Genomic DNA, 71579 nt, shown 5'->3' on the forward strand with positions numbered 1-71579 from the left:
AGAGGATGAGATGGCTGGATGGCATCACTGACTCGATGGACGTGAGTCTGGGTGAACTCCGGGAGTTGGTGATGGACAGGGAGGCCTGGCGCGCTGCAATTCATGGGGTAGCAAAGAGTCGGACACGACTGAGAGACTGAACTGAACCCGGTTTGATCGAATCACTTCTTGATTTGCTCATTGTTCTCAGGATAAAATCCAAACTCAGAATGGCTTCATGATCTTGTCTGCCTGCTCACTCACACCATTCTGTTCCTCACCTCGTCCCACCTCTGATTACAACTCAGAATCAGCTGTTCCCAAACCAACTTCCTCATGTCTGTGCTTCCTCTCACCTTTTCTTCCTTTCTCTAGGTTGTCATACTCATCATAAAAAACTGTTCTGACATCAGTGCTCCAGGAAATCTTTCCCCAAAGCCTTTCCCTCCTGCTCTTCCTTTGTGACACCAAAGCAACCTGAGATCTTCTGAGTTTGTGAGTTCTTTATTAAAATTGTTGAGGACCCCAAACACCACCAACAGATGTTAAACCTGGGTAGGCTGAAGTGGGGTTAACCGTTCTTGGATTAAGACCAGCGTTATTTTCGAGTCTAGACCTCTGACCGAGTTTGGCCCCAAGGGTGAAGTGTGACAGGCGTGTGTAAGGGTCCACTCCAGTAGGAACTCTGGAGACTACCGCAGCTTTACTTTTCAGGCCCCTACGGCCCGTGAGGTGCACTAGGGAAAGCTAGCAGCCAGGGTCTGAAGTCCGCGGCGAGCGCAGCTTCGGATTGGATAGGGCGGTGCATGCCGGTAGCGGCTGGGCCTTCGAAGTGCTTGCTGGGAGTTGTAGTTCTCAGAGCCGGAAGTAGGGGGTGGCAGGGAAAGAATCCGCCGCTGAGGCAGCAATCAATGCTGCTGCCGTCACCCGGCCGTAGTGCATCACTCTGAGCCCACCCGCCGTGGGTGCCTCCTTGATTCCCGAGGGGCTCTGGGAGCCCTGAGGGGCGAAGCGACAGGGACGCCTCTCAAGAGGCGACGTCGCAGCCCCGGATGCGGCCAGAGGGCGCGGGAATGGAGCTTGGCGGCTGCGAGGAGGGCTTGCCGGAGGAGAGCAGGTGAGCTGGGAAAAGTCGCGCGCGGATGGATGCGCTGAAGCCGGGAGAGGCTTGGGAAGGCTCCCAGAGCACGAGGAGACGGACAGGAGGACTGCTGTTGTGGGCGACTTGTTTGGGAACAAATTCTGAAAGGAGAGACGGGGAGGTTAGATCGGGCGGACGAGGGAACGGGCTTAGGGAGAGAGAAGGAGGGAGGGTAGGCTATGCTGAGGGCGGGAGGCGGTGGAGGGCATGCAGTAGTGGGTAAAATTCAGACCCAGGGCTGCTGCTGGAGAGGAGGTGGACATTGAGAGGCGCTGTGGTGAGATTTCATAGGCCAGAGTCTATAGATAACAGTAGGGGACAAGGTGGGTGCCCCGACTGAAACTTGCGGTGACAGCAGTTCAGGCCAGTATTAAGAAGGCTGAAGTAAGGATTTCTGGGAGCAAAGGTTAGGCATTGTGAGTGGCCTAGACAGAGGCTTAGGCAAAATGAGTGTGAGGAAGAAGGCGTGAAGGAGGGCCTGTGGGTGAAAGTGGGCGATTGTAAAGGCAGTGGAATGGGAGTGCGGGCTTGCTAATGAGACTAGCAATTGCGTGCGTGCCCTTTGTCAATGCTGGATCCCTGTCAGACAGTGACAGGAACCCCCTGTATTTAAACCCGTCACTCCTTACCCACATTGCAGCTGAGCGATTTCCCATTTATTTATATGAAACTGCTATCGAGTTCTTCTAGAAATTAGAAAAGCTGAATGTTGGCTTGGACTCCAGCTGTACTTCTGTGTAGGTGTTGCTTCATTAATAACTCTGGTCTTAACCTCTTAAGAATCTGGAATGGACAGGATAGAGCAGGAATGTGACTTAAGGAAGTCCTTCTTGACTTTTAAAAACATTCAGATGTAGTTAGAGTCTCCGGAGCAGCTAGAATCCAAAGACTGGAATATTTACCTCTGAAAAAATATCAACAGGGGAAAATTAATGAGATTTTGTACATGAGTGAAGACCTGGCTATTTTAAAGAGTGGCTCCTCTTTTATGTGCACGGTTAGCCTGTGGCTTGCTGTACAAAACCAAGGATGACAGGACTTGGGGTTACTGCATGAGATCTGTGAATGATGTGTTCAGTGAAACTGAAGAGCCTAGTTCCCTTTTCCATGTTTCAGTTTCTGCTTATGTATATTTGGCTCTTTATTCTTCCTCCAGATGTCTGTGAAATGCTTCCTGTAAAAAGTCCTATATACTTTATAAACAAATTTTAGGATTATTTTTATTTTCCACTACCAGTTCATGTGGGAGAGGCTAGGTTGGAAATTCAGATTTCCTCCCAGCTGAGTTATTTATTTATTTAATGTATTTAACAAATACTTATTTACTACATGCCAGGCATTGCTTAAGAGCCTTACGAGTGTTATTAAATCCTCATAACAGCTGGGTGAGATAGGTACTATATTATCACCATTTGACAGGTGAGGAAGCTAAGACATAGACAGGATAAATAATTTGCCAAGGTCATACAGTAAATCCTTGGTGGAACTGGGATTCAGGCAGGCTCTACTTCTAATATCTATGCTATACTACCTCTCACTGTGCTAATATGCTGGGACAAAGAAATGTATGAGGTAATAAATTTATAGCCTTCTTTGCCTGTCATTAACGTTACTAAGGCTTCTCCTTTGCAGATATCTTTTTCTATTATTCTTTCCATGCTTGCTCCTTTACCAAGGAACTTTAGTCAAAACTTAATTTCAGCAGTGGGATTATCCCCACGAAATCACTCTTAATGTTAACATAGTCTACTCTCTGTTGGTGACTAGTTAACTTAGAATAATTTATTTAATGGGACTTTGTGACGCCGATGGCCTCTTTAGTTCTGGGTAGTCAAATGGTAAATAAAATACATGACTTGTGCCTGAGAATTGAGGCATTGTGGCTGGATCACTGCAAACCTAACCTTTCTTTGGCCAATAAAACACCCAATTCAGAAGACATCTTCTTGATGAGATGGCATCATTTTTTTTTAATATATGAAAGATAAAATAAAATTATATTCTGAAAGCAGTTGATGGAGTGAAATGTGCATAAGCTTTATAGCCAGGTAGAGCTGCATTTGAATTCTAGCTCTACTACTTAACTTGACTTATCCAGCCTGAATGGGAAGAGTGATACCTTCCTGACTGGTGAGGATTCAGTAAGATAATGTGCAAAAAGCTCCTTAGAGAGTGCTGATATGTACTGAGTGCAGAAAATGTCTACTTCCTTCCCCTCCCCAGTTTTCTTGAAATAAGATGAGTGTGTGTTCTTCCACTTGCTGTTTGCAATGATATTGTTGCTTGTGCTTCCTCCTTCCGTGGTTTCTCTATCCAAATTGAACAAACTGGGGACTGGGGTGTTGGCCTAGAATTTTTTTTTTTTAATATTTATTTATTTGACTGCATCCAGTCTTAGTTGCGGCATGTGGGATCTTTCATTGTGATGCACAGACTCTCTAGTTGTGGCACCTGGGCTCAGTAGTTGCAGCGCCCAAGCTTAGTTGCTTGGTGGCATGTGGGATCTTAGTTCCCCGACCAGGAATAGAACTCAAGTCCCCTGCATTGCAAGGTGAATTCTTAACCACTGGACCACCAGGGAAGTCACTTGGCCCAGCTTTTAACTTCATCCTTGGAGTGGAATGTCATAGATTCCCCTATTGCTTTCCATCTAGCTAGTAATCACTAGAAAAATGCTCTAGTGCTTAGGGATGATACTTCACTTTTCCTAGACTTTCCTAAATACCGATTGTTTGGAGGGTGTCTGATGAAACTACTGAACCATAATAGGAATGGTTCTTCTAGCACTGTTGTGTTACCCTCAGCTGACTTGGACTTTGCCATCTCCATCTAATCTTGGAATGCAACTACTTACAAAGTTTTCCTGGTTTAGTGATTCAGATAGTCAGAATTCAAATAGTAAGATACTTTTTAGTATCTCCAAACTGAGCTCATTTCATTGACCAAAACCTGTTCCTCCTCTGTCTTCTGTCTCTGTTAATAGGGTTTTCCATTCAGTCAGCCAAGCCAGAAACTTAAGTGAAATTTGATACTTCTTCTCCTTCATTTCCCATATCCAAGTGGTTGAGTGAGTTCTGTTTCTGATTTTTCTCCTGAAGCTTTTTCCCCCTCCATTTCCAAATATATTGGCTTATATTGTTTTAGGAATGGCCAAATGTAGGTGCTTAAACAAAAAATTTTCCCTGTCTCTATGTGGTTTTTTTCTGATGTGTTGGCTTCATTCTCAGCAGTTTTTTCTACAGGATAACCCTTGGCAACTTCAAGTTTAACAATCCATCCAAAAAAGGAAAAGAGCAATGCCAATAGGTATAGCAAAAGTGAAAATTTTTGAACTGACTTATGTTACTGTTTTTTTTTTTTTAATGTTACTGTTCTTGTAATCAGGGTATGAAATATGTTGTTCCATCAGGCCTCAGTTATATGCCCAACCTTGGATCCTGGCATAGGGTTATCCTTTTGTGGTACTTCATGGGCCGGATCAAGTGCCAGAGGGGTGATTTCCCTGTGAAAAATCAGTATTCTGATACCAAAAGAAAGAGGCATGAATTCTGGGCAGATGTAAACAAAATAAGGCCTTTATTATTTCTCATTGTGGATTCTCCCAGTAGCCTCCTGACTAAGCTCCCAGTCTGAACCCAGTCCCTCAATTCCAGATGGCCTCCACATTGCTACCAACATAATTTTTCCAGAAGCAAAGTTACTATAGTATTTTGCTCAGAAATGTTAAGTGATTCCTCACTGAAAATAGAAAGTCAAAACTTTTTCTGGTATTCAATATGAAGTTTCCAGTTACAAAACTGTGACATTCACTCACTCTTACATCTCCTCTCTCACCATTCTGATTCCTGCTCCTCTACATTCCCTGCATTACCTCCTCTGCTTGGAGAGCTCTTAGTCGTCCTTTAAATAATGCTCCTTTAGAAGGCATCGTTGACCTGACCTTTTCCATTTCTCTTATTACAGTACTTCTCACTCTATAGCATTATTTTTTAAATGAGTGCCCATTTCCCCCATTGCACTCTGAATACCCTGAGAGCTGAGGACTGTTCTTTTTTAACTATCATAAGCCTGGTGCCTAGCACAGTGCCTGGCATATAATTGGTATTCATTGAATATTTGCACAAGGAATGAAAACAGTAACAATTCGGCCAGGCTTCTTATGGTCGGGCAGGTGTTATTGGTACTGTTGCTATTGAAAGGGCCTCTTTTTTTTCCCCCTTCTCTTTATTCATTTTTCACATTTTCACGTTAGTTTCCGTTTTCTATTTATTCCCTTTCTTTCCATTTTTCCTTTGACCATGCTCTGAAAGTTTATATAGCACCGATGGTAAAGCAAGTGGATCACATGATTCGGGGGTGATCCATACTGCTAGTCCAATTATTTGTACATGCCTCTACCCCACAGAAACATAACTCTGAAGCTTCGGGGGGAAATTCTATTGTCAGAACCCAGGAGCAGGAGGAGTGTCAGCTGACAGCACGGACCATAAGCTGAAGCTTTTCTCAGTATCTACCATCCCCACAGCTGTTTCTGCTTTTTACAGCTACTTTATCACTTCTTCCATAAATGGAGTTTTTTTCTGTTTTTTATTTTGTTTTGTAATCTTTCCTCCATAAACAACCTACCTTGGTGTTTATAGACCAGCTCTGCCCAACATGATAGCCACTGAGGTGATTTATGTCTAAATTAGTTAAAATTAAATAAAATTTTAAAATTTTGGTTTTTTAGTTGTACTGCACAGACTTCAAGTGCTTAATGGCCACAGTGGCTAGTGGCTGCCATACTGGACAGCATAGATAGAGAACATTTTCAGCATCACAGAAAGTTCAGTTGAACAATGCTGCTGTGGATTTAAATCTGTGTTTTTTTTTCAGGAATGAACTGCAGCATGCTTACATGTTTTTAGTTCCTCTGGATCAGGCTCACTTGTAGTATAACCTACAGTTGATTAGGAGGAGAAAAATTTTTTTCATAAGATACTTTTGAGAAGAAAGCAGTAAGAGTCATAATGCCATTCCTCTTCACCACCTTCACCTCTTTAATCACTTCAAGATTATTTTATTTTTGCCTCCTAACCTCCTAGAGAGTCCTTTGAGAGTTTTAAATTTTCCGAGGGTTCCCCACCCCCCCGTTTGTTCTATTTTTGTTATTTGTTCAATGTTTTATTGTTTTCTAGTCAAATAATATATTTATACTATGTCTACTTTTGAGAATCTGTTGACTTTTTTGTGTGTGCCTTAGTACAAGGCTAGTTTCTGTGACTGTTCTGTATGTCCTTTAAAAAAGTGTTCCTAAGGATGTAGTTTTCCAGATGTAATAGAACAACTTTATTAATCGTAGATTATTCAGCTCTTCTAATCACTTTTTTACTTTTAGTTTTCATGATCTGCCATTACCGTTGTTTTTTCTTTTCTGTTTCCATTTTTCTTTTTCCTTTCTGCAGTTTTTGTGTTTTGTGTGTGTGTGTTTTGCTTGATATGCTTTGAGGCCATATTATTAGATACATAAGAACTAATGAGAGCTGTATCTTTGTTATTCCTTCTTTGTCTTTTTAAATATTCTTGCCTTGAATTCAACCTAGATATTAATATAATTTTGCTCTACTTTTTTGATTGGCTGTTTTATTTGAAATAGTTGAGTTTATTCCATTGACAGTTATTTTTATCTCATCTCAAGTCTTAATTCTGTCATTTTTTAAAACTGATTTTTATAATGTTCTCCTGCTGTTTTATTTCCTTAGCAATTTTTGAAATAGTTTAGTTTTAGTTCTCATGCTCATGCTCAGTCGTGTTTACTCTTTGCAACCCCATGAACTGTAGCCCACCAGGCTCCTCTGCCCATGGAATTTTTCAGGCAAGAATACTGGAGTAGAGTGCCATTTCCTACTCCAGGGGATCTTCCTGATCCAGGGGTCAAGAGAGACAAAAGAGAGACTCTCCAAGACTCTTGGCAGGTGGATTCTTTACCACTAATGCCACCTTGGAAGCACCAGTTTTAGTTCTAATGATGGTTATCTTTTACTTTGAGTTCATTTCAGTTCAGTTCAGTCACTCAGTCGTGTCTGACTCTTTGCGACCCCATGAATCGCAGCACGCCAGGCCTCCCTGTCCATCACCAACTCCTGGAGTTCACCCAGACTCACATCCATTGAGTCAGTGATGCCATCCAGCCATCTCATCCTCTGTCGTCCCCTTCTCCTACTGCGCCCAACCCCTCCCAGCATCAGAGTCTTTTCCAATGAGTCAACTCTTCGCATGAGGTGGCCAAAGTATTGGAGTTTCAGCTTTAGCATCATTCCTTCCAAAGAACACCCAGGGCTGATCTCCTTCAGAATGGACTGGTTGGATCTCCTTGCAGTCCAAGGGACTCTCAAGAGTCTTCTCCAACACCACAGTTCAAAAGCATCAATTCTTTGGCGCTCAGCTTTCTTCACAGTCCAACTCTCACATCCATACATGACCACTGGAAAAACCATAGCCTTGACTAGACGAACCTTTGTTGGCAAAGTAATGTCTCTGCTTTTCAATATACTTTAAAACTCCCTAAAACTGAGGTGACTGAAGCAGTATCTTTCCTCCTTTGCCTTTGCTATTGGAGTGCTGGTGTATGCACTGGTGTATCTTACTTGTAAAGCACTCTTCTACTCAGACAACCTAAGATGTAACTGTAGGGTAATGAGTTTGGCTTTCTTATGTGACTCACAAAATGAACTCTGTTGTCTTTCATTCTATTCAGTAAGCAGATTTGAGTCTCTTGTATACAAGATCATCCAATATTGAGGAAGTCTTTCTGGCTATCCTGCTTCAGTGAGAGCTCCATGAACATAAACAGGGCTTTGGAATCTGTGCTAAGAAGAGATTTGGCCCTGGTTTAAATGCAGTTAAGATATTCATTGGACATTGAGCACTGTAACTGGTCCTAATTATCACAAACTGTCCAATCCCAGAATTTTCTCTGAAGCAGAATGGGTAAGAAAGCTTTGTACTAGGTACCCCTTCTGATTTAAAAAATTGGGTTTATTAGATTTATGCTAAGAAGGCTTATTGTGGCAAATAGATGAAGGAACAATGGAAACAGCAAGAGACTTTATTTTGGGGGGCTCCAAAATCACTGCATGAAATTAAAAGATGCTTGCTCCTTGGAAGAAAAGCTAAGACAAACATAGACAGCATATTAAAAAGCAGAGACATTACCTTGCCAACAAAGGTCCATCTCGTCAAAGCTATGGATTTTTCCAGTAGTCACGTATGAATGTGAGGGTTGGACCATTAAGAAAGCTGAGCACCAAAGAATTGATGCTTTTGAACTGTGGTGTTGGAGCAGACTCTTGAATCTCTTGGACTGCAAGGAGATCCAACCAGTCAATCCTAAAGGAAATCAGTCCTGAATATTTATTGGAAGGACTGATACTGAAGCTGAAACTCCAATACTTTGGCCACCTGATGCAAAGAACTGACTCATTGGAAAAGACCCTGATGCTGGGAAAGATTGAAGGCAGGAGGAGAAGGGGACAACAGAGGATGAGATGGTTGGATGGCATCACCAACTCAATGGACATGAGTTTGAGCAAACTCTGGGAGATAGTGAAGGGCAGAGAAGCCTGGCATGCTTCAGTCCATGGGGGTTGCAAAAAGTTGGACACCACTTAGCAGCTGAACATTAACATTAGATTTATGCAATGGAAGTTCAAAGGAAAAGGTAAGTAATTCTACTATTATCTGCTTGATGGTAGTACTTTCTGTAGGTTATTCTTTATTAATCAGCTATTCTATCTGTTTTACAGATAAGGGAACTGAAACTTAAGGAGTTTAGTGACTTGCACACTGAGCTGGTTTGTGCAGAGCTATGCTATGCTATGCTATGCTAAGTCACTTCAGTCGTGTCCGACTCTGTGTGATCCCATAAATGGCAGCCCACTAGGCTCCCCCGTCCCTGGGATTCTCCAGGCAAGAACACTGGAGTGGGTTGCCATTGCCTTCTCCAATACATCAAAGTGAAAAGTGAAAGTGAAGTCGCTCAGTCCTGTCTGACTCTTAGCAACCCCATGGACTGCAGCCCACCAGGCTCTTCCGTCCATGGGATTTTCCAGGCAAGAGTACTGGAGTGGGGTGCCATTTCCTTCTCCATCCTTAGAGCTGAGAGGTGTATAATAAAGTCAAATGTGTTTTTTCTATAAGCATATTATTTATTTAAAAAGCATCATATAAATATTTAACTACATACTCTACAAGTTAAATACTATATAATTAAAAACAGAAAATATAGAGCCAAATAAGAAAGTTAACTGCAAATTAAACATTGTAGTTTCTTGCTACCTCAGTGTTATGATACTTATTTCCCTAATTATGTTTTTCCTTGCTTTAAGAATGAATCCATTACTTCTTTCCAGGAAATGCTTTCTGGCATTAAAGGTCCTAGGTGCTTGCCTGACCACAGTCTGTCAGCATAAGATACCTTTGATACTTAAGTATTTAAAAAACCCTTTCTGGTACTTTCCAGCTTCTTGTTTGCAAACTTGGTACATATTATTGACCTTTCATTAATTGCTATCCTGACGGAAGGCAGAAATAGCTCCTCTCTTCTCTATGTTCCCTTATGAAACCAAAAGTAAACACTATTAACATATCACTATTTCTCTTAGTATATGTATGTTGAGATCACAAATATAATTTTACATTCTGCTTTTTATACTTTTACATACTTTCACTAGCTTTGGAAACTCTTCCTAATAAAACGTTTTACTGGTTTCATGATGTTCCACACATGGATGTCACATACCTCTCCTCACATTTCAGGGATCAGATCATTAACTAACTTGGGACAGCCTGACCTTCAACTCTGGTCTCAGGTAGATACCACATGCCAATCCAGACAACTGGCATGCTGTAGATGGGATATGCTGATAAGTTGAAGCTGTTTCTTTTTACCACTAAAAAAAGCACTGAATGTAGAAGATATACCAACATATATTTCTTGCATTGAATCTCATTTTACAGTTGCACAGTACTCACTATTTACTATTGATTTCACTTATTTTTAGTGATTAGTTTTATATTGGTATATGGTATAACACTTCTTTAAAAAATAGCATTTACTTACAGCTTTACTGTTTTAACCTGAGTGTCACTTTTAATTGTGATTTGGCATGCTTAAGACTGAGTTGGCATTTAGGGAAACTGTTTTTCTTGGGTATCCTTATTTGAGTTGCTTAAGTAATTCCTGTTCCTTTTCAAAGAATGTAGTCAAAATCCTCTGAAAAGAAAATAGATAGAATTTTATTCTGCAATTGGCTTTGCTGTTTGTTGATAAAAATAATTCAAGTAGAGATGGATTATACTGTCCCTTGCCACTTGGGCCTAGTTCTTCCTTGACATAGGGTGAGATGCTTAGAAAGACTTGCTTTTAATTTATGGTGATTAAAGAAGAGCACTTTGTGGGACTTTCCTGGTGATCCAGTGGTTAAGAATCCCCCTTGCAATGCAGGAGACTCAGGGAACTAAGATCCCTCATGCCTTGGGGCAACTAAGCTCTGCACACTGCAACTGAGACCCGATGCAGCCAAATAAATAAATATATAAAAAAAAAGAAGAAGAACACTCAGTATACTTGCAGAAGTGGCTCTACAAAGGACTGCTTTGAGCCTAATCTAGTCCTTGCCTGTGCCCAGATGAGGTTACATGTGAATGCAGGATACCATTCAAATAATTATTACCAAACAGGTTTAGCTTAGGAAAGACTGACCTCAGTTGCTAACAATCTGGGTCAACGATGAGGAGGAATAGTTTACTTCCTATGGTGATCTATTGACATCTAAGATTCAAATATGAATGGATTAATCCAGCCACTATGTATGGGCTTCAGTTGAGTTTAATATTTTAACTCTCTGAAAATGAAAACAATATTATTAGGAAAAAGGATCATAAAAAAGGCAAAGACACTGAAGAGACTGATTATATAAATAAAAAAAAATTTTTAAGTTTACTTCTACCTCTACATGAGCATGTACCAAATATAGATGATTTGGTACATCTTAGAGTAAGAGCCACATTCTTCTGTAGCTTTGGTATCTCAGGGACAATTCATGTTGGGGAAGAAAAGTTCTTTAGTTCATCCAGAAGTTGTTAATAAATCTGAATGCTCAAGGTTTCTAGAGTTTCAGTGCTCTTTGTAAAATTTTGGGATCAAAGCCCTAGGATTTAGGGTACTTAGTGTCTACATGCAGGATTTATGATGATGTTCTTTGATGGTTAAACTAGTAAGATCAATATAGAATGAATCAGAACACAGATATGCAGAGTCACTTGAGGAACCAGACTGGCTCTCAGGCCTGCACAACTTGATTGTAACCTATTGGAATTGTGTCAGTCAGAACAGGCCAGATTAACCCTGAGGAAGCATAGGAGATGGAGAATCACTGAAGCAAAAGTTGGCAGTCAGTTGGCCCCTGTGATGGCAGTTTCTTACAGTACAACAGTAAATGGCCTTTTACTGACCGCCTCAGTCCTGTGTGCATCTTGGTTACCTTGAAATATCTTTCAGGACTGGTTTAGAAATAGAACAGGGGAATGGCCAACAGGTACATGAGAAAGTGCTCCACAAGACCAGTCATGAGGGAAATGCAAATCAAAACCAGAGTGTCATCTCACACCTGTTAGAAGGGCTAGCATTTAAAATGCAAGAGACAACAAGTGTTGGTGAGGATGTGGAGAAAAAGGGACTTAGGGCATTGTTGGTGGGATTGTAGACTGGGGCAACCACTTTGAAAAACAGTATGGAGATCCCTCAGGATATTAAAGACAGAATTGGCATATGATCCAGCAGTTCTCCTTCTGAGTATATATATCCCAAGGAAACAAAATCACCATTTAAAGATATCTGTACCCCCATTTTCATTGTAGTATTATTTAAAATAGCCAAGACATGGAAGCAACCTAAGTGTCCACTGATAGATGAATTGATAAAGAAAATGCCACACACACAGACACACACATGGGAATATTATTCAGAAGGAAATCTAGCCAGTTTTAACAGCATGAGTGGTGGGCATTATGCTAAGTGAAATAAATCAGACAGAGAATGGCAAATAAGTATTATCTCACTTATATGTGAAATCCCCCAAACCCAAAACCCATAGAAACAGAGAACAGATTGATTACCAGAGGCAAGGGATGATGGGGTGGGGGAAACGGGTGAAATGGTCCAAAGGTACAAAGTTATAAGTCAGTATTAGGGGCATAATATACAGCATGGTGACTATAGTTAACAGTTTGGTATTGTGGTAATATATTTGAAAGTTGCTAAAAGAGTAGATCTTGAATGTTCTCATCACAAGGAACAAAGTTATAACTGTGTGAGGCGATAGATGTTCACTGAACTTATTGTGTTAATCATTTCACAGTATATACATAAATCATTATGTTGTATGCCTTAAACTAATATAATGTTATATGTCAGTTATATCTTAGTAAAACTCGGTGGGGGGAGAAATAGAACAGGGGAGTCTGGTGACTCAAATGTTTAATGACATAAGGGTAAAAAAACCCTGGTGTCTCCCCATTTGAATAAATTCTTGATCTCAAGGGCTCTAGAGTAGAAGATCAGAGTGGCAGCCATCTGGCTTTTCCTTTTTAGATAATACTCCTGTACCAGACCTAGCTTCATTCATTTTATTTTATTTGTCTGCCATTACTCTATTCATCCACTTTTCAAAAATGGCTTAGAAAGTGTACAAAATGTAGGAGAGGTTAGTTTTGAGCACTGATGGAGTTAGAAAGGATTTCAATTCAGAACCCTCCTACCCTTGTAGCTATTTAAATGTTGCTAAACTGGTTATGGTAAAAGTCTCTTGAAGAAATTATAACCATTCCCAGGACTGTCCTTGAAGAGGAAAGAGCAGCGTTCTAACAAGATATGAAAAAGCTAGGCAAAGTGTACAGCATAGCAGTCGGGGGCCCAAGAGGAGGAGTTTGATACCGCATCTCCTCATGTTTTCCTTATCCATTTGATTCTGTGCATCCAATTCTTTTTATTCAATTGCAGCTGGTTTTGAATTTTTATTGGGTAGGAACCTGTATTGAGAAAATGCTGGGAATTTGGGAGGAACCTTGAATATCATCTAGGGCAGCAATTTTTAGACTTTTCCACTGAAGTACTTCAGATGATCCAGGAGAATAAGCCAATAGTTGATTGACTTGGGAACGTGTCCTAAGTGGCTTAGTGCAAGCTTAGGACATTTTTGCCTCAATTTTAGCTTAGAAAATCATGGGAGAAAATCATGGGCAATTTTTATTCTTATCTATAATATTTGTGTACAGATATATATACTTAGTACTGGAAATACAGTTAATAAAAAGTTGGTTTTTGACTTTTTTGTTCAGGCAAAGGTTTCTGGTTTTCAGCAAATGTCCTTCATCTCTTTATATAGTGCTCACATAATGTCATTGCCCAGAAATGGATCTTTACCAACTGAGCCACTGGGGAAGCCCAGAAATGGATCTTAATGGCTCACAAGCCAAGAAACACAGGGTTATGGGCTACTGGTATGAGGATAAAATGATAGTAGGTGAAGATCACCTTACAAAGAACAATATGCTATGTAAATATAAGGGCTTTTTTTTTTTTTTTTTTAATTTTAAAAACTTAGTGTTCTTTGCAGCTTCAGCCCTCTCAGAATTGGGTCTTCAGTTCAGTTCAGTTCAGTCGCTCAGTCGTGTCCGACTCTTTGTGACCCCATAAATCACAGCACACCAGGCCTCCCTGTCCATCACCAACTCCTGGAGTTCACTCAGACTCACGTCCATCGAGTCAGTGATGCCATCCAGCCATCTCATCCTCTGTTGTCCCCTTCTCCTCCTGCCCCCAATCCCTCCCAGCATCAGAGTCTTTTCCAATGAGTCAACTCTTCACATGAGGTGGCCAAAGTACTGGAGTTTCAGCTTCAGCATCATTCCTTCCAAAGAAATCCCAGGGCTGATCTCCTTCAGAATGGACTGGTTGGATCTCCTTGCAGTCCAAGGGACTCTCAAGAGTCTTCTCCAACACCACAGTTCAAAAGCATCAATTCTTCGGCGCTCAGCCTTCTTCACAGTCCAACTCTCACATCCATACATGACCACAGGAAAAACCATAGCCTTGACTAGATGGACCTTTGTTGGCAAAGTAATGTCTCTGCTTTTCAATATGCTGTCTAGGTTGGTCATAACTTTTCTTCCAAGGAGTAAGCGTCTTTTAATTTCATGGCTGCAGTCACCATCTGCAGTGATTTTGGAGCCCCCAAAAATAAAGTCTGTCACTGTTTCCCCATCTATTTCCCATGAAGTGATGGGACCAGATGCCATGACCTTTGTTTTCTGAATGTTGAGCCTTAAGCCAACTTTTTCACTCTCCTCTTTCACTTTCATCAAGACGCTTTTTAGTTCCTCTTCACTTTCTGCCAAGTAAAAAATTAATAGGGAGAGAATGTTAGGATGTGGGACAGGAGGCTTCTTGTCTTAGACTTTCTTTGGCATGGTATGATCAAGTACAACAAAGAAACTAACCATTGGTATAATTGGTGGCCTTGCAGGAGGGAGCATTGGCAGCTGCTGGGTAATTTGAAGACTACTGTGGAGGGTTTAGTGTCAGCCAACAGCCCCAATGTCTGGTCCAAGTATGGTGGCCTGGAGCGGCTGTGCAGAGACATGCAGAGTATCCTCCATCATGGGCTCATCCATGACCAGGTATGTATACTGCTTCTTTTCTTGTTTTGCCAGATTGGCCAGATCACTTGTTGGAAAGAAACATTTGCATTAAGTTGTTGGCAGAGAGAAGATGAAGGCAACTGCATGTGTGAGCCCTTGAGAGCAGGACTGTAATATGATGATAATGAGGAGGAGAAGGACAATGTCGTGATGAATCATTAAGGTTTTCCTCTTTAGAGTATCCTAGGATATATCTGAGAAATATTTACAGGATATTGTCCTTTTTAGACTATCCTTTGAACATCATTTTGTAGATAACTGGTTGATGCTTATGAATGATGGTTTTTAGTTATAGCTTACTTTTTTTCTGTATAAACTTTGTTGATGTTGAACTTCTTTTCCTTATATCCTCAAACACTAGCTTTGAGTATTAAAAATGAGTTAAATCTCAGTGGTTTCTACTTCAATTCTCAATAGCAGTTACTCCATTTGCAGTGTTTTAAATAAGGTTTGGTTCTGGGTAGAACGGTCAAGTGGGTCATTGGATCTGATCCTCCACTATTAAAAAATCAAACCTCATATATATATATGTGTGCATAATTTGTGTTCCCAAACACTCAAATACTTCCCTAGTCAGGGCCTAGTCTTCTTTCCTGAAAACTTTTTCTGAGCCCGGCTTGTCTTTCTTTTTTAATCAGAGTTTATTCTCAACTAGCAGTCACATTGGGAAAAAATGAATTGGTATTAATATATTCATAGTTGATAGGATTTAATGTGCTACCTTCCCTTCCAAAATAGTGTGTATTACCTCTAAACAAACTCTTTAAGCCAGTTTTCTTGTTTTTTCAGAATTCACTGGAAAAGTTGGCTTAGGTTAGATTCTCTTTATTCAGAGTAAGTTCTGAAAGTGAGGCCCTCTTTCTAAAGAATTTTGAAGATCTGAGGACAATTTTTATCCTTTAAAGAACTGAATTCTTCTCAGTGGTCATCATTATTAAACTCTCACTCAAGGAGTTTGGATGCAACATTGTATAGTAGACTGATAGACATCTTCAGAATCAGACAGAACCTGGATTGAAATTGCTCAGGTCCTTGGGGAAAAAATAACAGTAGTAATAATTATGGATCTCTGAGTCAGACTGCTCTTATTTCAATCTCAGTTTCACCACTGTGTGGTAGTGAGTAAGTTACATGACTGTTAGTACTTCTGTTTCCTCATTTGTAAAATGAGGTGGTTACACTGGTATGTATCTCATAGGATTGTTGTGAGAATTAAATGAGATAATACCTGAAAAAGCTTTAGAAAGTGTAATAAGTTGTCTGGCAGTCTTAACTATTAGGTGATGTTATCTTTTTTGAGCTTTTTCTCATCAGTCGAAATGATGATAATATTATTTATGTCATAATGTTTGATAGAAAGATTAAATGAAACAGCATACAAATTGGCCTAACACAGTTCATGGTACATAGGAAGTAATTAATAAATATTCCTTTCATTTTTTTTTTAAGTTTCAAGTTACATATTGTCCTGTGACAAAAAATATGAACATCGGAATTTATAGAACAAATAATTTAACCCACCACAATCTTGATTCTGCCCTTACCATTGTTTTTCTTGCTACTGGAGTTTAAGTAAGTAAGTGTTACCAAATCCAGTGCCCATCTTCCCTCTGAACACTGTCTTGTGTTCTTCACTGTTGAACATCATCAGACCTTGACTCATGTTGCATTATTATCTTCCAGTCTCATAGAGACCTCCTTCTACCCCTACGACCACTCTTTCTTAGTTTCTTTCCCTGGAATTTCTTCCTCTCAGATTTTCAGTTCAGTTCAGTTGCTCAGTCGTGTCCAACTTTTTGCAACCCCATGGACTGCAGCATGCCAGGCTTCCCTGTCCATCATCAACTCCCAGAGCTTAGTCAGATTCATGTCCATCGAGTCAGTGATGCCATCCAACCATCTCATTCTCTGTCCCCTTCTCCTCCTGCCTTCAATCTTTCCCAGCATCAGGGTCTTTTTCAGTGAGTCAGTTCTTTGCATCAGGTGGCCTAAGTACTGGAGTTTCAGCTTCAGCATCAGTCCTACCAGTGAATATTCAGGACTGATTTCCTTTAGGATTGACTGGTTGGATCTCCTTGCAGTCCAAGAGATTCAAGAGTCTTCTCCAACACCACAGTTCAAAAGCATCAATTCTCTGGCACTCAGCTTTATTTTTAGTCTAACTCTCACATCCATACATGACTACTGGGAAAACCATAGCTTTGACTGGATGGACCTTTGTTGGCAAAGTAATGTCTCTGCTTTTGAATATGCTGTCTAGGTTTGTCACAACTTTCCTTCCAAGGAGCAAGCATCTTTTAATTTCATGGCTGCAGTCACCATCTTCAGTAATTTTGGAGCCCTCCAAAATAAAAGTGTGTCATTGTTTCCATTGTTTTCCCATCTATTTGCCGTGAACTGATGGGACTGGATGCCATAATCTTAGTTTTCTGAATGTTGAGTCTTAAGCCAACTTTTTCACTCTCCTCTTTCACTTTTATCAAGAGGCTCTTTAGTTCTTTGCTTTCTGCCATAAGGGTAGTGTTATCTGCATATCTGAGGTTATTGATATTTCTCCCAGCAATCCTGATTCCATCTTTGCTTCATCCACCCTGGCATTTCACATGATATACTCTGCATAGAAGTTAAATAATCAGGGTGACAGTATACAGCCTTGACGTACTCCTTTCCCTATTTGGAACCAGTCTGTTGTTCCATGTCCAGTTCTAACTGTTGCTTCTTGACAACAACAGTCTCATTCAACAAACAGTCTCATTCACTTGCATTGTTTTAACCATCACCTGTACACTAACAATCCCCAGCTCAGACCTCTGTGCTGAATTTTAGATCCGTAAGACTACCTATCTGCATACAGATTTCTCAGGAGGTAGGTCAGGTGGTCTGATATTCCCATCTCTTTAAGAATTTTCACAGTTTATTGTGATCCACACAGTCAAAGGCTTTGGCATAGTTAATAAAGTGGAAGTAGATGTTTTTCTGGAACTCTCTTGCTTTTTTGATGATCCAGTGGATGTTGGCAATTTGATCTCTGGTTCCTCTGCCTTTTCTAAATCCAGCTTGAACATCTGGAAGTTCACAGTTCATGTGCTGTTGAAGCCTGGCTTGGAGAATTTTGAGCATTACTTTAGTTTTTAATAGAGTCCAGCCCTATGTCCTTATCTCCTCTTACTTTGTACATTTCCCTGAAACAGTCTCATTCACTTGCATTGTTTTAACCATCACGTATACACTAACAATCCCCAGCTCAAACCTCTGTGCTGAATTTTAGATCTGCAAGACTACCTATCTGCTATACATTATCATCTGGCTGGCTGTCCTACAGGCCAAGCACAGCATGACCCCAAACAAACTTATCTTCTCTTATAAGATTGCCCTTCCTCCTGATGTTTAAAATACTATTCTGTGGCATTGCCAGCTCCTTAGTCTCCCAAAGCCAGAGTTGGGAACTGTACCAAAAGGTTTTATAAAAACCCAATACAGATTTCCCAAACTGAGGACCTACCAGATTAGAGGCACCATTATTTAGTGGTTCACATACTTGCATCTTGATAGTAAAAAAGTTCTTTTCTTGGCTCTGTTACTAATTTTACATCATCATCTGGAGTAATCATTTTACTGTAATCACAAGACAGTTTTACCATCTGTGCCAGAAAGAGAAAATGTGTCATGATGAAACAGTGAAGTGAAATTCCTGAGTGAAAGATGCTTGGTAAATGCAACACAATATTATTGTTATGAATAAGTAATAAGATCTGTGAAGGCACTTGGTCACCAGAATGAACACTATTAACGTATATGGTCACCTACAAAATAGCATTAGTGTTAGTCGGTGGAAGCAGAGCAGACCAGACAAATCTATCATCCACATACAAATTAGCAACTACAGGCTCAAGTGAGAAGAATTAAATACAAAAGATCCATACCACCTTCACTGCTGCTCTGTTATGCCTTGTAAAGATCTAAAAATTAAAGTCTGTGTCAAGGACTTGTTTTTTCCCTCTCATTTCCTCTCTAAAGATTAAAGCTTTCAAAGGCTTCTAGCTGCTGTGTCATCAGGAAGCTATTCTGGGTGTTGTGCCCTTGGAGGGGGAAGGGATACAATGATTCATGCTGGGCATATCTCTTTTGTGCTTTTCTAGGGATGTGTTATGGAATGTGAACTATGTTTTTTTTTAATCACTCAGGGCCTTAGGAAGCTATAACATCATAACCCTGTTCTTAAAGGAATCTCATTTTCCTTGACATCCTGCATCTGGACTACTTTTAGTCTTTCCACAAGGCACGGTGTATTTGATAATCCCTTTTCTGGTGCTTGGAAATGTGGAGATGCTTAACCCCCAAGATTTCTGAGCTGACTATAAGTACAGAGATCCCCCCTTTTCCACCACTAAGAAGAAACCTGTAGTTGACATATAGATGTTCCAATTTAAAAATAACAATAATAACAAAAAAGACCTCTTGTGTATGTGTATGTATATATTTAGCTGTACTCTGTGGCATGTGGAATCTTAGTTCTCTGAGCAGGGATCAAACACATGCCCCCTCTTTGGGATCATGGAGTCTTAACCATTGAACCACCAGGGAAGTCCCTGTTTATTTCTTTTCTGAATATGTAAATAACATATGTGTTTTTATTTGCTGAAAATTTAAAAATTATCGAAGCATTTAGAAGAAAGTAGGTTATTACCCTGTAAATAAGGGCAGCCCTGATCATAAATCTGACTGCGTTTGTGCAGAACAGAGGAGTAAGCCTGTCCCTTTCTGTCCTAAATCCTCATGCTCGCTTTTCTTCCTTACCAGTAAATGTCCTTTGTGTCATTTCCTCCCCTCTCCCCAGAGAAGGGTACTTTCATCTTCATTAAAAACCTGTAGCAGATATCCTTTCTCCTCAATTCTTTTCTTTTTTTTCTTTCCTCCTCAATTATTTTCTTAACAGTGTCTGTGAATTTGTCTGCTGCTTCTTGGTCAGCAGAAGCCGCTTCTCCAAACCTCTTTCTAAACATTTTAAACCATCCTTCGTTGGCATTAAATTCTCCAGCTTTAGATCCTCCACCTTTTTTGCTTTCAGTTGTCACATAATGACTTTGCTTTTTCTTGAATCATATTAGAGTCTTTAGGGATGTCTTCCCTATAGCAATCCTGTACCCACATAAAAGCTGAGTTTTCAATATGTGATTAAAGTTATATCTCAAATAGTACAAGATTTTTGTGCCTGCTGGAGTAGCTACAGCAACAGCTTCACAAATTTCCTTTTCTTTTTTTTACCATAGTCCTTATACTGGATTCATTTATCTTGAAATGGTGGACCTAACTGCACCTGCAGGCCTCAATCTATGGTGTAGATTCGACTTTTTCTTATAATGCCATGACTTTTCTCTGCTTCTTGGAAGCACTCCCGACATTGCTAGCGGCACTTCGTCTGGGTCTCAGAGTGTTATTCAGAATTTTTGCTATTACATTAAACACAATGGAAAATACATGAGAACTGGGAGAGGTCACTTTTTACCACAAAGTGTATTTTACTGAAGAGCCGAACAGCTCATACAGAGATGATTAGTGTCACATGGCATTTTGAGTGGACACTTGCAACATTTGAGCTCAAACAATAACAGGAGGTGGCTGCAAAATTATTATAGTAGTACATAATTGCATAAAATTAACTGTGCAATTATGATTTGATGTTCTTCTGTATGTTTGTTTATATTTCTCGTGACTGCAAATGGCACCGTCTATGGCCCCTAAGTGTTTGTGTGTAAGTTTTCATACACTTTAACTTTTCATAATAGGTGTGTATATATTTTATGGTAGTAAATGATAAAATAGGCTAGCATCTACATCTATTTTATGCATTCATGAGATATCTAACTTTCCTAATATTTTTTCAGTATTTCCAAGCTATGCAGTTTATCTATGGGTTATTTTCAAATTGTTACAAATCTTGAAAATTTTTTTCCAATATATTTATTGAAAAAATTCCACGTAGAAGAGCACCCACACAGTTCAAACCTATGTTTTTCAAGGGTCAACTGTATAACCTTCTATATCATATGCATATATTACCTCCTTTAAAGAACAATTAGAATAGTTTTTAACAATTGATCTTCAAAAGGGTGACTGACTGTATGTGTTCCTTTGATTGCTGTTGAGAACCTTTATTGTGGCAAGGGAAGGTTAGGCTTTTCTTTTTCCTCTCTTGGAATATGGCTATGAGAACCAGATGTGGTTCACAATGGTAATGATTTGTTTACCTTATGTGTTCCTGAAACAGGTGTGTTGCCGCCAGACTGATTACTGGCAGTTTGTGAAAGACATTCGGTGGCTCAGTCCCCACTCAGCCCTTCATGTGGAGAAGGTAAGAAGGCAACCACAAGGCTTCATTGTTTGATGTTCTATATGTAGAGTCTCCTAGGCTAGAGGGATGGCATATGGCAAGGAGAGGAAATTATCCCTGTCAGACTGATTTGGAGAGGAGGATGCTTTAAAAAAAAAAAAATAAGCCTTACACACTCCTTGCTCTAGGCCACTTTCCCTCCTCTAGGGAAGGGGTATAAAGTTTCGTTATTTTCAAAAGATTTGCAAATACGGAACCAGAATGAAGCTTTTCAGAATCCAGAGCAAATGGCAAGAAGTTTTCTGAATGGTTAGGGGTAAGTAGGACTGATATGTGGTAACTGCTTAAGAAGAAAAGGATACACCAAATACAAAAAAATGTGAGGTTCCTGGAGGCCAGTGTCAAATGGAACCTAATACATCCCCAACAACTTTAGCTTCCGTTGTAGCCCTCTACTCTCCTGTTCTCTCAGCTCAGTATAGTAGCCCTGATTCCAAGCCAGGGACAGAGCTAGAGCTCCAGGAAATTAGGTAACTTGGCCAGAGTTACAAAACTAGTGGCCACAGCAATCACTGCCAAATATATATGTTTATTTATTTAACCCTTGGTTGTGGAAATTTTCAAGCATAGTCAAAATTAGATTAGTGAAATGAACCCAAAATATCCATCACCCATCTCCAATACTTACTGATTCATGGCCAGTCTTGTTTCATGTATATTACACTTAGGTTCATTGCTGAGGTGATATCTGGAAAAGTAACTTATTTTTAAATGATCAGGGAACCAAATAACAGGGTGGTCACTCTGGCCATTTTTCTGAGAAAAGACCAGAGCACAGTGATTTTCTTACATGGATTTTTTTTTTTTTTTTTTTGGTCCTTATCACTTTATTTTCCCCACCAAACCCCCCTCTCTAACTTCCTTTTCTAAAATGTGTTGCTATAATCATTTCCTCTTAGAAGCTACCTGAAAGTGCCATCCATACTTTTTTTTCTTTTGCACTGATTGTGGGCTATGAAACCTTGCTTTTAGAAATAGCCAATAGAAGTACGTTTCAAATAGAGAATGCTGTGGTGAGAGCCAGAAAGAGGTGCTCAGGTGGTTTCTCTTTGGTAAAGAATCTTTGGGGGCATTTTTCCTAGATTTCTTACCCCAGGTTTTTCTTGCCTTCTTTTCTGGTTGTTGTTCAGTCACTAAGTCGTGTCTGACTCTTTGTGACCCTATGGACTACAGCACACAGGCTTCCCTGTCCTTCACCATCTCCTGGAGCTTGCTCAAACTCATGTCCATTGAGTCAGTGATGCCGTCCAACCATCTCATCCTCTGTTGTCCCCTTCTCCTCCCGCCTTCAATCTTTTCCAGCATCAGGGTCTTTTCCAATGAGTCAGTTCTTTGCATCAGGTGGCCAAAGTATTGGAGTTTCAGTTTCAGCATCAGTCCTTTCAAAGAATATTCAGGACTGATTTCCTTTAGGATTGACTGGTTGGATCTCCTTGCAGTCCAAGAGACTCTCAAGAGTCTTCTCCAACACCACAGTTCAAAAGCATCAAATCTTTGGCGCCCAGCTTTCTTTATAGTCCATCTCACATCTGTACATGACTACTGGAAAAACCATAGCTTTGACTAGATGGACCTTTGTTGCAAAGTAATGTCTCTGCTTTTTAATATGATGTCTAGGTTGGTCATAACTTTTCTTCCAAGGAGCAAGCATCTTTTAATTTCATGGCTGCAGTCACCATCTACAGTGATTTTGGAGCCCAAGAAAATAAGTCTGTTACTGTTTCCATTTTTTCCCCCATCTATTTGCCATGAAGTGATGGGACCAAATGCCATGGTATTCATTTTTTGAATGTTGAGTTTTAAGTCAGCTTTCTTCTTCTCCTCTTTCACCTTCATCAAGAGGCTCTTTAGTTCTTCTTCACTTTCTGCCATAAGGGTGATGTCATCTGCATATCTAAGGTTATTGATATTTTTCCCAGCAATCTTGATTCCAGCTTGTACTTCATCCAGCCTGGCATCATTCTGCATATAAGTTAAATAAGCAGGGTGACAGTGTGCAGCCTTGATGTCTTCCTTTCCTAATTTGGAACCAGTCCATTGTTCCATGTCCAGTTCTAAGTGTTGCTTGTTGACCTGGATACCTGAAATAGAAGACTCTATGAGAGAACCCTGGGGGTCAAGTTCGTTTTTCCTCTGAATATCCCAGAATAGATGCCTCTTTGGAGTTAGAACATAAAGAGACAGATGTAGCAGCTTTGTCCTCTCCTGGAGCTGCATATTATGTCTTAACTGCTTAGTCCCTTTCCAGTGGTCCACACCAGCAGCAGGGCCATTAATCTCTTCCCTCCTTCTCCTTCCTCTACAATATCTAGATGCTAGCTGGAGGGTAAACACCTCTGATTAACTCCTCTGACCTTGCTCAGTTTAGTTTTCATGCCGTTAGGCCTCACCTTTGCTGGATTGATCAGGATGTATATTTTGACTCATGCTTCTTTGCTCTCAGTTTATCAACTTGCACGAGAATGGCCAGAGCAGCACGGATGGTGTGAGTGAGCATGCCGTGGCTGAGCTGTGGCTGCAGCACAGCCTGCAATGCCACTGCCTCTCAGCCCAGCTCCGACCTCTGCTGGGGGACAGGCAGTACATCAGAAAATTCTACACAGGTAGGTAGAGGTCACCTCTCCAGGATTGCTGCATGGACTTCCTCATTCTCCTCCACTTTACTATTCTTTATAGACCCACTCTTACCCTGGGGTCTCATACTTTTACTTGATATCACAGAGATTCTAATCAGTAATATGTATCTAGTCTTCTCTCTAACATCTTATGTAAAACACAGTCACGCTTTATGCTAAGGTATTTCCCCACTCTTATACACACAGATCAATAAGAATAACTACTATGGCGGGTAGGAAGGGAGAATGGGGACTTAGAGTGTCTTAATGTGGACAGAGTTTCAATTTAGGAAAGTGATAGGGGAGAGAGATGATGGTGAGAGTTGCACAACAATGTAAATGTACTTAGTGCCCCTGGCCTGGATAGTTAAATATGGTTAAATAGTAAGTTTTATATTATGTGGCTTTTACCACAATAAAAAGCATTAATAAAAGAATTTATACTATTTACTGAGAGTTTTCTATGTTCTAGTCAGTGCTATCTATTTTTTTTATACATACGCACTTAACAGTAACCCTGAGAGTTGGGTATTAATACCCCTGTTTTCTAATCAGAGAAGCAGAGCTCAAAGGAGGTCAGGTGATTGGCCAGAATCACCCAAAGCCAGAGATCGTATCTGGGTCTTTCTGATTTTGTAGCCTCTTGTCATGGCCCCTTTGCTATACTGCACATGACTTAGCCGCTCCTGTACTTTATTTGTCCCTGGTTCCCTCTATCCACAGTGATATGATTCTCCTTATCTTTGCCTTTTCCCTCTCCCCTTCCCTGACCCTCTCCCAGAGCCATATAGGGAGGCTGAAGTTCTCCCTAAGGGGCTCTGTCACTGCAGTAGTTTTCTCTCCCCAGATACTGCTTTCCTGCTGAGCGATGCCCACGTCACGGCCATGCTCCAGTGCCTGGAAGCAGTGGAACAGAACAACCCTCGCCTGCTGGCTCAGATCGATGCTTCTATGGTAAAGGGGGCAAGGAATTATCTGTGTCTGTCTTCTGGCCTCCTAGACCTCACCACGATATAACCCTGTGTAGCAAACTACTTCACTTAGGCAATTATGAGCTGCAAGGCTCTCATTAAAAACAAACAGAAAACTTAGAAAAGAAGAGGAGGTACCATTAAGTATATGTTGAAGTGAAAAGCCTATTTGTAAGTAAGCTTAGGTCTATTTGAGGAGGGAGTTGTCTGTTGTTGTTTTTTTTTTTTTCATCCTTAAAAGATCTTTAGTTTGAGTAAGCACCTCCTGAAGGGCAGGCTTGAGAAAACAGCAGAGGGATGATTGTGAATCAAGCTGACTGTAGATAGAGCATCAGATGTAGTGCAGCCTAATGTTACGTAGAATCATTTTTTCCAAGGAAATTTTGTTATTTTGTGTTGCTTATTTTTCACTCTCCAGGTCACTCATCCCATCACTAATATCAGTGCCTCTGCTAGAATGGAGTCACAAGCCCTCTTTCTTTTGTGGAGGGATCCCCTATCTCTCCTGGTTTTAAAATTTTGATTCTTGCTTGCCACCTATTGAATATTCTCTACATGCCAGTCATGGTGCTATGCACAATACATGTGTCATCTCATTTAATCCTCACAACTCTGTAAAGTAGACATTAATCTCATTTTATAAAGGAGGCCGCTGAGGGACAGAGTAGGTAAATCATTTGCCCAAAGTTTGGACTAAATAATTTGTGATAGGGCCTGGCTTTGAGCCCAGTGTGTCTGACTTCTGACTCCTCGTTCATAGACTTAAGCCCTTTACTGTATTGCCTTCATGATAAAGCACTCCTGGTCTGATCACCTAGGATTCCAGCTGCAGAAGCCGTGATGTTTGCCAAGACTTTGAGCTTTCAAAGTCGTGTGCTATGGTAGAGGATACCTATGCTGTCTCTACAGGTCCTGGCTGCAGTTCAAACCTGCTGCCAAAGGCCAGTTTCTGCCAGTGTTTCTATAATACTGTGCTCTTCCTCTGAGGGCCACTATCCTTGATTCTGACACTTTTTTTTTTTTTTTTCCCATAGTTTGCCAGAAAGCATGAGAGCCCACTCCTGGTGACAAAGAGCCAGAGCCTGACAGCTCTACCTGGTTCCGCGTATACTCCTTCAACCAACAATGCTCAGCATTCCTACTTTGGGTCCTCCAGTCTCCACCAAATCCCCCACCACAGCTTAGGTATGGGGGCAGTGAGGGATTGTGAAGACATGTATCTCCAGCCTTGGAAAACAGAGGACATAGTGGTTGCTCACCCACTGGCTATAATAGAGCCTCTGGTCAGTGTAGTTTGTCACACTTCATGTCTCAGTATGGAAGTCTTAAAGAGGATATAGCAACTAGCCTAAGGTAATGCAGTAGAATCATTAAAGTAACAGAGGAAAGAGATGTTTTTAGTTTCCCCTGGGTTTCTAATCCACATCACCAAGAAGGCATTTCAATAATAATAGCTAACATTTCTTCAGTACCTGCCACATGTCAGGCTCTGTTGCCAACAGTTTGTGTATATTATCTCATTTAATCCTCAAAACAGTCCTATGAGGTAGGTGTTATTATTATTGCTCATTTTATAGATGGGGAATGCATACTGGTAAGCAAAGAAGCCACTGTCTCAAGAGCTCATGCTTTTGGCTTAGCTGCTTCTCAGTAAATTTTTACTTACTTTGAATGACTTAACCTTTTTTGAGGTGACATCATATGTCCTGGGCACCCCAATTTAGGGAGTTCAGTCCTTAGCTGTGGAGAAGCCCTTCATACATACCAGCTCAAAAGCTCCCAGCTCACCTTTCCCTTCTCTTTCTTTTCATATCCTAGAAAGAAGATCTTCCTTTTCACTCTCTGGCCCGCCCCGAAAACCTCAAGAAAGCAGAGGGCATGTCTCAGCAGCAGAGGATCAAACCGTCCTAGACCCTCTCCTTCCAATCACTGCATTAGCCAAGGACTCCCCCTCGACCCCCAATGAGATGAGCTCCAGCACTCTGACCAGCCCCTTGGAAGCATCCTGGGTCAGCAGCCAGAATGACTCCCCAAGTGATGCCAGCGAGGGGCCTGAGTACCTGGCCATTGGCAACCAGGACCCCCGGGGCCGGACCGCCAGCTGTCAGAGTCACAGCAGCAATACCGAGAGCAGCAGCTCCAATTTGTTCTCCTCCAGCAGCTCTCAGAAGCCAGACTCTGCTGCTTCTTCTCTAGGGGACCAGGAGGGAGGTAGGCAGAGCCAGTTGTCCAGTGTCCTTCGCAGATCTAGCTTCTCAGAGGGGCAAACGCTCACTGTCACCGGAGGAACAAAGAAGAGCCATACTCGCTCCCATTCGGACACCAACATTGCCTCCAGAGGAGCCCCAGGTAATGAGAACCACCAACCGCATGGCAGTAAGGTGGCCTCCGGAATTTCCGGTGGAAGGGAGATTTGTTCTTAAGGGTCTTCAAATGGCAGGAAGAGAAGTTATGTTTCTGAAGATATGAAGAGTATCCTGCTTATAGTGCAAAAGAGAAGTTTGTAATATAATGTGGATATCTAAATCCAGAATCTCTCTGAGGATACTTAGGTTTGTTCGTTTATACATTGCTAAATAGTAAGTGTTTTCTTGGATTCTTTCATAATTCTTTAGCATCAGAGGATAATGTGACTAATCATAGTCTAAGTTTTAAATGTATCTCTCAGACAGAGGGGAAGTACTAATGAGCTTTAAAAATAATCCTGTTAAATACCTTCCCTGAGAAGTTTGGTCAGAATATAATAACAATAAGAGAGAGGCAAACTGATGCTAGGGTTCCCTGATTAACACTAGAGATGTAGTGAGTGTCCGGTGACGGGACCTAGTAAACAAGTAGGTGGGCTGACCGCTGCATCAGTAATTCAGGCTGAAAGGCAGTTGGATAAGGAGGCCTTGGCTACTGGGACCACCCTCACACAAACACCAGCTGCTAGCAGAGAGCACCCCAGGCACGGCCAAGGTGGGTGTCACTGCTTTTAGTGTTTCCCTGCTATCATCTTTCCTAGGTTGTTGGTATCTGGCAGTCTTTGGTTGGGTTTCATTTGTAAGAACATCTCCGTAAAAGCAAGTGGAACATGGACCTTTGTGCTGAAATCCAGTTCTGGGTGGAAAAGCTTTGGATATAAAATATCAAAATAAAGCAGAAAAAATTAAGAGCATAAAAGGAAGATATTCTTTACAACTAGAGCTGCTGTTGATTTCTGTTTATAATTTCTAAAAGGTGAGAGCTAAGGCCCTCATCTGAAACTTCTGAATTGCAAACTTTTGTCTCTGTTTTCCCCTCAAGAATGTGGGTTGGCTCATTGGAACTGGTTCAGAAACCAAGAAACCTCCAATTCAAAGTCTGTCTTCCCATGAGCCTTCTTAGATGTGAAGAGTGCATAGGTTAGACCCTTACTTCACATCTCCTGGAGCAGATGCAGTGTCTGCTGTACTGCAGGCTGCTGGCCTTTGAGCATGTAAAACTCCCCTCTCCCCATTCTTGAATCCATGTGGATTCCAGAAACCACAGTAACCTGCATTGGAAAAGGGAGCCAGAGAAAACCTAAGCAGGAGGGTCTGAGGGAGTATGGGTCCTGTGCAGCTTCTCATACGTGCCATCCCTCTGTCTGTACTAGGGTTCCCTCTCAGGAGTTACACCCCCACCTTTGCTGGATAAAAAGACACTCTTTTTCTCACTCTCTGTTCTCGTTTTCTGGACTCTCCTCTGCACCTGTCTGTCTACATACAGGAGGCCCCAGGAATATCACCATTATAGTTGAAGATCCCATTGCAGGTTTGGGAGCCAGTCCTCCTCCTCTCTGTCCACCACCCCCTGCCTCCTTTTGCTCCTCTGTGACCATCTTGCCTGGTGCAGAGCTTCCTTTTCCATTCTGGTGTCAATCAAGCCTGGCTAGTGTGGTCCTGCTGTGATGCTTGGACCTGGTCATAAAATGATACCAATATTTTTATGTGATACGTTTTCTGCTTATGACTTCCAAATGCCGTGTTCCTTCTCTCAGCAGCTTTTGGGAGGTAGAATTCATACTTGTCAATCCTATATTGCCTAGAGGTGAAACTGAGGCCTGCTATTTGTTAAGACATCATGATGAATCAATGGCAGAATTTTTCTTATAACTGAATACTTATTATGAATTACTTTATTTTCCTTGAATTAACACCAGAATATGTTTTCTCCTCTTTCTGTGGTCTTGGATATGAGTGCATGTTTTTGCCTCGCCTGGAATCCCCTGTTTCCTTTTTCTTTTATCTGTCTTCCTTCCCCTGTAAATTCCACCTCCCCCAGCCCTACCCCTTCATTCCAGCCATTGCACAAGATTTTTCTAGTGACTTAAGTCTATGTCTTTGGTTTTCACAGTGGTATTCAAACTGCATGTGTGTTCCATTCTGGGTACATAATGCATGGAGATACTGATGCTGGAATGTGTCTTCAAGGCAGAGTGGTGAGGGTGAACTGAAAATGATGAATGGCTGAAGACACTGGCAAAGAGGGTAAAGAGAGACAAGCCTGGAAGACTTTTGTTTAGAAGAGCATTGCCCTTAAGGAGATGAGAAACTGTGAGATGACAGATTTCAAGTCAGTATGAGGAAGTTCTGAGAATTAGAGCTGATCAGTTGAATGGGCAGCATCAGGAGGTAGTGAGGTCAGTGAGCAAAGCTGGACAGCCTTTTCATATGCAGCTTCTCACATACATCATCCTTCCCTCTGTACTAGGGTTTTCCTGGTAAATGAACAGGGTGCTGGTATTGGAGTGTGTGTTGTGCACTGATTTTGACTAGGGACCTCAGAGGTTGTCTCTGTCATGATTTCTCACCATGACATCATGGTGACTGCTGGTGTGTAGTGAGGAGCAGAGCCCACTGCCAGGGCCACTAGGGGAACACGGAGTTATTGCTTACCATGTAGGAGCATTTTTTGTGAGAGGAGCAGTTGACAAATTGGCACCATCTGTCAGGGAAATGGGTTGGATGCTGCTCAGTCATTCATTCTCCCAGCACGTTCCTGCTCATTTCTCAGGCACCCACCTGCTTTTCTGCCTGCTCATCCTTCTGTGGTGCTGGGAAATTCTGTGTTTCCCTTTGGAGAAGATCAGTTTCCATTTCCTGCAAACCGTGCCTGCTGCTGTTCCTCCCCTTTCAGTTCTCAACATTCCTTGAAAACTTCTACCCAGACACTTCCTACCTTGTAACCTTCTTTTGAAACCCCTCCCTTCCTTTTCCAGGAAGGCTGAGTCCACAGCCCTGGGGCTGAGCCCCTTGGTTACAGGGCCATCATCCTTGGCTTCTCTACCATTGTTTTGATGCTTCTTTTAAGGGTATTGCTGGGTGTTATTTTGTTGTTCTGCCAGTTCAAAAATAGGTTCAATTTGTAAGTATGACAAATTTATATTTCAGGCTCAAGAGAGGCCATATCCTAGTATTTTTTTTAGAGACTTTAACCCTTTGATATTGTTCTAAAGTCTAGTGTCAAGGGATCAGAAAAGCTGCACTGTGTTTGTGAGGACTGTTTTCTAAACTGGTTTATCAAGAGGGCAGAAATTGGCTGATATTCCTGAAACACTTGGTAAGAAGATGAAAGAGGAGAGAACCGATCATGAATCCATGTTGATTTCTTTTTCGCCTGTGTTGCTGCCTTCTGGGTCTCGTTTTCTCTCTTTTCTCCTTAGAATACACTGACTTCCCACCTCCCTTCCTCCATGTGTTCCTGCATTCTTGGATTGTGTCCTGTTGGTGTGCCCCCTCTCTCCTGTCCGGGAGGGCGTGGGGAATGGGAGCTGTTAGATGTTGAAACTCCAAGGTTGGGAATATATGTGTTGCTCACCTCGTATGTGTGTTTTTACTCCCTGGTGGCCACTGACACTAGAATCCTGCAGTGATAAGTCGAAGTTGAGAGGCCCCTTGTCCTACTCTGGTCAAAGCAGTGAAGTCAGCACACCCAGCTGTCTGTACATGGAGTATGGTAAGTGAGCACTAGGAAGGCCAGGCTGCAGTCGTTGTCTTTGCTCTGCTCCCCCCGTGCCTGCCACACTCTGAGCTGTGTGGCTCATCTTAGCTCTGTGGAGGGTGCACACCATACAGTCTCACCCTCCCCTTCATCATTTTCAACCCCTGTGCTAGAAATCACACGGCCCCACCATTTTTTCTTGCTCCTCTCTGCTGTAGGAGTCCCACTGTCTCATGCTGTGGGTGCTACCACCGTGAATGTCTGGTGAGCCAGCTACAGTGGCTCTCTGAGTGGGTGAGAGAGACCTTGAAAAGGGGCCTTTGAGTGTCTGAGCCTAATGACCAGAAGATAAACTCCACATTGAAATTATCCATAGGAAGAAGACATGTGTTTCCTTGTCTGATTCACAGCACAGGTTTTTTTTTTTTTTTTTGTGGGTAGGAGGATGTGTAAGTCATCTTTAAATTTAGGTGGTCAAAGGGTGGTCTCCAGGCTCTCTCCATTTATTCTACCATTCTCTAACCTAGGCACTTAGTGCTTTGGGATTCTGAGATTCAGAGAAACTGCTTTAGAAGGTAGACATCTTTCTAACCTATTATTGGGAAAGACTTGTGAGCATCTTTAGCATTAAAATCATCAAATTTCTCAAAGCAGCTTGGCTGTAAAGAAGATTTGCTTTTCAGAGCCAGAGCTTCTGACATCCACATTCCATTTTCCCACAGAGGGCAGTCAGTACCTGTGTTCAGGAGAAGGCATGTTCCGAAGACCGTCAGAAGGACAGTCCCTTATCAGCTACCTATCTGAGCAGGACTTCGGCAGCTGTGCAGACCTGGAAAAGGTGAGGACACTAAGGAGCCACTGAAAAGCCCATGAAGACAATGGCACCCCACTCCAGTACTCTTGCCTGGAAAATCCCATGGACGGAGGAGCCTGGTAGTCTGCAGTCCATGGGGTCGCGAAGAGTCAGACACGACTGAGCGACTTCACTTTCACTTTTCACTTACATGCATTGGAGAAGGAAATGGCAACCCATTCTAGTGTTCTTGCCTGGAAAATCCCAAGGACAGGGAAGCCTGGTGGGCTGCCATCTGTGGGGTCGCACAGAGTCAGATATGACTGAAGCGACTTAGCAGCAGCAGCAGCAGGGAGATCTGGCCAGAGGGGTATGGTGTCATTTGTCCTAAACAGGTTTTGGGCGCACAGCAATAACATGCATGTAGACTACGATACAGAGAAGTCACCATAAAGATAAGCTCAACAAGTTCTATCCTTGGATAACTCTTCAGGGAGCTTATGCTCCTCACTGAGTCCAAAAATACTACTGATCTTGCCTTAAAAACTCCCTTGGGCAAAGAAACCTTGAATTTTAGTCACATGACCTTGACCCTGGAACCTTAGATAAAGACTGTCCCTGAAATCAGTTTCTCTATTTTGTTCTAAGGCTCAGATATGTAATAAAGAAAATGTCCCTGTAGCATTTTATGGGCTTCCCAGGTGATACTATTGGTAAAGAGCCTGCCTGCCAGTTTAGGAAAAACTTGACTTCTCTGTCATGTTTTTATGCAAAAAGTGGGACAGGAAGGCTGGGCATGGCCAGATACAAGAGCAAAGAGAACCCGGAACAGATTTTCCGGCCATCAGCTTTCTTTCCGGTGGCAGTGTGCATTTCCCCTGGGTGTTTGGAATGAAAGCAGCACACATCTTGGAAGTTCCTTTCCAAGAGACCAGTTACTGAGGTGTCCCCTTGTTGGCGCTCTCCTTCCCCAGGAGAATGCGCACTTCAGTATATCAGAGTCCTTGATCGCTGCCATCGAGCTGATGAAGTGCAACATGATGAGCCAGTGCCTAGAAGAGGAGGAAGGGGAGGAAGACAGTGACAGGGAGATCCAGGAACTGAAGCAGAAGATCCGCCTTCGTCGCCAGCAGATCCGCACCAAGAACCTGCTCCCCGGGTACCAGGAGATGGAGCATGGAAGTGAGTGAGGCTGTGAATGCCTGTTCCTGCGCCTTGAGGGCTTCTGGATAAGACATGGTACCTCGTGGGCTTCCTTTTCTGTCTTTATATGTTCATATGAGATGTTATACCCAAGCCGAGGGTTCCTCTGCTGTCAGAAAGATTTTCTGTGTTGTTCTGATTTTTTTTTCTACTAGACCAGAGTCCTGGAGTTCATCTATGTTCTACCTCAGACATAGCTTCCAAAAAATAGGTTTCTGATACGAGGAGAACTGAGGCCACTGGTTGCAGATTCCCTTCCCAGAGAGCAGTACTTCCTGCTTACGTGAAACTTTTAAGGAGATGAAACAAGAAAGGGAAACGAGAGCTGGTTTCCATTTCCCCAGCATAACTGCCAGTCAAGCTTCTGTTTACTTTTCTATTGAAGTCCTACCAGTTTGCTTTTCCTGTGACCCTAGAAAGTGTCGGACACCTCTTTCTGTCCTGTTCATTACTGTTTTGTTTGTTTTTTTTTTTAACGTTAACAGGCTTTCGGCTCACTTCCAGCAGCTCCCAGTTCAGTTCACGTGATTCAGCACAGTTCTCTGACTCTGGCTCTGCTGATGATGAGGTTGATGAATTTGAAATCCAAGGTATGATTTAACACTTTTCAAGGGAGCTTTCATTAACTCTTTCTTTCAGTTTGGAATCATAGACCAAGAAGCTTTCCCTAAATAGGGAGTCTTCAGTATAGTTCATTATGGAATGTTGTCAGCTGTTGTAAGGGATAACTTCTCTTATTAAAAAAACAAAACCTATTTAACATTTAAGCAGAAAAGAACACTGAAAGGAAGTGTTCCAGTGGAGTGGGCTGGCTGTTGATGTCACCCTGGAGTTTCTTCCTCAATTGCAGCTTTCTGTCAGACTCTTGCTCTAATTCCTCCTCCTAGCAGTCCAAAGCTGGCCCACACCTACGTGAAATTAGATTCCTATTCTCTTGTGCCCCATAATACAAATGAAATTGTTTCAAAGTGTTTAAAAGGAGCTTTATTATAATCATAAGAGAAAAGGAAAAAAAGAGTCCATGGCAGGGAAAAAGCAAAATGGAGGGAAAATGTCAAGTTTTTTTTTTCAAAGTAGAGCTTTATTTTCTGTCCTGGCCACGCTAATTTGCATAGCAGAATCACAGATTCTTATGAGCTTCTGCTTAGAGAAGAGGAGGGGCTCTTATCTGGAAAGGCAGTTGTGTTAAATCAGGTTGACCCATGATTAGTGGGTTCATCCATACCTGAAAATCATAAATTTCTTCATCTTCCTATCAGTGCAACCAACAAATGAACAAACAGAAAACCAAACAGTTCAGGGACATAAGCTCTCACCCTATGACTGGAACCAAGAGTAATTTTCTTATAGAGGTGAATTGTGTCTATAGATCTCCATTGTAACATGATGATGAATAGATCTTTTATTGCATGAGGCTCCAACTTCCTGTTTATACTAATTTTGAGAACCCATTCAGCTCCAGGTGTGGTAGCTGGGTTTCTCCCCCATTCAGAAATACAGTTTTTACGTATATTTTTCCAGGTCTTTGGAAAGTCTTCCTTCTTTGTTCTCCTTAATGCCTCTGATTTCTCTTTATAACAATAATAGATAGTCACTTAAAACTTTTTTTTTTTGGTATGTGGTTTTCCAACAATTCTCCAGTTTTCTGTACGCCAACTGAATGGCCTACATTTCAGTTCTGACACTAATTCCTGGAGTTAGCACAGAGCCCACAGATCTAGGGTTCAATCCCACGGGACGGCTCCATCTTTAGATGCTAGCTGCCAGTGGGGTCACCAGGCTGCCTGTACTTCTTTGTGACCAACTGCACCCCCCAGGGTTCCTACAACTGCAAACTCCAACTGCAAACTCCTAGGGGAGTTCCTACAACTCCCCACTCAGTTTTGATAATTCAGTAGAATGACTCATAGAACTCAGGGAAGCACTCTATGATTATAGTTTATTATAAAGGATACAAATGAGTTGTCACATGAAGGGGAAGTTCATAGGGCAAGGTCCCAAAGTGTCCTCAGCTCCTCAGTGTCTCAGACACTGAGACACTGTCCTCAGTGTCTCCATGGAGACAGGAACCTCTGTCTCCATGGAGTCAGGGTATGCCACTCTCCCAGTACATCGACCTGTTCACCAACCAGGAAGCTCTCCCAAACCTAATCATTATCAAGGTTCATTAAGTAAGCATGGATGATTAAATCATTGGCCATTGGTGACTGAGTTCCTGAGGTGGGGCTAAAAATTCTAATTTATAATTACTTTTTTCTTCTGGCAACCAGCCCCTTTCTGAAGTTGTCTATGTGGCCCCACGAGTCATCTGATTAACTTAAACTCAGATTTAATGGAAAGGGCTCATTATGAATAATAGACATTCCTATCACTTAGGAAATTTCAAAGTTTCTAAGAGCTCTATGCCAGAAACTGAACAGAGACCAATGTGTATATATATATATATTTAAATATATATATTTATAATATATAACAATAATAACAATATAATATATAACAATTTATATATATATATATAAAACTTAACTGTGGATGTAGATTTCTAAAAACAGTGTCAGCTAGCATTTGGAGCAAAAGTCAAGTCCTAATTCCAGGAACATGTGGTATAGAACTGTCATTCTCATCAATTTACTTCCTGTCTGAATACTAAAAGGCCCCCTTTTATAATCATTATTACACAGATGGTAGTGAAGGATCTAACCTGACTCACATGTCAAAGAATGGACTCTCAGTGTCAGTGGCCTCGCTGTTTTCAGGTAGCCTGTGTTAGAAGCGTGGGTGTGCTCATACATGCATGTATGTGAATGTTTGCACCAGCTTTTGTACATACCTGTGACTTGTCAGTGTTATGAGAACCAAAAGGTATAGAGAACTGTCTGGGGAAAACTGAACTTAAGCCAACCAGGAATGATTCACTTCTTTTCTTTTTCTTTAATTTTTATTGGAGTATAGTTGATTTAAAAGCATTGTGTTAGTTTCTGCTGTACAGCAGAGTGAATCAGCTATACATATACAATAGCCACTCTTTTTTAGATTGTTTTCCCATATAGGTTATTACAGAATACTGAGTTCCCTGTGCTGCACAATAGGGCCTTATTAGTTATATATTTTATATATAGTATTGTATATATGTCAGTCTCAACCTCCCAGGTAATCCCTCTACCCCTTTCCTCCCAGTTACCATAAGTTTGTTTTCTACATCTGTGACTCTGTTTCTGTTTGATAAATAAGTTCATTTGTCCCATTTTTTCAGATACTCCTTTTCTTCTTCCTCATATGACTCCAACAGTCCTCCTCTCTGAGATTGTCCTTGTTGATCCTTCTCTATAGAGATTCTTTTAGATTAATGGTCATTGTGGCTGATGGAGGTAATGGACAGTGTAGAAAGAAGTGGTCAGGTGAAGAAATTATAATTCAAACCTATAGCTAAGTTACTGACACATTTAGACAGCAAAAGTCAGATAGAATGGTATAGAAGAAGCTTCGAGTCTTCAGAGTTTTGAATTTGCAGAGCCAACTTTCAGAAAGCTACCTCTTCTACTTTGTTTACAATTAGGACTTACTGCTGCAAATGTTTGGTCTTAGTAACTGCCTTATGATTCAAACAAGTAGACTTTCTGTAGATGGGGTTAACTGAAAACCAGTAGCAGTTGTCTATTCAAAGTGGCTTTAAAACACACAAACAACAAAATTCAGGCTTTTATTAATTTAATTAATAGTTAATTTATTAATTAAAATTTTAATTAGCAGTTTAATATTGTCAGCCACTTGCATTTGAAATAATTATATGTATAAGATTAAATTAAGATTTAGAGAAATAAAAGGAATTAGGTACTTTTTACTTCTAAACTGTTATAATTTATCCTAATACAGTCTTACTTGAGAAGTAACAATCCTAAGCCACATTTTTTTTTTTTTTGGCCACGCCAGTGGCTTGTGGCCTTTTAAGGTTACCTGACAGGGATGGCACTTAAGCCCCAGCAGTGAAAATTCTGAGTCCTAACCACTGGACTGCCAGGGAATTCCCCTAACTCACTTTTAAACTGGTTTCTGGGACTTCCCTGGCGGTCAAGTGGTTAAGATTTCACATGGTTTCAATCCCTGGTTGGGGACAGTTGGGGAACTAGGACCCCACATGCCGGGTGACAAAAAGAACCAAAAATCAAACAAAAAAAGTGGTTTCTGATATGTTTACAACCAAAGTCCATTGCATGTGCATTTACAGACTGTCAGCTACTTCTTAATTAGAGCATATTCAATCTGCTTTAGCCATAAAGCATACTTTTATTTGGTCTTCCTAGCATCCTTTCTTCCCCCATTTTGGGTGCTTTAAAGTATTTTTTATAAACCAAGAATATGAACTATTTTTCAACTAAAATACTACTTTTTCTTGTGACCCACTATCCCACACATTTTGAGGGCTTGGTGGGAAAGCAAGTGTCTCCAAAGTAGTGATTTAACTTTCTACACACAGATTCCCAATTATGAAAGCGTAATTTGCAGTTCATTTTTCTCTGCTCTAGGTTTCCTTATTGCTTTCTGTTCTTTCTTATTTGTTTCTGATCTTTAAGCAAGTTTATCACTAGTACAAAAGTCTTTCTAAAAAGTGTCAGTATAGTTCTCATTAGCAGTCTTTCTGATCACGTCTAGAGGTTTCTTTTTGATCACCTTGGGTAATATATGCTATTGAAGGGTCTCTTTGGATTCTATCAAACGAAGGTTACTTAAGCATCATACTGTAGACATCATCTATGATAAATACTCTGCATAATTATAATAATAATACTTTGATTAAAATGATCACTTTCTTAGATCCTATTTCAGCAAGTAGACCTTATGGAGCCAGAAGTGTTTGTGAAGGAAATAGATTTGAAAGTTACTTCTTCCTTGCAGTAAAGTGGATATAAACTTGTAATCATAGAAAGCTTATTCATAGAAAGCTTTGTATTCATTAACATCTATTCCATTTTTAAAAAACAGTCTTACTAAGGAATAATTACATATCAAAATCCACTTACTTTAAGTGTACAATTCACTGAGTTTTAGTAAATGTACCAAGTTGTCAGCCACCACCATATTCTAGTTTTAGAACATTTCCATCATCCTCAGTAACATCCCTCTCATGCCCATTTATAGTTAATTTACCATTTATAGTTAATTTACATTCACACCCCAAGCCCCAGTCCACCACTAATCTATCTCTATAGAGTTGCCTTTTCTGGACATTTTATATAAATGCAGTCATACAGTATGTGATCTTTTGTGTCTGGCTTCTTTAACTTCATCTGTTTCTTCTGATGGTATCTGCCAAATTGATACAATATCTTTCACAGGCTCCTGATCCCAGGCAATTTTCTCAATTTCTTTGGTTTTTCAGGTTTTGTAGTTCCGTTTTTTCCTTCCTTCTTCCTTTTCCACTGCAATTTCATCAGTTCTTCTTTAATCTTCCTTTTTCTAGAATTTCAGTCTTCCACATAGATGTACCTAGTCAGGGTCCATTCAGGAGACAGACACCACATGACAATTTGAATAGGGAAAATTTAATATAAAGAATCATTAACTCTAGTGGGGGATTGAAGTAGTGGGAGACTGGCTCAAAAGGAGTAAAGAGAACTCTAAAGAATACAGGAATAGCATATATAAGCAGCAGTCACCATCTCTAGGGCCAAAGTAGAGGCCACAGGGAGGGAATGTAGAAGAGGGCCATACCCCCAAGGCTGAGGTCCAGGCCTCCTTGCTCACTGGATGGTGGAGAAGTTCTCTGAAGCTGCAGAGCTGCCCTGAGAGTGTCAGGTGATGTTGTTCATGAAAGCTGCCATGCCAACAACCCTCACCAGGAAACCATTCTCTCGGGTGCTGGGGGAGGCTGCCCCCAGGGAGTGTTGTTCCTCAGAACTCAAGGGGTGTTGGGGGAAGGGGAAGTGGTTCATGGGAGGTACCAGGCCTGCAGCACCAGCTCTGAAGCTTTCCCAGGAGGTGCAAGGGAAGCCATTTATGAAAAATACCACCAGTGGCACTCTGCTGCACAGCCTTCTGAAGCCATGCTTACCCTGGGGAGTCACTTGCACTATAGGAGTCTGCTTAGGGGAGCACACCAGAAGCAGCGAGAGAATCCCTTTCCTCCTCCAGTGTTTCTCCAGTGCCCTCTGCTGGCAAAGCTTAACAGTGTGCCAGCTGGCAAAAGATGAGTGTTTTCAAGTCCAACTCCATTATCACAGAGCAGACAAAAAGAAGGGCAGGTTTGGAGCCGAAAGGCAATAAATTGATAATTGTTACAATATATAATGAAGAAAGTTCATGAACTATATTTTTGGCAAGTTTAAAAATTATATCCAATTCAAGGTAATCAGTTGCTCCTCCCCACCCTCCCTCTTTTATAATAATTTTTTTTTCTCCTTCTAAGACAAGAGTAATTGTGGTTCTCCATTTTAAAGTGTTTCCTCTTGAATCAGCAGTTGCAGAAAATTCAGTAGAGTTGGATTTCTGAATGTTGGGTATCCCCTTATCTGCTGAAGGGAAAACAGGTTGAAACCCACCATCAGATTGGCCAGTAAATTCTGAAGTTGACTCTCTTCTTGTGCCTTGCTTGTTTTATTTAAAAATGTGCAGATTTTGCTAGGGTACAGGATTTTAACCAGTTCTTCCCTGATCATTCCAATGCCCATGTCTGGACATACAAAAATTCTTCTTATAACATGTCATTATTTTGTTGTTGTTTGTTTTTATATCGTTTAACTTACCCAGTCCATAATAATAGCTTTATCCTATCTAAAGCATCAGAAACTCTTGAAATCATTAAAGAATTGATCAATTATCCTTAAAGAATTGATAAAATATTTCATAATTATGTTAACTTCCATTTGGAAGGAGAGCTTCTCAGACTTCTTTCTAAAGTGCTCTCATTTGGTGTACGTTTAACTCATTCAGTTGAGTAGCTTTCTTCTCTCTCTTTACTCCTTAATTATCTTAGACCCTGATCTACTTTTACCCAGATCTTCAGCTAGTGTTCCAACCACACTAAGCTATCATCTGCTTGAATTGACTGGAGAGTGAGCAGGATGCAGCAGAGGCCTAGTATCCACAAGGCTTTCATGGCACTGACCAGTGACAGGTGTGATGTCCCTCTGGTATCAGGCACTGCCTCTCTCTCTCCACTCTTGGGGTAAGATCCTCACTTCCAAACTTGTATAACCTTCTGCACTCTTGGAAATATTCATGATTAGCTAGGACGTTACTGTACCTCTGGTAAAAATGAAGAAACAGGATAAAGTATGACTTCACTTTATTTTCCAAAGACTTTTTTTCTCTCAAAGAACATGGGATGAAGAACTGCTAACTAGCTTTTATGAAGACAGTGGTTTTCAGCCACCTTGGACTGTCCACCACCTCTCCTCTCTGGCATGCCATGTTTTCCTTAGTAGCCTGGCCCTCAGCAATAACTGTTAGCTCTTTACTCAAGGATATCTAAGATTTTCTCTTCTTTTTCCTTTTCTATCCTAAACAGGCTGAAATTTGCTTTTTGCTTTGAGCCAATTATTTAGGAAATATTTTTTGAAAACCTGTCATGTACAAAGCTCTTTGAGGGTTTTAAGGACAAGGCAAGACTTACGTACAATCCAAGGCAGTTTAGTGTTACTCAGATCAGCATTGCAAACCCAGTGGTCTATCGAGATCTGCTATTACCTAGAATTTTTTTCCCTCCAATAGCACTATTTAGAGGGCATCCTTGATAGCTCAATTGGTAAAGAATTTGCCTGCAATGCAGGAGACCCTGGTTCAATTCCTGGGTCAAGAAGATCTGCTGGAGAAGGGATAGGCTACCCACTCCAGTATTCTTGGGCTTTATTTAGAATGAAATACAGCACTATTTAGAATGGAATACAGACTAGCAGTATCTTGGGAACTGGATTTTGGTGGTGCAAATTCAGAGCATATGATATACATGAACTTACTTGTTAAATAGGATTTATTATTTACTAGTCAAAGATTTTGTTGCTGTCTTAAGTTTTTCTATGCTTAAAGAGCATATGAAAGCTGAGAGGTTTCAGTTTTCCTCTCTTGTACTTATAGCTTTGAAGCCTGGCCCTCAAGGCCAGGAATATTATTTGAGTATATGCTTGTATACAGAGCACTGTATTAAGTATTTGGGGGCTAAACAGAAGAATTAGACATGATCTCATTTCCTCACAAAGAGATATTATAGTCTAGTGATCCATACAAATATATATGTGTACAGAGGAAACATGAGAACAATTGAGAAACTCATGGCCAAGTGCAGAGTGATGTCATTTAAGCCTGGTGCTCTATTTAGGGGCTTAAATGCAGTAGATTGGTCACTGTGTAGGTTTAATTAGGAAAAGGTCTTTTCATGAGGCATCAAAGGAAGTGAGGGATGAGACTTATCAGAATAGTCCTATTTCCATGACTTGAACAGGCTCTGTCTGCCTTTCTGGAACATGAATGCTATATTTCCTTCTCTCTATTAAAATTATTTGGGTAGATGAGATCTCTAGAGATTTAATCATATCATTATTAGAAACCTTCTTCAAATTCTTTATTGTAAACAGGCTTTGGAAAGTCTGCCATAGTTTCCCATGACTGTGTTTGCAAGTTCTCTAGTAAAGATCATGTTGAATAGCTCCATGAAAATGTGTTGTTTCCCAGGCATGTCCAGGGAGTTGCCAAGCCATAGGGAAGTTCTTTTCTTCCCTGTGCCACCAGACAGGAAGGGAGTCTTTCCATGAAACTTTGTTAAGGACATGGAAGACTTCTCACATTCAAGGCTGATACCACTAGCAGTCAGATATTAGAAGCAAAGTTTCAATTCCATGTATGTTTAATGAGTAACCTCTATGATCTAAATTCTGTGCTGGGTACTGATTCTGAAATTAAAAAAGAGCCCGATAGAGTTCTTACATCTGAGAGTTTATCATTTAAGAGGGCTTGAGGTTTAGACGATGAAAGAGAAATTGGAGTAGTTTGTCGCTGCTTGACACAGAGTATGTCCCTGCTTGCCTTTAGGATGCTTCGTTTTTTCATTCACTGCTTTAAACCAAATCAGAGTTTGTGTTTCCACCTGGATTTGTAGCCACTTTGACCTTCTCAATGCTGTGTGTAATGTCACTAATTCAGCCTGGTGTGACCTGAACAGAGCCAAACTATAAATCGTATATAGACCTTCACCTGGACTCTGCTCCTTATCCTGCATAGAATGTGGCACCTTGCTGCCGCCCTGAGTACATAGCTGGCAGTAGCTTGGACTGGTGTCCATTATTATCCTTACCTCCTCCCTTTGTATTTCCTGTCCCCCTTAACTGTTGTTTCCATTTAGATGCTGACATCAGAAGGAGCACGCCCTCCAACAGCAAATCCTTCATTTCCTCTCAGTCCTTGTAAGTAGTTTTTTTTTTTTTTTTTTAAATAGAACTTTGGGATGTGTGGAGAAATAAACCCAGTTCTTGGCATATGGATGGGGTGGCACCATCTGAATCCACAAAGAAGCAAAGTTAATGTGACCAGCCTGCCTGGTGGTGGTGAGCCAGGGAAAGAGAGAAAAGATTATGGGTTCAAACAGGGTGGACTCTGGTGGAAGTGAAGCTTTCAATGTGGATTATTCCTTCTCTGATAAGTCTGATTATATCAGAGACCCCTAGAAGATGAGGTCTCGAAAGAGAGAACAGTGATCATGATTTCTGACTATGAAATCAAATTGAACAGATTCCCCATAGTAGACTCAGCTAGAGGAGACAGAAGCTCACATGGGAGCAGCAATAGTCTTGAGAGTCCACAGAGCAGTTTGACTCGCTCAACTTTGTAAACAGGTGTTGTCATTCCCATTTTGCAGTTAAAGAAATTGAAGTTTAGGACTTCCTTGGAGGTCCAGTGGTTAAGACTCCACGCTTCCAATGCAGAGGGCATGGGTTTGATCCCTGGTCAGGAAACTAAGATCCCAAGGCCGTGTGGTGTGGCCTCCAAAAAAGAAAAGTTTAGAGAAAGGATTTGACACAGAATTCTTAACCAGCATTGTCATGAATGCTAGGAAATGGCACCTGAGCCTAAGTCTTAGAACCTGTGTGGACCACTGTGTTTTCCACTGTGCACACAAGTCTGAAAATGATGAGAAAGAAAGCTTTGGGGCCTGGGGTGGCTGTGAGTGTTCTCTCAGCCTGGAAATCACTGTGTAAGTTGTCGGGTCCTAAAGGGAGGGCTCCTGTCCCCCTGTCTTCCCTGTTCAGCCTTCCTTGACTCTCTCCACTTCAGCTCCCACTGCTTCCTGCACTCCACATCTGCTGAGGCAGTGGCCATGGGGCTCCTGAAGCAATTTGAGGGGATGCAGCTGCCTGCCGCCTCGGAGCTGGAGTGGCTCGTTCCAGAGCACGATGCCCCTCAGAAGGTAGGTTCTTCAGCTCTACTTCTGTACCCACCGCCCAGCCCCAGGAGGCTGTGAGCCTTCCTGATGTTGTTCTTCTTTGTCATACATCCACTGTTTAGCATGAATGTACGTGTTTCCTTCCTGACTTGTAGAAGCCCTTCACTGCAAATGTGTGGAATGAATAAATGAAGGCATGTGTGCATGCTTGTCTTGGGCTTCCCAGGGTGGCACTAGTGGTAAAGAAGCCACCTGCCAATACAGAAGACATAGGAGACACAGGTTTGATCCCTGGGTCAGGAAGATCCCCTGGAGGAGGGCACGGCAGCCCACTCCAGTATTCTTACCTGGAGATTTCCATGGACAGAGGAGCCTGGCGGGCTGCAGTCCCTAGGGTCTTAAAGACCCAAGACATGACTGAAGAGACTTAACTCATGTGCATGCCTGCCTACATGCCTGTGCATATAGATGGCAGCTCCTTCCCTGTCGTTACCCCACATGACTGCTCACTAGACCTGGGGGCAGCACACCTGAGCTGTGACCACCTTGAGACCCTGGAAGAGTATCTGAAAGAACTGAAAAAAGGTTCTTCTTTGCTCTACAGTTGAATAAGGTACGATGCACCCTGGCGCACCAAGAGGCCCAGGGTGGGCTCAGGGACAGTGTTAGCGAGAGGCGCCACCAACTGGGGTGCTGTTTCCATTCCTTTTGATTCTTGAAACCCAAGGCCCTCACTTCTAATAGCTTGGTCCCTTATTTATTTTGAGGCCAAGGTTCCATGAAGCCTTTGCTTAGGTGTTTCTGAGAAGTCTTTGATCAATTATGTTTCTGTTGTGGTCAGAAGGGTCAAGTGTATGTATTCCCCAGTCTGTCCATGGAATATCACCCTGTGCTTTTCTCCTGCAGCTCCTGCCCATCCCTGACTCACTGCCCATCTCCCCAGATGATGGGCAGCATGCTGACATCTACAAGCTGCGTATCCGCGTTCGCGGAAACCTGGAGTGGGCGCCACCCCGGCCACAGATAATTTTTAATGTTCATCCAGCCCCAACGTGAGTAGTCAGGGGCTGTGCCCTTTGGAAAACAGATACTTTCTCTGTGGATTGTCAGAACTGTCTCCTTACCCTCTTCTCTCTATCTGCAGCTGTACCTCCCACACAGTTCTAAAAGGCCAAGGGAGAGGATTATCCTTCTTGTCTGCAAGTTTTACTCTTAGACCTCCCATTCTTTCCCAGAGCTAACTGGAAAAGAGGTCGTTTATCACTGGTCTCCCAACCTGTTGCCTTCCTCCCAATAGTTTTATGAGCTGTTTTCTTCCCCTTCCTCTTAAGAGGGATGGATGCTTTTCTTTCCTTTTCTCTCCTCTTTATTTGTCATCTTTTATATTTGTTCAGAAACTGTGGCTCATTATTGGGGAGAGTCACTGCCTGGGCCTAAATTCTAACCTTGCCATCCTTGCTTTGAATTGGCTCTCCCAATAGGCTTGTTTTGTCCAACTCTTAAAAAAAAAATAGGTGAATTCCCCTCGCTTCCCAGCTTCCGGGAGCCCTGTGTTTGTGTCCTCACCCTGTACATCTCAGAGCCCTCATAAAGCTGGTATCTGCCAACCCCTTTCCTTCCCCTTCCTTCAGGAGGAAAATCGCCGTGGCCAAGCAGAATTACCGCTGCGCAGGTTGCGGCATCCGGACTGATCCTGGTGAGTGTCTTCTCTGACCCTCATGCCGCCTCCAGGGGCTTCCCCCTCTCATACACATGGGCAAGGGAGCTGGTCAGAGAGGCAGTAAGAGGAGCTAACAGCACAGAACTGGGGAAAGGAAAAGAAGGGGCCTGGAAGAGGGAAGGGGTAGGACCAGGCAAGAACACTGGTAATCAGAGGAAAATGGTTTCTAGAAGCCCATTACCAGAGAAAATTGTGTACAGTAAGTCCCCTACATAGAAGCCTTTGAGCTGTGAACTTTCAAAGGTGTGAACACATGTTCACATGTCCAGGCACAGAAGTTCATGTGTCTGGTGTACACTGTCACATGCGTGCATCCTGTGCAAGTGGCTGTGCTTTTGGGTGCTCTACTGCTCAGTACTGTATAGAGTGAGTTTCCCTGGTGCCTCAGCAGTAAAGAATCCGACTGCCAATGCAGGAGACGCGACCTTGATCCTTGGGTTGGGAAGATCCCTTGGAGAAGGGAATGGCAGCTCACTCCAGTATTCTTGCCTGGGAAATCCCAGGGACAGAGGAGCCCAGGGCTAAGTGAGTGGGGTCACAAAGAGTTGGATGTGACTGAGTGACTCAACAACAAGAACCTATAGAGTACAGCAGTACAGTGTCTTTACTTCAAGCCCAGGATGTCCAGAAGCAAGTGTAAAAGCAGCAGTATATAGCTGATTGTGTTAGTTGGATACCTTGGCTAACTTTGTTGAGCTTATGCACAAGCTGGACTTAACAAACAGGCTCTCAGAATGGAACTCATTTGTATGTAGGGGACTTACTGTACTCTCAGCCAGGTTCTTGGAGACTGGATCTTCCCAACTTGGCAGCGTTTGTTTCCTCAGTGGCCTCCAGTCTGGGACACAGAAACCACAGGCCTCACTGTATGGGTTTCTGCTGGCTTTGGGAACTCAGACAGAGGTGGTTGGAGTCCACTGACCAGCCCTCCTTCTAATTCAAAAGGAACAGCAAGGCCACCTCACCAGCTTATAGTTGGGAAAGCCGCCTCTGACCTGTTGACCTTCTGTTTTTTCAGATTACATCAAGCGGCTGCGGTACTGTGAGTACTTGGGCAAGTACTTCTGTCAGTGCTGCCACGAGAATGCCCAGATGGTTATCCCCAGCCGCATTCTGCGCAAGTGGGATTTCAGCAAGTACTACGTCAGCAATTTCTCCAAGGACCTGCTCATTAAGATCTGGAACGACCCTCTCTTCAACGTGCAGGACATCAACAGTGCCCTCTATAGGAAGGTCAAGCTGCTCAATCACGTCCGGGTGAGACCCTCGGAAGGGTTACAGCATAGATTACCCTCTGTTCTTGGCGGTTTCCCAAGAGCACCACAATCCTCTCTGTTGCCATGCAGAGCTGTAACCATCTTATCATTCTCGCTCTCTCTATGCATTTTCTCTTGCCATTTCCAAAGCGTCTAGTTAGTCTCAAACCTGGCAAGGCAGCTCTAGAGTTAAAGATAGCACTTGATGGCAAAAGCAGGATTTCTCCCCTTCACTGAAAATATTAAGTGAACAGAGAAGAGGGTATCAGGCCAAAAGTTTGGATTCTGGATTTTTTAGCGGCTCCCAGCTGTGTATGTGATTTGGGCAGACCTAGCAAAGGGCCTTCCCTGACTAGGGGTCACTTTTAAGCGTATTGTTGAGTTAAAGGTATGGAGAAAGGCCTGGCTCTGGTTACTGCATGCAAGCTTTCTAGACCTGCATGGTTTAAAGGCACTTTCTTTCTAATGGTTGTTTCCCTCTCCTTCATATCCACTCCAACCCCTCCACCCATCCCCACAATGCCCTTCTATTCAGCTGCTGCGGATCCAGCTCTATCACATGAAGAACATGTTCAAGACCTGCCGACTGGCCAAAGAGTAAGTCTTGATGGAGGCCACAGACCTATGGCTCAGTCAGTGCCTCTGGAAGAAACGTATCCCAGCAGTTGGCCCTTGTTATGTAAAGCAGGAAAGTAGGGGGATCATGCAGAAAATTCTAGAAATAGTAAACAAGAAGCCTACAGCAGTAACTATGTATCCTTCTCTCTGGTTATTCCATCCAGGGTCAGCCCACCACTCTTGGCAAGCTGACCCAAGTCACTCTGCAGAAGGGTATAGAAGTCACTTCACTCTCCAGATGCCTGGTTGTGGGGAGGGTTGGGGTAGCCTGGGTGGGCTGGGTGTTACCCACCCTAATTATCTCTAGGACCCTTCTCATCCCTAACCAGCTTCTGAATAGAAATCCTTCTTCTCTCATGTGCCACACAAAGGATTCATTCTCTGCTTCTACCCACTTCCCCTCATTTCCTGCAGGCTTCTGGATGCCTTTGACACCGTTCCAGGCCACCTGACAGAGGATCTCCACCTGTACTCGCTGAATGACCTGACTGCCACCAGGAAGGGGGAGCTAGGGCCCCGGCTTGCTGAGCTCACCAGGGCGGGGGCTGCCCATGTAGAGCGATGTGTGGTAAGAAAGTCTCGCTCTAGCATGATGCAGGGCCCTTACTTAGGGTTGTGAAGAGGAGCGTGGGTCCAGGGTTCATGCTGTTGAGTTCCAGGAAGTTGAATTGGCCTGTTAACACTGTGAGAGAAACTGCACAGGCTTGCTCTCCCCAGGGTTGATGAACAGCTAAATCATCCAGATCTAAGGAATCTAGAATTAGAAGAAGATATGGTGTTGGCATTTCTCCTGGGAAACGGACAGGACTAAGTGGGTCTTCACTAAAGAGTTGCCATAATGTGGGAGGAGGACCCTGGATTAGATTAGACTCAGAGAAGGACAGGCTCTTGTCTTAGCATTTTCAGTCACTGTGACCACAGGAAATACCACAGGAAGATCCCCTGGAGAAGGGAATTCACTCCAGTATTCTTGCTTGGAGCATGCCATGGGCAGAGGAGCCTGGTGGGCTACAGTCCATGGGGTGGCAAGAATTGGACACAACTTAGCTACTAAACCACCACCACCACTGTGTAAACCTAAATATTCTGTAGATGCAAGTTATTATTGTTCCTGATCTATCCAACATGCCAGAAATTCCATTTTTAGAATTCCCCGTCTTAGAATATGTCCAGGCTGTGTTGCTGTAACAGTCCCAGAATTAGAGCTTAAAATGGGGCACATGTAGAGCTCCTGTGTAGCAGGGGGAATTGGAAAGATTTCACTATAACCTGGCCTGAGGCTGGATATTATTTTGGAAAACTGTCCTTGCTTTTACATTTCATCTTAATTGGTTGTGGTTCCCATTTCAAAATAAAATCATTACCCACACTGGAATTTTTACTTTAGGAAGCCCTTTGTGACCCCATTCCTTCCTTCTTGTCATCTCTCCTTTGAGAACCACTCTTGTGGCTGGAGTTTCTCAAACTCATGCCTTTCTTGGTCTCCATCTTAAGACTGTGTCTGACACTGCCCAGCCTGGGCCCAGTTTGGCTGTCATGCTAAGTCCAGCTCCAGTCTCTTTCCTGAAGGTTGGAGAACACTTTGGAGCTCCTCGTGCGTGTGTGCTCAGTTGCTCCAGTCGTATCCAACTCTTTGATACCCCATGGGATTTTCCCAGCAAGAATACTGGAGTGGGTTGCCATGCCCTCCTCCAGGGGACCTTCCCGACCCAGGGATTGAACCCGTTTCTCCTGTGTCTCCTGCACTGCAGATGGATTCTTTACCACTGAGCCACCAGGGAAGCCCTTGGAGCCCCTCAAGTCTTATTTATATTTTACTCCTTGCCCCGCTTGTATTCACCCTCTTGGCCAGTTCCTGGTGAACTTTGCCTCCCTTTTCTGCCTGTCTGTTTCCTCCCCAGCTCTGCCAAGCCAAGGGCTTCATCTGTGAGTTCTGCCAGAATGAAGATGATATCATCTTCCCCTTTGAGCTCCACAAGTGCCGGATCTGTGAAGGTGAGAGCTGGTGCCCAGCATGGGGTCGGCCATAAGGACAGAGCACAAGGGCTTATTAATTTCCCATCAGTTGCCCCTGTTAACAGAAGCTGGGTTTGGTTCAGCAGCTCCCTGTGTCTCACCACAGGTATACTAAGCCACGGCTGTAAGAAGGGTCCTGGCAGTGACTTGCTTCCAGCCTGAGATGACACAGATTGTTCTCTTCTCTCTCCCCTTCCCAACCTGAACAGAGTGTAAAGCATGCTACCATAAAACTTGTTTCAAGTCTGGGAGCTGTCCCCGCTGTGAGCGGCTGCAGGCCCGGAGGGAGCTGCTGGCCAAGCAGAGCCTGGAGTCCTACATGTCAGACTACGAGGAGGAACCCACCGAGGCCTTGGCCCTGGAGGCCACTGACCTGGAGACCACCTGAGAAAGCACGGAAAGCGCTCTTTCTAGGGGCGAGGGTCACATATAGTGCGGAACTGAGCCACCCTCCTAAGGACTTTCCCCACTTGGTTTTATCTTTTTTTTTTTAACTGTTATCATAATTATTAATTTTTATTATCTGTCTAATGTCATGTGTATTCAACCTTATATAGGTTGGTGGGGTCCAGTCTGTTGTGACAATTTGCAGGTACCAAGCATTTCCATCAGAGCTGACATATGGGTCCCTAAGTGAAGCTTCCAGTGCCTCTGTTAGGGGAGTGGACAGTGAGACCCAGTTCTTCCAATATCCATGGCCTTCTCCACTTGGACCAGATCTGGTTTCAGCTGCATCTCAAGAATCATTTCCAGTTTTATTTTGTTTTAATTCTGGAGCTTCTGAGCCAGGCCTTTCTCAGCGAACTCACTTCTCCTTTGCTGCTGAAACAGGAGTGTGGAGTTTTCTCTCTCCCAGTCCTGGAACAGGGTCAGACCCTGAGGAGAAGCATCAGAGAATGGGACTGAGTAATGGGCATTCTTATGTAGGTGCTTCTGAGGCCATAAAAACAGTGTTACTGCTACCTTGGACTCTTCAGACACCTCGAAGAGGCAGTAATAACTTTCTTGTATTTTAGGCATAGATGATACCACAGGCTGACTTTCTTTATCTACCCTGGGGGACTTGACACAAAGACCAGAATTGATACTTAGACCAGGACTATTTCAAGCATAAGTGAGGCCACAACTCTTGTTTAAGGAGCATTTGTTCAGTCAGAGGAGCTGTTGGCCTCCTCTTGGGTGATAAGGTCCCTTTTAGTCAACATAGCTCTGGTGCAGGTTTGACCTTTTAAGCTCAGACAAATCCCTGGTGCCATCTTAAACTGAGGACAGAAGCCCCATCCAGCATCTCATCCGTGAGTCTCTTGCCAGTCTGTCCTCTGTTAGGAGGTCACTGCAGTTCTGAGTAGAAACCTGGCCCAACTCCATGCTCTCCCTTCCCTCCTGCAGTAGGGCTGGGACCCTCCCCAGTGGCTGAGCTCCTGGCTTAGTTTCTTTTGTCAAATTTGAGGTGAAAGCTTCCTGCTATTAGTGGTGTTAAAAGACTTGATAGTTTGTGGCTGTGAGCATGAATGTTCCTGTGTTCTTATGATAACAAGAACCTTTATGCCAATTATGCACTTAACTCTTTAGCCTGGTGACAGTAGTATATGCAGTCATCCTTATTACTAATTTTAACACACACCCGCACCCTTTGTTAATGTGTGTTTTGATGGGAAAAGTTTTTGAAGGGACTGTGTATATGTTTGTGGCATTCTTTAAGTTGCTGTAGCTCCTGACCTGTATGTAAAGCACTGGTCAGGGTCACAGCTCCAAGGGCTGGCAGCTCTGTGAACTAAAGCCCACAGCATTTTAGTTCTGGGGCTGACTTCTTCCTGGGTGCCTTCCATAGTTGGTTGCTAGTAGGGAAAAACCTGCTGTGGGCGCTGCCCCGGGAAGCTGAACAGAAAGTTGCACATGGTTGGTGGAAGCTGCTGAGTGTCTGAGTCGGAGGCAACCAGGAGTGTCACTGGAAGTAGTAGGGGCGGTAAAGTAACAGCTGAGGCTCCCCCAGGACAGGAGGGAGTGGGAAGAAGGTGATGTCTGGCATTGGTCCCTTGGCCTCAGACTTGGGATCTGAAGGCCACGTCAGGCTGGAAGACCCTGAGGCTGTTCTCCCTTCAGTTCATGGCAGGGGCAGAGGGGCTGTGAAAGCGCTCCAGCCCAGCCCAGTGTTGAAGGGCAGACTAGAAACTCCCTGGTCCATCAAGGAGCTTCGGAATGACATTGTGAAACTCTAGCCTCGCTGAGAATTAGGCCTCAGATTCAGACTGAGATGTTTGTGAAAATGGTGAGCTCTACTTCCAGTCCTGGTTTAAACTGAAAATCCAGCTCCTTACTCCAGGTCACTACACTGGAGGAGAGTGTCCTCTTGTTACTGTCGTGCGTGTTTCATGTAGCACAGGATGAAAGGATGGAAGACGCTGACACTTTCTAAAGCTGAGCTCAGCAATGTGCTCCTGGGTTTTCACTTTTTTTTTTTTTTCCTCCAGCTCCCCAACCCCGTCCCTCTAGGCTGCATATCTGTTTTAGTGACTTTGACGTTGCTCTCCTCACTGTCCAGATACCATTTATTTATTTATTTGAGAGTAGGGGGAGAGTGGAAAGAGGATGGGGTGTTTTGAAAGCACTTTGCAACTTATCAGTATCTGAAAATCCCCACTGTTGTGGGGAGAAGCTTTGAATGCACTGAAGAGAGTTCCTTCTGAGAGAAATAGGAGGGAAGATGTGTTCTTTTCTATAAATAAAGGGAAAAAAGAGTTTGCTTGCAAGGTGGAGGCAAGATTCAAGACATAGCAGAAGAGTGGAAGGCAGATATTTTCCACTTAAATGAGGCTGTTATTAACTCTCTCTACCAAGACTTTAGAGCTTTTGTTGAATTCACATAAAAGGAGCAAGAGTCTAAATAGAGATGTTCTCGTGTGTGTACAACTCGTGTTCCAAACTGAGTTTCTACTTGCTGTAATTCATACATAGCATAACATATCATTGTCACCTTTAATAAACTAAGGAAATGAAATTCTGCTTTTTATTTGCCTATTTGACTATCAGGAAGTGGTATTGAGTATCCACTGTAAAGTGGACATGTTGGAAAATTCAGGAAATGTCTGTTATGATGCAAAGAAAACTGGACCTTACAAGTCAGGAGAAGTGGGTTGGAATGCTTTGTCACTGACTTGCCACCTGACCTTGAGCAGATCAGTTCACCATTCTAGATGTCTGTGTCGTTGTGTATAAAGTACTTTGTAGCACTTTACAATGCATGGGGTGTGCCCACTAGTGGTCCCCTTGGTGTAACGGCCCCCTGAAGCGAGGCAAATCTTCCTCTCCACAGAGTCTGAGTTGTCTTAGATGCTTCAGTCCCCACTTCTGTGCACAACCCTGTCCAAGTTTCTCTTTCATGCTTCTGGCCTGCTGGAGCTCCAGTTACACCCTGCAGCTTTCTGAACATTTCCCCTTCAGTGTCCTTGGGTCAGCTCCAGCCAGTATGTCTAAAGCCAACGTAAATATCATATTTCCTCAAACCTAACCATTAGTCACCCTGGTTTGAGAATTCATTTCCTCCTCTGAGTCAGGTGGCATTTCTGACTAGGAAAGCAGTGTCTCCTCACCACCTGTTGTCACGTGGTGATTTTTCTCTTTAAATCTCATTCCTTTTCTACCACTAGCACACAAATTTAGGTTCTTATCTTAAATCTCGACCTTCTCCAGCCATGCCAGTCTCTCCCTATTTAATCATCCATCAAATATGTGGGTACCTACTGTTTGCTGGTTTCTGTACTGGGTTCAGGGGTTGTCACAGGGACTGAAACAGACATAGGCCCTCCCTCCTCAGGGAATTCGAGTCTTGTGGGGGAGACAGACATTGCTCAGAGTTACCAAAATGAATGTGTAATTATGATCTGTAATAAATAAGAGCTGTGAAGGAAAAGGGTAGATGCTGTTAAAAAATAACAAGGGTGCCCCTGAGAAGGTGATGCTTTAACCAAGACCCCCAAAATGAGACTCAAGAGTAGGGAGAAAAGGGCTCCAGACTGGGACTAGCATATACGATGGTCCTAAGATAGAAGGAGTTTGGGCAAGGAACTGCAAAAAGGACTTACTAAGAATTTCAGGTTTTATTGTATTGGGCACCAAAGATTTTAAATTTTATTCTAAGAACATTGGGAAGTTACTCAAGAGTTTTAATCAGAGGAGTGACTGATCTGGTTAAAAATATCAGCATCCATTTTTGCAGAAAATAGAGCAAAACAAGAGTAGAAGCTGTGGATATCCCAGGTAGATGGGAGAGAAAGAAATTATGTTCGTCCAGACTAGAATATGATGTACCATTGTCACTGTCATCTCACCAAACCCTCTAAAAAAGAAGACAAATTCTAAATGCTTTGTTCTAACTCTGACATTTTAAAATAGGGAGTTAAAAATGGGGGTGGGTGAGGTGGGTAGGGCAAGATAATAGAAAAATGTTTGTATACATTACAGAATCCAAGGAAAATTAGCAACCAGGAATAGAAAGGGTAAAGACAGGAGCAGCTCTGGAACCTCAAATGCAGGATTTGCAGACCTCCTGAGCCTCTGTTGGGGACTCCCTCCTGAGGACTGGGGGTACACCACAAAGGGGAACTGTGAGCCAGTTGGGGACTCCCTCTCGAGGACTGGGGCCACCACAAAGGCGGCTGTGAGCCAGCTGGGGACTCCCTCCTGAGGACTGGGGCCACCACAAAGGGGACTGTGAGCCAGGCAGTCATCCTTTGGGGCACTATGTTAGTCATCATTTTCTGTGGCCCCAAATGTGTGTAGGTTTACTTTACCCTCTAATGGTATAAAGAGAGGGCTTAATTTTTATAGCACCCTGGTTAAAGCGAGGCCCAGCCCAACTTCCTTTTTCCTTGGAACGTTTGACTTAGAGGATGGGAGCAAGGGATCACCATGCCCACCATATCCTGCTGGCTCTTCTGCCAGTCAGAGTCCTCTCCCACTTCTAATCTCCAGGGTTTCAAACCGCTTATAAAACTTAGGTGAAGCAGCTGCCAGATGGCCCAGGCATTCCCACTGTGAGCTTGATGTTCCTGGGATCAAAGATGAATGTGATTAAAAAGGAAAGAGAATCTACTTAAAGCTACTATTCTAGGAGCGTGGAGAACACGAGGGTGTGCTTGGCATACACACTTGCCTTCCTCAGTTCTGTGAACTGCTTCTGGGGGAGGAACAGAAAGCAGAGAGCTGCGCTCTGGTTTTGGAGGTAAACAACACCAGACCAGCGAGATGAGAGTTCCTGGGTTAAAAGAAGCCTTGCGTGGTTGGGAGTTTCTTAGGATGTTGGGAGTACTAGTGACTGTCCCCTGCCAAGAAAGCGGCTACAGCAGACCTCTAAGACTCAAGTCTGAAACAGCGCAGCACAGGTGACCTGTAATCATTAGGCAACAAACCCAAGGGAAGTCCTGTCCTTTTCTCAGCCTCTGCAATTTCTCACCTGTTTTCTAGTGATGCCCGTGGTTCCTGAATGGCTTTATTTCCCCATTCCCCCTGGCCCACTGCAGGAACAGACAGACTCCTGGCCTCTCCAGCAAACTCCTGTTTCCACAGCAAGCACAAAACTGCTTCAGCACTAGCAGCGGTGAGGGAAAGAGAGGAAAGTAAAAGGTACCTTTCTCTTCTCTCCCCCTCACCTCCCTGCCTTTCTCTATTTAGCACTGAAAGAAAGAAATTCAGCCCAGATGCCAACCATAGATCTCTCTACACCAAGGTTTGAAAGAAAAGTTGTGTGTTTCCCTTAACCACTGGAAGCCCTTAGCCACTGAGCTCACCGAAAGAAAGTTCTGGCAACGCGAAAGCAGAAATGAAGCCTGCAGAGGGGAAAGGGAATGATAGAGCCCCCCACCCCTACCTTTCTTTCCCTCTCTCACTCTCTCTTTCTTGGTTACTTAATAATATTTAAATGTACTTTTCTAATACATTCACATGATTAAAATCCACAGAAAAGAATACAGTGAAGTCTCTCCTGTTTTTGTAGCCATGTGTCCAGTTTCTGCCTTATCCCCTTTGATAATCACTTGTAACTTTTCTTTTTATCCATATAGAGTTTCTTTATGCAAATACAAGCAAATTATATATATATATATATAAAATTCTTCACAATTCTTTAAAAACTAGCATACTGTATACATATTTCTGTGCTTTGCTTTTTTTCCCCCTAACAGTGTATCTCAGAGAATTTCCTACATCACTCAATAAAAGTTTCTTTTATTCTTTTTTTAGAATCCATGGGGGTCACGACTGAGCAACTTTCACTCACTCACTCACTCATACATTTTCCATTGTATGGATGGAATATAATTGATTCAACCATTTATCTATTAAGAGACATTGAAGTTGTTTCCAATCTTTTATTAATACAAATGATGCTGCCATGAAAAACCTAGTCCTGTGTCATTCACATGGGTGCAGGCATATCTGTCAGGTAAATTCTCCAAAGAGGAATGACTGGCACAAAAGATTTTTGCGTTTGTAATTTTGATAAATATTGCCAGTTGCCCTCCATGGTGGGAATAAGGAGATTGGAGCAGTGGGGAGGAAGAAAGCATTACCGTGGGGTCTTACTCCCCTACCTAAAACTCACCAACAGTTCTCTCCCCACAAGGTAAAGTTTGGTTTCTTCTGCTGGCACATAAAGGACCTTTAATCCATGACCACACTTCAGGTTCATAGCCTGAGCTCCTGCCAGTCCCTGAACTATTGGCTGTTTCCAAACTATACTTTCATCTGTCCTCTATTGAGAGCTCGCTCAGCTACATCACAGTGTCCCCTGCCTGCATTCTACGCTACCCGCCCACTGTGAGCCCTTGGCACTGTCTCTCAACCTCCTGTTAGAGCACTTGTCACACAGTGTTGTTATTTAGTATTTTCCCAAATAGAACAAACAAACAAGTAACTGAATGAAATGAATGAATGTAAGGAATCGCCTGTTCTGTGTTGAGGCAAGCAGACATGAAGTACCGCTTCAAGGATCTTTCCTGACAAGGATCACCTTTGCTGCAGCAATGTTCTTTCCTGTCCTCTTTAATCACCCTGAGCTCAGCAGCATTTCCTCTGCAAAATCCCAGTGATATCCCCAAGACGCCACACATGGCCTTCCAAATTAAGCCAGAAGAACCTATGCTGAGGTCTTAGAGGAGACCCTAACAGGGTCAGCCCACGTTTGGGTCCTATAGTCAGATGAATGTGATCAGTTTTCCCCTTTGCCACATGGATCTCTGTAATGACTGTTCTCTGTCTACCTCTTTACTACCAGCAGGAGCAGGTCTGATTTCTTCCAACCAAAGAGCCCAAATTCGTCCAAATCTGAGATGACTATAAAGCCAGCTGACCCTGGGGCTCTCTAGTCTCTCTGCACTATTTGTCTTTAAGGTGGTTAAACACACCTTAAACCTGCTGGTTTTCCCCAGATCAGAGATCCCCAGGGGACTCTCCTACAGGCAAGTTTTGTGGGTGCCCACCCGTCAGAGTCTATGTGGGTTCAACTACTCCTAATAGTTGGGTTCGCACAAATAGACACGACTCTTCCTGGAGAGTGAGAGAACCACTGGGCAAACGGTCTGTCTTTGAATGTTTTCCCTCTCTGCCTGTCAGTGGGAACAAGAACCAACAAGAAGGACATTGTAAGACAGGGGATGGGATTGTTCCGACCTTGTGTCTGATTACCTCCCCTCTCAGCTCTCTTGTCTTTTCTCATGCCAGCAAATATCTGCAGTGATTGCTTTCCCAAATCTTGAAGTGATGAAAATGTCTTCATCTCCCTTCTCCTCCCTCAACTTTGTCTGCAACTGTTTCTGTTTTGTTTTGTTCAACAGTCATTATCAGAGTGGATAACATTCCATATGTCCTTCACTCACTTTATTATTAAACTGCCAGCTTTTTCTTGCCAGGAGATGCAATGATATTTACATGTCCTAAAAATATACTAGGTATTTAAAAATTGTTATGTCTATAAGGTAAGCTGAGAGAAGACTGCTGAAGTTGATAGAATATCCAAATGTTTTCCAACCAGAGATAGAAGCTACAGTACAAAATTTTTACTTGTTCTGAGGTTCTTTGTTTATTGTTACAAACTAGATGTGATTCACAGGAAGCTAAAACATGAATTTCAGCAAGTTCTCAAGCTTCTCTTTATGTGCTTAGTTGCTCAATCGTGTTTGACTCTCTGTGACCCTATGGACTGTAGCTCTCCAGGATCCTTTGTCCGTGGAATTCTCCAGGCAAGAATACTGGAGTGGGTTGCCATGCCCTCCTCCAGGGGATCTTCCTAACCCAAGGATCAAACCCACGTCTCCTGCATTGCAGGTGGATTCTTTACCACTGAGCCACTTGGGAAGCCCTAAGCTTCTCTTCCCAATATTTAACTTAGACGTGAGATCTTCACAGGCCAAGAGTGAGAAGACTATTCAACAGGGGAGGGAAAAGGGGCCACTGCAGCCCAGCAATCATTCATTTATGTATTCATTCATCTATCCATCCATTCCCTTGCTTTCTCCATGATTCAGTGAATGCTGGCACTTTGATCTCTGATTTCTCAGCCTTTTCTAAACCCAGCTTGTACATCCGGAAGTTCTCGGTTCACATACTGCTGAAGCCTAGCTTAAAGGATTTTGGAGTCACCTTACTTTTCACATTTTCCTATAGTAGACAGTCTCCTCAAATCTCTGTGTCTCAACCTCCTCCTGTTCTATCAGCGTTCCTGTGGTGTAGACAACTTATACCAGCTAGGGGGTAATAGAGCTGCCCTGCTGATTTTCCAGGCTGATGGGCCCTTCCAGGGGCATTTCTGATGCCTCTACTACATTTGGTTTAAAGAACACTGGTGTGAGCCAGGAGACCAAGCTCTACACCTCAGCTCTGTAACAACTGAGCTGTGTGAACTTGGGTTACCTCTTGTCTTCTCTGGGCCTTATAAAATAAGATAGAACCTTATCTATATAGAATGGGATGGTCAGACCAGATGATCTCCATAGTCCCTGGCAGCAATCACTCTGGTTTCTCTGATTCTGCTCTTCCCAAAGGCCTGGAAACACCAGGAGATAGGAAATTTCTTCTTGCCACATTACCTCTGTTTGACCAAGCTATTCCAAGCAGCTGGAACACCTGTGCCCCTGTCTTGGTGCCACACCCCTGCCCTCTGCCAGTGACGGCCCAGGTGTCAGCGGGCTCCTCCCTGTGAGGTTACCAAATGACCTGATTGGAAAGAGTAGGTATTAAAAGTCCTGTTCTTGGTCCCTGAAACACTGTCTCTGCCTGATGCCTGCAGCCATGGGGCTGATTCTCCTCCTCCTACTGTGGCTGAGCCCTGTGGCCCCAAACCAGGAGACAGGTGAGGAGCCAGGCTAGCAGGTCAAAGGGACCCAGCCTCTCGTCTCTTTCTTATTCATTCATTCATTTACTCAACCATTTTTGTCCCTGGCATGATCCTTCTATGTTTGCTAATTTATTAATGAAATAATTCATTTGTTCAGACATTTACTAAGCATCTACCAGTGCTTAAAGTGGCTTCTCTATGTACCACATCCATATTTATAAGATGTCTTTGGGTGGTTCACTTGGAAAGGTCTATTTTGGTTGGAGGGTCCAGAGGAATGTCTAGAAGAAGTTCTTATGAGTGGAGGCAGCACAAAGCTCTAGAATGTGCCCTGTCAGAGGGCTAGGAGTGAAGGTGGTGTGACAAGCCCAGATCTGGATTCAGAGGCAGACTCACTGGGTACCAACCCATGTGGTTTGCTAAAATATTCCTGGAAATGCAGTGGGATGGAGAAAGCTATATCTGCTAGAATATCTTTTGGGAGAAAACTGGGTATCATTGGTAGGAATACTTTTTGCAAGGATGGGAGCCTTAAGATGTGCTTAAGCAGCAAAAGATGTCTTAATACGTTGCTTGTAAAAACTGTAAAGGGAGGAGGAGTCTGCCTCATGCCCCCTTTCCACACCTTTCCCTGGCCATGCTTACCCTCTTCTCTATAAAACTGTCAAACATATTTAAAGAATATTATTCTGAAGGGCTGCAAACTATTAGCAATGGGTTCTTCACCTCACCTTGCTTGGGGCTCTTCCTGGCCTCTCAGCTTGTCACTGCTATAAGCCTCTTCATCTGAAGCCAATGGGATGGTCACAGAGGTGTCCCTGAGCGTCGCCTCCCCACCAGAAAGCTGTTTCCTGATGGGTGCACTGCCTCTCCGCCAACCCCGCAGTGCTCTCCTCTTACCTGTGGTGCAGCACTTACCATGCAGTATGGCGATGCTCTGGTTACCTGTAGTGGGATGCCTTTCCTTTCACTAGACTGAGCTCCTGGAAGGTGTTTCTCTGGACTGTCGGGTGGGGCAGGGCAGTGGAATGTACCTCCATGGTCCACCACAGTACCCGGCTCAGAGAGTCACTGAATAGAATAAAAGGAATACATGAGTGAATGAATGAGTGCTTGCTCACCATGGGGTGGACTTCCTCTCCCTTATTGTGCTGTCATTTTTCTGATGGGACTGGTCAGCGCTGTTAGGAACTGTAAATCTGTCCTGACATTTGGATGCCCCTGGGAGCGCAAGTGTGAGCCCAAGTTCAATTCAGATCTTTTAAACTAAATATAAATTACTTGATAATGAAACTACAGAGATGCATTTTCTGCCTTTGATGAGCTGGTAGGACGACAGATACACACTTCTGGAAAGAAGATGGTAACAATGATTGAGACAGGGATTAATGCTATGTTAATGTTAACATAATGAAATCAATAGGTTTTAAGGGTAAAAGGAAAAACTTAAACCCTACATCCCAGCTAGGGGATGTAGGAAGTCCTCTCAGGATAGATCATATTTAAAAAAATTTTTATTATGAAAATTTATTCATTAAATTTGATAGTTTAACGAACCCAGTGGACCTATTGGCTAGCTTGAAAATTATCAACACTTTGCCCAAATTCTTATCTACCATATTAAAATAATATAACCACAATACCTTATCAGAGCTGAAATAATGAAAATAACTACTACCACTTAATACCTATCAGTGTGCATATTTCTCCAACTATCAAAAAGGCCTTTTTGCAATTGGCTTATTTGAATCAGGATCTAAACAAGGTCTATACATTACATTTAGTTGTTATATTCTTAAGTCTCTTTAAATCTATACCAGCCCTTTTTCTTTTTTATGCTGTTTATTTGTTGAAGAAACCATGTCATTTGTCTTGTAGATAGCCCTGCATTCTGGATTTGTCTGATCTGATCTTTGTGGGTGCTCCTCTGTCCATTGCATTACCTGAAATCTGGTAGTTAAGGCTCATATCTTTTGGTAAGAATGTTCTCTAGGTGACGCTGTGTGCTTCCTACTGTTTCATGAAGGAGACAAGCAATGTCTGGTCATCTCACTTTTACTGGTGTTAAACTTCATCAGCCAGGTGCTTTCATACGTGGGTCCGTTAAAAAAAGGTCCCCTCGATCTTTCTCTAATGATTTTAACTTCCAGTGATGATTGTCACCTAGATCCATTTTTTCATTAGTGAGAGGGGCTTGGGAATTGACAAATGGTGGTTTTCTACTTCTGTCATTCCTTCTGCATTTGTTAGCTGGAGTTCTTCTATAAAGAAGACCTTTCCCTCTTCAACTATTTGGTTTGTGTGGAAAAACTGGATAAATGAGTCTTCATTTATCACTCTCAAAATAATGAGCTAGTTCCTTAGCAACCCTGGGAAGACTGAATTTAATCATGACCTTGAAGGATAAGAATGTTTTCTTCTAGTGGTTGTGAGAGGGAAGGGCCTTCCAAGCAGAGGAAGCAGCTTGAACAAAGGCTTAAAAGCAGGAGTATGCGGTGTGTTTAGAGAGTGCCAGAGGGCAGTGGCCAGTGCATCCGGAGGCTTTTTGAAGGAGAACCTTGTGCCTGGATGTTGTGGGGAAAACGGAAAAAGTCAGGATTGCTAGTTCCTCTCTCAGCTCTATCACCCACTCAAGCATGACCTTAATAACATGGCTTTTCCATTTTTAGATCAGTGTCTTTCAAACTTCTCTGGCCATAATCCACATTAAGAAATATATTTCATCCTTTGATCCAGTACTTAAATACATGTATACAAGAGCAAACAAAATTTTCAAAAAGAACCCCAAGAAACTTACACTTACATATACAATATATGTGGATGTTTCCTATTCTATTCCACTCCACTCCACTCCATTCCATTCCATCCCATCCCAAACTGTTAAAATAAATGCTGATATCACTAGGCCACTGACTTGATCTCTGACTCCCACGTGGGCTATGGTCCTCATTTGTATGGTCCCTGGGACTGCTCCTATCTTTGAAATGAGTGATTTTTTTTAAATTTTATTTTATTTTTAAACTTTACATAATTGTATTAGTTTTGCCAAATATCAAAATGAATCCGCCGCAGGTATACATGTGCTCCCCATCCTGAACCCTCCTCCCTCCTCCCTCCCCATACCATCCCTCTGGGTCGTCCCAGTGCACCAGCCCCAAGCATCCAGTATCGTGCATCGAACCTGGACTGGCAACTCGTTTCATACATGATATTTTACATGTTTCAATGCCATTCTCCCAAATCCTGCCACCCTCTCCCTCTCCCACAGAGTCCATAAGACTGTTCTATACATCAGTGTCTCTTTTGCTGTCTCGTACACAGGGTTATTGTTACCATCTTTCTAAATTCCATATATATGCGTTAGTATACTGTATTGGTGTTTTTCTTTCTGGCTTACTTCACTCTGTATAATAGGCTCCAGTTTCATCCACCTCATTAGAACTGATTCAAATGTGTTCTTTTTAATGGCTGAGTAATACTCCATTGTGTATATGTACCATAGCTTTCTTATCCATTCATCTGCTGATGGACATCTAGGTTGCTTCCATGTCCTGGCTATTATAAACAGTGCTGCGATGAACATTGGGGTACACGTGTCTCTTTCCCTTCTGGTTTCCTCAGTGTGTATGCCCAGCAGTGGAAATGAGTGATTTTTTTAAAAAAATTTTGTTTAGGTGGCTCTGGGTCTTCATTGCGGCACATGGGCTTCTCTAGTTGTGGTGTATGAGCCTTATAGTGTGTGGGCTCAGTTGTTAAGGCACTTGGGCTTCGTTGTAGCATGTGAGATCTTAGTTCCCCAACCAGGGATCGAACCTGGGCCCCCTGCATGGGAGCATGGAGTTTTATCCACTGGACCACCACGGAAGTCCCTCCTGGGACAACCTTTTGATTGATTCCTGATCTTGGTGACAACCTGACCCTGAACCAGGCACTTGGGAAGGGGGCTGGTGTGAGAAGGGAAATTGATCATTAGCAGGAGGCTCCTGACCAGAACATGAGGCAGAAGCCAGACCAAATTCAGAGGTCACCACTCCAGCCCCTCCCACCATCACCTTGAGAGTGGGTTGGTCTTTGGCTCCCTTTTCACCAGACACCTATCTGCTGGCCTCTGTTTCCACAACAGGGTGGGTTAGCCACACCTGGCCCCACATCCTCTCTGTGGCTTGCTCCCTGTTGATCTTGTCAGCTCTGGAATGTCCTTCAGCTTATCCCTAAACAAAGCCCCAGGCAAGTGCGAACCTAATGAGAAGGTCAAAGTGGAAAATGGAGTTGCTCAGTCGTGTCTGACTCTTTGCGACCCCATGTAGCCTACCACGCTACTCCATGCATGGGATTTTCCAGGCAATAGTGCTGGAGTGGGCTGCCATTTCCTTCTCCAAGGATCTTCCCAACTCAGGGATCAAACCCGGGTCTCCCCCATTGTAGACAGACGCTTTACCATCTGAGCCACCAGGGAAGTCATGAGAAGGTCAAGGGAAAGGGAAAACAACATTGAGAGTTCTGGGCATGAGAGCACCTGGGGCACCTTTCGACCTGAGCCACAGACTCACCAGGTTGCTTGGGCCATGGTCCCCACCTGCCAGCGCCTTGTCTTCCTTGTCTTACAGAAGATAACCCCGTCATCTTGTAGTGGATGAGCATGTGTCCATGTGCTCAGTCACTCAGTCGTATCTGACTCTGAGATTCCAAGGACTGTAGCCCACCAGGCTCCTCTGTCCATGCAATTTTCCAGGCTAGAATATGGGAGTGAGTTGCCATTCCTTCTCCAGTGGATCTTCCCATCCCAGCAATTGAAACAGCATCTCCTGTGTGAATTCTTTACCACTGTGATAATAATTGCATTGAATGCCTTGGGGAATTAGTAGGAACTGGGGTTGGTGAAATAGATGGGGAAACAGTGGAAACAGTGTCAAACTTTATTTTTGGGGGCTCGGAAATCACTACAGATGGTGACTGCAGCCATGAAATTAAAAGACGCTTACTCCTTGGAAGGAAAGTTATGACTAACCTAGATAGCATATAAAAAGCAGAGACATTACTTTGCCAACAAAGGTCTGTCTAGTCAAGGCTATGGTTTTTCCTGTGGTCATGTATGGATGTGAGAGTTGGACTGTGAAGAAAGCTGAGCGCCGAAGAATTGATGCTTTTGAACTGTGGTGTTGGAGAAGACTCTTGAGAGTCCCTTGGACTGCAAGGAGATCCAACCAGTCCATTCTGAAGGAGATGAGCCCTGGGATTACTTTGGAAGGAATGATGCTAAAGCTGAAACTCCAGTACTTTGGCCACCTCATGCGAAGAGTTGACTCATTGGAAAAGACCCTGATGCTGGGAGGGATTGGGGGCAGGAGGAAAAGGGGATGCCAGAGGATGAGATTGTTGGATGGCATCACTGACTCGATGGACATGAGTCTGAGTGAACTCCGGGAGTTGGTGATGGACAGGGAGGCCTGGCGTGCTGCGATTCATGGGGTCGCAAAGAGTCGGACACGACTGAGCAACTGAACTGAACTGAACTGAACTGGGGTTGGTGAACTGTTTTGTGAACAGGGACCTTGGAGACCACCTTCTAACTGTGCGGGTTTTCTCTCTGCCCCCTTGTCACAACTCTTCTGTTGTTCTCTCTATTGCCTCTCTTTTTTCCTTGCTGTCACTCTTGTCGCTCTTGTTTTGTCACTCTTCTCTCTGAGTCTCTTTTTAGTAACAACTTTATTGAGATATAACTCACATAATGTGAAAGACATCCTTTTAAAATATACAATTCAATGGTTTTTAGCATATTCACAGAGTGGTGCAACCAACACTGGTACCTAAGTTTAGAACATTTCATCACCTTCCAAAGAAACGCTGTATCATTGACAATCACCCATCTATTACCTACACCTTCCCACTCATAGCTACGATTAATCTACTTTCTGTCTCTGTGGATTTGCCTATTCCAGACATTTCACATAAATAGACTCATACAACATGTGACATTTCACGACTGACTTCTTTCATTTAGTATCATATTTTCAAGGTACCTCCATCTGTAGCATGTATCAGCATTTCATTCATTTTTGTGGCTGAATAGCATTCCATTGTGTAGAAATACCATGTTTTATCTGCTCATCAGTTGAACATTTGAATTAGTTCCACTTTTTGGCCATTATGAATAATGCTTCTCTGATCATTTTTGGACAGGTTTTTATGTGAACATATATTTTCAGTTCTTTTCAGTATATACCCAGAAGTAGATTTGCTGGGTCATTTGGTAACTCTACATTTAACATTCCGAAAAACTGCCAAACAGTTTTGCAAACTAGCTGCACCCTTTTACATTTCCACTAGCAATGTAAGCGGTTCCAATTTCTCCACATCCTTACCAATACTTGTTTTCTGTCTTTTTCATTTGAACCTAATGGTGGTGAAGTGGTAACTCATTGTGACTCAAATTTTCATTTTCCTGATAATTATGTGCTTATAGGTCATTTGTGTATCTGCTTTGGATAAATCTTTTGTTCATTTAAAAAAAATTTATTTATTTTTAATTGAAGTTCAGTTCAGTTCAGTCACTCAGTTTTGTCCGACTCTTTGAGACCCCATGGACTGCAGCACACCAGGCTTCCCTGTCCATCACCAACTCCGGGAGCTTGCTCAAACTCATGTTCATCTAGTTGGTGATGCCATCTAGCCATCTCATCCTCTGTTGTCCCCTTCTCCTCCTGCCTTCACTCTTTCCCAGCATCGGGGGCTTTTCCAGTGAGTTGGCTCTTCCCATCAGGTGGCTAAAGTATTAGAGCTTCAGCTTCAGCATCAGTCCATCCAATGAATATTCAGGACTGATTTCCTTTAAGATTGACTGATTTGATCTCCTTGGAGTCCAGGGGAATCTCAAGAGCCTTCAACACCACAGCTCAAAAGCATCAATTCTTTGGTGCTCAGCTTTCTTTATGGTCCAACTCTCACATCCATACATGACTACTGGACTATAGCTTTGACTAGACAGGCCTTTGTTGGTAATGTCTCTGCTTTTTAATATGCTGTCTAGGTTTGTCATAGCTTTTCTTCCAAGGAGAAAGCATCTTTTAATTTCATGGCTTGCAGTCACCATCTGCAGTGATTTTGGAGCCCCCAAAAATAAAGTATATCATTGTTTTGATTGTTTCCCCATCTACTTGCTATGAAGTGATGGAACCAGATGCCATGATTTTTGTTTTTTGAATGTTGAGCTTTAAGCCAGCTTTTTTCACTCTCCTCTTTCACCTTCATCAAGAGGCTCTTTAGTTTCTTGTCACTTTCTGCCATAAGGATGGTATAATCTGCATATCTGAGGTTATTGATAGTTCTCCTGGGAATCTTGATTCCAGCTTGTGATTCATCAAACCAGGCATTTCTCATGATGTAATCTGCATGTAAGTTAAATAAGCAGGATGACAATATACAGCCTTGACATACTCCTTTCCCAATTTGGAACCAGTCTGTTGTTCCATGTCTGGTTTTAACTGTTGCTTCCGGACCTGCATACAGATTTCTCAGGAGGCAGGTCAGGTGGTCTGGTATTCCCATCTCTTTAAGAATTTTCCACATTTTGTTGTCATCTACACAGTCAAAAGCTTTAGCGTAGTCAATGGAGTAGAAGTAGATGTTTTTCTGCAGTTCTCTTGCTTTTTCTATGATCCAGTGGAATTTGGCAATTTGATCTCTGGTTCCTCTTCCTTTTCTAAATCCAGCTTGGACATCTGGACGTTCTTGGCTCACATACTGTTGAAGCATAATTCAAGTACATAATTCACGTACTGTTGAAGGATAATTGCTTTATAATATTGTGTTGGTTTCTGCCATACATCAATATGAATCAGCCACAGGCATACATGTATCCCCTCCCTCTTGAGCCTCTATCCTTTTTTCATTTTTAAATTGGGTTATTTGTCTTTGTTGTTATAGAGTTTGTGAGAGTTATTACATACTCTGAATAAAATTCTCTTATCACCTATGATTTGCAGATGTTTTCTCATCCCATGGGTTGTCTTTTCACTTTTTTGATAGTATCTCTAGAAGCACAAAGCTTCTAAATTTTGATCAAGTCTACTTTATTCTTTCTTTTGTCACTGTGGTTTTGGTGGAAATCTCCAGGCAAGAATACTGGAGTGGATTGCCATTGCCTTCTCCAGGGGATCTTCCCGACCCAGGGTCAAACCTGGCTGGGTCTCTTGCATTGCAGGCACATTCTTTACCATCTGAGCCACCAGTGAAGTCCACATCTGAGAAACTACTGCTTAATCCAAGGTCATGACAACATGCAGAGTTTTATAGTTTTAACTCTTACATTTAGGTCTGTGATCCATGTTGAGTTAACATTTGTATATGGTATGAGGTAGAGGTCCAAATTCATTCTTTTGCATATGAATATCCAGTGTGCCAGCATTATGTGTTAAATCTATTTCTTTAAAATATGTTTTTATTGATTGATTTTTGGCTCGGCTGGGTCTTCATTGCTACACTGGCTTTTCACTCATGGTGAGTGGTGGCTGCCCTCTAGTCTCGTGGTGCACAGGTTTCTCATTGTGGCGGCTTCTCTTGTTGTGGAGCACAGGCCCTAAGGTGCATGGGCTTCAGTAGTTGTGATTCCCCAGCTCTGGGGCACAGACTCAATAGTTGTGGCACACGGGCTTAGTTGTTCCACTGCACGTGGGATCTTCCCAGACCAGGGATCGACTTTGTGTCTCCTGCAGTGGCAGGTGGATTCTTTACCACTGAGCCACCAGGGAAGCCCAATCTGTCTCTTTTTAACATCCCTTTTTCTCCAGGCAGCTGCTTCCAATCCCAGCCCCTCTGCTGCGTTGGAATGGATCACCACTGCAGGAGAGGAAGCTGCTACTGTGATGAATTTTGCCATGTGGTACCAGACTGCTGCCCAGACCACCATGCCCTCTGCAAGCCCAGGAACGCACATGCAGGCTCCTTTCCACCCCCAGGAGAGCTAGAGGCTGTAACTGACAGAGGCAAGCCCTTGCCTATACTTCAGGCCAAGGCCAGAGTGTGGACTGGGTGATTCCTAAGGTTCCTGACATTCCCAAGATCCTGACATTTTGTCCATTTCATGTCAAAAGGGCCTATACATTCCTCCCAGCTTTCTTTGCCCACTGTTCCTCGCTACCTGCTGCTCTTCCCTGAGCTACTTTTCTGGGTCCCACAAGGAGAGGTTCAGCTGTTGGTGGTTGGGGAACAGGGTGGAGAAATAAGGGTGGCTGGGCTCCCCTTAACGGTCCCTGCTTCTCCTACAGTATAGATGCCTCTTGACCCTTCCTGGGTAGACTTCTGAGGGCAGACAGGAGGGGGTGGGAGGCAGGGATGAGGACAGGAGCTTTCACTGTGTTTTCTCAGCTCCTCAAACTACCAGCATGATGCTGCAAATGGTGCTGAGGATGGAGAACCCGTCCAAGGCTGTCAGAAGCGATGTAGACTGGATGCAGGGCATGGTGAGTGCCCTGGAGATGCCCTTAGAAGGGGTGGCCAGCAAGCTGCTCCTGCCTCCCTGGCCTCTAGAACCCAAAATTAAGGAGCAATTACCAAAGAGGGCAAAGGGCCTGAGGTGGGTGGAGCACCATGGCAACCACGGATTTATGGTAGAAGCCAGGGTTCCTGCCCATGAACACTGACACTTAATTTCATATGATTCTCATGTGTCATGAAATACCATTCTTATTTTGACTTTTTTCAACCATTTAAAAACGTAAAAAAAAAAATCTTAACTTGTGATTTATACAAAAAAACAGGCAGAAAGACAGATTTGGTCCACAGATTGTGGTTTGCTCTTCTCTGCCTTAAATCATCCTCTGTCCTTTATTTTCCTTTTGAGTCTTGGCTTCAGCCCTGATCTGTCCAGCTGTGCCCAGCATTCGAGGGAAGCTCTTGGCCCCCACCCTGGCATGTTACAGCATTGGGCAGAAAGAAAGGCATCCAGGACAATGGAAAGAGCTCGGACAGGTCCATCTGAATCCAGATAGACCTGGGTTCAGATCCTGGCTAACTTTAAGCCTTCAGCCTTCTTAACTTTTCTGAGCCTTCCTTTCCTCATCTGTATCCTAGAGCTTGCCTTGTAGGGTTCTTGTGCAAAGGTCTGCTTCTTGGCAGATGAACAAGACAGCGCTGTTATTTGAGGAAACGTAATGGAACAGGCCTTCACTTACTGCTCACTCAGGTCCGGCAGCTTCTCCAAACCAACTTCCGGGGCTGCCCCTCTTGATCACCGTGAAGGGACTCAAGAAGAGAGCCTGATGCCTGCCTGGAACTCCTCCCCTGCCCTCTACCAGCAGGGCCCCTGGAGCAGAGCTCAGCCTCCCGCCCTGGGCCCGCCAGGGCTGCAACACCGGGCCCAGCGGTGCTGCAGCTCTCCCCGCTGCCTCCCCCTGTCTGCTTCCCCGTTGGTTCAACCAGAGGAAGACAGAAACCTGCTGTTGTCCTAAACATGTTTAAATGTGCATAAAATCAGTACAACAAGTTATAAAACAGAAATTTGGCTCGTGATATTTATTGTTTTGTGATGGTTACAGTAAATATAGTAAATGTGTATCTTGAAAGCAGGAAGTAAAAACCTAGCGGCGCTGTGACTGAATAATTCTTGCCTCTCTCCTCAGTATCCCTTCCCGGGCTCTGTAGTACTGTCTGTGAGTCCTGACATAGCCTGGCCTGAGGCCTGTGACCTCTTGCCCACCCCCTTCTCTTCCCACAGGGCCAAAAGTGGCAGGGGACCTTCCTCTGGTGTGCTGGGAGCAGCCTCCTTGGGGTCTCCTTGAGCAGGATTTCAAAGCACTAGAAAAAATGATGCCGCTGGCTTTGGGGTCCACTGAAGCCGTCTTTTCCTCCTGGATCTGCTTTTCCTCCTGCTCTGTGCCCGGTGCCCTTCCTGCCAGCCTCCTGGACTCCAAAGCTCAGGAGCATTTTTCACATCTCTATGCCCTGGTTTTCTTCTGCAAGGTGCCAAGTATTTTGAATTCTACCTCACAACACAGTTCACATCTGCCCCCTTCATATGCCATTGCCCAAGTCCTACGTCACAGCCCCTTACTGGTCCTCTTGCCCTTACTGGTCCCAGCCCACATTGTACCACATCATACCCCGCAAAGCAGAGCTCTGGTGTTGTCAGTTCCCCTCACTCAGAAACCACCACTGGCCTCCCACTGTCTCCAGAATAAGGCTAACCGCCCGTGTGTGGCCTGCTGAGTCCTCCACTCTATGGACCCAAGGCACACTTCTGGCCTTATCTCCTGCTGGTCCCTCTCCCACACCTTGGTTCCAGCTAGACAGAATGACTGGTCATCCCCATCCAAGGCTCGCTCTAGATCTTTGCTAATCTGAACACTGGCTTCTAGAAAATGATAATAGCATAGGATGCCCTGTCAGCACAGAGCCTAGTTATTGGGTAGTGGGTCTGTTTTAGTTTAGTTTCTCTGAAAGCAGAGCCTGAATGAGTTATTTAGGGACATGATCCAGAGGAGTGGGGAAAGGAGAAATGGCACAGAGCAGAAGGAAGAGCCAGTCAAAAGGTGTTAGCCAGTTGGCCCCTGCTATGGCTGATGGCTGCTCCATCCTTGGGACCTTCCAAGAAGCGTGTCTGAGAACCATCTGTCCCAGCAATGAAACAGGGAGCATCTGTCTGTGGGCCCCCATTCCCCTTGGCTCGTGGGTTGCTCCCCAGGGCCCAATTCTCCCAGTTCTTCACTGCTGTGTGAGGGCTTAATAGCCCCCAGAAGCATCCCAAGCCTCAGTATCAGGGAGGTCCTGGAACAGAGGCCAGATGGCACATGGCAAGGCTCTGCCTGCTCACTGGTGGGAAGCTGGTCCCTGCAGCAGTGGCTGAAATAGGCAGCAAGGCAAAGAGGACTTGAAATGGTGCATGAAAGCTGTCCCACCTCCTGGCTGTATGGAGCACATGCTTTATGCCTCAGCTCTTCCAGCCACAGATGTCTTTTCCTGCCCAGGAATGTAGGAATCTGAGGGAGAGACAGCCCTGGACCCTGTTTGGGAGAGCCCCACCCACACCTGCAGAGCCTGAGATGTCCTTTCCTTGCCAGGAAGAATTTTTCAGGGCAATGTGGAATGTGACCTCTCCAGTGGGGATCAGTCTGTGGGCCTCATAGACAGCTCAACAGTGCTGATTTGCAGGCCCTTTCTCCTTTCTTGAGTCAGTGCTCATTCCTTCCAAATGCCTAAAAACTCCATCCCATTCTTTCCTGTCTCTCCTTCATTATCTCCCACCCCAACCAGGGTCCCCACAGATGTTCCAGTACCGGCACAGGCTCCTCGTTAGTTGAGTGTACAGGTGGTGCACGTGTGCATGCAAATTTGATTTCTACCCAGCCCTCCATCATTCCTCCCTGTGTCCCTCTAGTATCTTCTCCATGAAAGTCATTTCCCTGGCAGTGGCATACAACCTGGGCAAAGCCCTGAGAAAGCAGAGGGCTCCCTGTAATGTAAGTCAAAATCACAATGAGAAATTCAGGTCCACAAAAATGTCTAAAATTAAAAGGACCAGTGATACCAGTGTTGATGAGAATATGGAGACTGGAACTCTCATATGTTGCTGGTGTAGTATAAGTGGGCACAATTAATTTAGAAAACTGTTTGATGCTGTATACTAAAGCTAGACACGTGACCCAGCAATTTCATTCCTGGGTGTATGTATACATACCTGAGATATATACAAGATTGTTGATAGTGGTATTATTCAGAATAGCGAAAGACTAGAAATAACCCAGAAATCCATCAATAGGAAAATAGAAAAAATTAATTGTGGTATATTTCTACAATGGATACTACCTTAAAACAAAAAAAGAATGAACCACTGTTATATACAACAACATGGGTGAATTTTCCAGGCATAAAGTTAAGAAGTCAGATGCAAGAAATTATGTATGCATAGTCCCATTTATTTGAAGTTCAAAAATAGGCAGAAATACTTTATGGTGATAGAGGTGAGAATGGTGGTCCTTGGAGGGATATTGACTGGAAATGGACACAAGGGAGCCTACTGAGATGCTGACAACATCCTATATCCTGATCTGAGTAGTGAATGCACCCTGGGTGTTCAGTTCAGTTCAGTCACTCATGTCCAACTCTTTGCAACCCCATGGTTTGGAGCACACCAGGCTTCCCTGTCCTTCACTATCTCCCGAAGTTTGCTCAAATTCATGTCCATTGAGTTGGTGATGCCATCCAACCATCTCATACTCTGTCACTCCCTTCTCCTCCTACCCTTAATCTTTCCCAACATCAAGGTCTTTTCCAATGAGTCGGCTCTTCACATTAGGTGGCCAAAGTTATTGGAGCTTCAGCATAACTCCTTGCAAAGAATATTCAGGATTGATTTCCTTTAGGATTGAGTGGTTTGATCTCCTTGCTTTTCAAGGGATTCTCAAGAGTCTTCTCCAGCACTGCAGTTTGAAAGCATCAGTTGTTTGGCACTCAGCCTTCTTTATGGTCCAACTCTTACATCTGTACTTGACTACTGGAAA

At 43.1% G+C, this 71579-nt stretch overlaps 1 protein-coding gene across 5 annotated transcripts; it reads left to right on the forward strand.

Annotated features, from left to right (window-relative positions):
• Positions 1 to 203: 203 nt before the first annotated feature.
• On the forward strand, positions 204 to 51756 carry RUBCN (rubicon autophagy regulator). Of its 5 annotated transcripts, XM_025285397.3 has the most exons (22): positions 204 to 1096; positions 14686 to 14839; positions 21129 to 21212; positions 23695 to 23854; positions 24714 to 24820; positions 25872 to 26022; positions 26656 to 27186; positions 28570 to 28614; positions 30703 to 30798; positions 31506 to 31621; positions 32551 to 32758; positions 33265 to 33369; positions 35461 to 35535; positions 42111 to 42171; positions 43040 to 43172; positions 44055 to 44200; positions 44780 to 44844; positions 45887 to 46125; positions 46660 to 46721; positions 47157 to 47310; positions 48644 to 48737; positions 48968 to 51756. In XM_025285397.3, exons 1-22 carry the CDS (start codon positions 1032 to 1034, stop codon positions 49144 to 49146), a joined length of 3030 nt encoding a protein of 1009 aa, XP_025141182.3. In that variant the 5' UTR covers positions 204 to 1031; the 3' UTR covers positions 49147 to 51756. The 5 variants fall into 5 exon arrangements, with proteins under 5 accessions (XP_025141182.3, XP_025141190.3, XP_025141207.3 ...); XM_025285405.3 differs by lacking the exon at positions 28570 to 28614 and having other exon boundaries at positions 206 to 1096; XM_025285412.3 differs by lacking the exon at positions 35461 to 35535 and having other exon boundaries at positions 207 to 1096.
• Positions 51757 to 71579: the final 19823 nt, after the last annotated feature.

This window comes from Bubalus bubalis, chromosome 1, assembly GCF_019923935.1.
Source record: "Bubalus bubalis isolate 160015118507 breed Murrah chromosome 1, NDDB_SH_1, whole genome shotgun sequence".
NCBI classification, from domain to species: Eukaryota; Metazoa; Chordata; class Mammalia; order Artiodactyla; family Bovidae; genus Bubalus; species Bubalus bubalis.

Excerpts from the sequence above, each read along its gene's own strand:
- RUBCN (XM_025285397.3), top strand. The coding sequence starts at position 1,032 with ATGCGGCCAGAGGGCGCGGGAATGGAGCTTGGCGGCTGCGAGGAGGGC. Across the intron at positions 35,536-42,110 it reads AGTGGCCTCGCTGTTTTCAG|ATGCTGACATCAGAAGGAGC; the intron begins GTAGCCTGTGTT and ends GTTTCCATTTAG. Across the intron at positions 43,173-44,054 it reads AGCACGATGCCCCTCAGAAG|CTCCTGCCCATCCCTGACTC; the intron begins GTAGGTTCTTCA and ends TTTCTCCTGCAG.